The 71,080-nt window shown below is 40.7% G+C and overlaps 4 protein-coding genes and 1 long non-coding RNA gene across 11 annotated transcripts; 4 read left to right on the top strand and 1 right to left on the bottom strand.

Annotated features, from left to right (window-relative positions):
- The first annotated feature begins 3,239 nt into the window (after positions 1-3,239).
- Positions 3,240-5,163, top strand: LOC113021434 (ferritin, middle subunit). The gene is made up of 4 exons (XM_026166103.2): positions 3,240-3,744; positions 4,199-4,345; positions 4,523-4,648; positions 4,753-5,163. Exons 1-4 carry the CDS (start codon positions 3,643-3,645, stop codon positions 4,906-4,908), a joined length of 531 nt encoding a protein of 176 aa, XP_026021888.1. The 5' UTR covers positions 3,240-3,642; the 3' UTR covers positions 4,909-5,163.
- A 5,630-nt stretch (positions 5,164-10,793) lies between these two features.
- Positions 10,794-15,350, top strand: LOC113020089 (uncharacterized). The gene is made up of 11 exons (XM_026163762.2): positions 10,794-10,972; positions 11,334-11,369; positions 11,464-11,755; positions 11,856-11,992; positions 12,144-12,438; positions 12,551-12,699; positions 12,786-13,086; positions 13,216-13,361; positions 13,577-13,823; positions 14,319-14,497; positions 14,603-15,350. Exons 1-11 carry the CDS (start codon positions 10,939-10,941, stop codon positions 14,665-14,667), a joined length of 1,881 nt encoding a protein of 626 aa, XP_026019547.1. The 5' UTR covers positions 10,794-10,938; the 3' UTR covers positions 14,668-15,350.
- A 125-nt stretch (positions 15,351-15,475) lies between these two features.
- Positions 15,476-26,946, top strand: syt5a (synaptotagmin Va). 2 transcript variants are annotated; one of them, XM_026166101.2, is made up of 10 exons: positions 15,476-15,622; positions 20,335-20,489; positions 20,718-20,732; positions 21,189-21,370; positions 22,805-22,891; positions 22,969-23,136; positions 23,222-23,389; positions 23,494-23,611; positions 23,699-23,832; positions 25,520-26,946. In XM_026166101.2, the coding sequence occupies exons 2-10, from the start codon at positions 20,342-20,344 to the stop codon at positions 25,727-25,729; spliced, it is 1,230 nt and encodes a 409-aa protein (XP_026021886.2). In that variant the 5' UTR covers positions 15,476-15,622; positions 20,335-20,341; the 3' UTR covers positions 25,730-26,946. The 2 variants fall into 2 exon arrangements, with proteins under 2 accessions (XP_026021886.2, XP_026021887.2); XM_026166102.2 differs by lacking the exon at positions 20,718-20,732.
- Positions 26,947-39,418: 12,472 nt separating this feature from the next.
- On the bottom strand, positions 39,419-59,444 carry tnnt1 (troponin T type 1 (skeletal, slow)). Of its 6 annotated transcripts, XM_080301049.1 has the most exons (14): positions 59,382-59,444; positions 50,596-50,623; positions 49,987-50,052; positions 49,766-49,783; positions 48,045-48,065; positions 47,569-47,590; positions 47,397-47,457; positions 46,250-46,366; positions 46,054-46,131; positions 43,119-43,232; positions 42,905-43,014; positions 42,201-42,291; positions 39,737-39,777; positions 39,419-39,649 (listed from the first exon to the last, which is right to left on the bottom strand). In XM_080301049.1, exons 7-14 carry the CDS (start codon positions 47,451-47,453, stop codon positions 39,604-39,606), a joined length of 654 nt encoding a protein of 217 aa, XP_080157175.1. In that variant the 5' UTR covers positions 47,454-47,457; positions 47,569-47,590; positions 48,045-48,065; positions 49,766-49,783; positions 49,987-50,052; positions 50,596-50,623; positions 59,382-59,444; the 3' UTR covers positions 39,419-39,603. The 6 variants fall into 6 exon arrangements, with proteins under 6 accessions (XP_080157175.1, XP_080157177.1, XP_080157178.1 ...); XM_080301051.1 differs by lacking the exon at positions 48,045-48,065 and having other exon boundaries at positions 50,449-50,623; XM_080301052.1 differs by lacking the exon at positions 48,045-48,065.
- An 8,254-nt stretch (positions 59,445-67,698) lies between these two features.
- LOC113013223 (uncharacterized) lies at positions 67,699-70,263 on the top strand. The gene is made up of 3 exons (XR_003270804.2): positions 67,699-68,035; positions 69,186-69,278; positions 69,410-70,263. It is a non-coding gene; the product is annotated as an uncharacterized LOC113013223 (long non-coding RNA).
- The last annotated feature ends 817 nt before the right edge of the window (positions 70,264-71,080 follow it).

The raw sequence follows: 71,080 nt of genomic DNA, 5'->3' as shown, positions 1-71,080 counted from the left end.
TACAATAAAAACAGATTCAATAATTCTGAAACAAAGTTTAAGCTTCCCATAACTTTGTACTGCAAGTTATAGTATTGATATAATTGATATAAAATGTATGTATTGTTCAGCCATAAGTGCAGTCTCTGGCTCAAACAACACATTTGTTTTGCATTCAAATGCATGAAATTGGTATGTTGTATTTATATTTTAAGGATGGCTTGTTTCCAGTCCAGGCACTGCTGCCTGATTGACTGTCATGGATTTAGTTGATCCAAATGCCTGAAGAAAGTCTTTAACATCTCCCTTTAAGTACAGTGGCAGTGGATGTGGGCTTGAGATGCATTGACCTAGAACCTGCTGGTGACCATCTTCACTGAACACGCCGTCTGTGACGGAGGGTGAAGTAAAATGCTTCCCAGATGGTATTGCACGGTAGCTCAAAGTCATACAGCCCTTTTCTGTGATCATAATTCCATCAGTTTTGTCAGGACTGCAAACATCACCAGCCGCAGCTCCAAACCATGACACAGCCTCCCTCTTACAGTTTGTTGTAGACATTCATTGTTATACATTTCTCCTCGCATCCTCCTTGTATACTGACAGTGAACCAACATTTTTCAAATTTGAATTCATATGTTTTTATGGAGCTGCCAGCAGGAGGGGAAAGGTGAAGACCACAGAGAAGGTTTATGGATGAAGTGAAGGTGGACATGCCGAGCGATGGTGTCGCAGAAGCGAATTCAAGGGATAGGCTATAGTTCTTTGAGAATCACTTTGTTGGTGGAAAAGTAATATTTTATGCTTTTATCTTTGTCATTTTTCACTGACTCAGCATGCAAAATGGGAACAAATTACATCTGTTTTGCTTAGTGTTTTTGACAGGCTGACAGTTCCTAAACACACTTACAATTAAAATAGGTTCTTTGTTAAGTTGCTTATTTATTAATTTAGTGCTTCAGTATATTATGGATCAGTGATAAGTGGCTTAACAAACAAATCTTCACCTAAATACAGTCAGGTGCAAGGACTTGATTAAAATGACTGGGAAAAAGTAAAAATAAAAAGTTTAAAAGATCTTTACAAACCTGAGAATTATTGCTCAAGACTACTTTAAATCAGTGGTTCCTAAACCTTTTCCCGCCACATACCCCGTGAAACATGTCAGCTACCAATGACTCACGATTAGTGTCTATAAATACAATGCAATACCGCATGCATAAAACTAAATACTGCAAAGTCGATTATTTCTCACCACAAAATGAATTTATTAAAATATTTTAGTAATGACCCAATTTTAATCACAAACTTTACTACTTAATACTAGCAGTGTATCAAAAGATTTATTAGAATTCACCATTTTGTCGAGAGCTTAAAGGCCAGATGTGAACTTTCATTAAGCAGAACTTTATTTAATGTGATGGGCAGACGCACACAGCTTTTCAATATTTGGCTCAATTTGGGAAAGGATGAGTCTTAAATCGTTTTCCACACAAAGTCTTGCTGTGTGTTTTGTTTTCATTTTTTAAAAGCAGAAAACCCCCTTTCTCACAAGTATGTGGTTGGCGGAAGGCATCAGAGTCTTGATAGCGTGCTTAGCCAGTGCATGCTGTTTAGTGCGCAGTCCTATGCAGAAATCCACCAGGGAGATCCAACTGTGGCGATCTCAATTAGGCTCTCCTGGTCAGACGGTCATAACGAAGTAGGCTCGGCTGAAACATGTTTCAGACGGAGAGGAATTCCCTTTGCAGCAAGAACCTCTCGGTGGATGCTGCAGTGTACCCAAGAGGCATCTGGCGTGACTGCTTGTACACGCCAAACCACACCTCCGTGTGTCCCAGTCATGGCCCATGCGCCATCAGTGCTAACACCTCTGTCACACACGAGTCCATGTGTGTTCACGAATGTGTCCAGCTTTTGAAAAATATCAGCGGCAGTTGTCTTTTCTTCCAGCGGTTTACAGAACAGCATGTCCTCCTTGATAGTTCCTTCATAAATGTTGCCCACATACATTAGGAGATGCGCCAGGTCAGCCACATCCGTGGACTCATTCAGCTGTATTGCATAAAATTCTCTGTGAAATATGCGCTGATGGAATGGACTGTATCGTCTTTTTTGCCTTTTCCATTGTCCCTACCATATCTAAAGCAGCAGGGAGAACGAGGTCCTCCAAGTTGGTTTTAGCCACTCTGTAACTGACCATGTAAGATGCTTGTAGTCTGTTTTTCTTCATAGGATTTGGCATTCAAATGCAAGTTTTACTTGTTGAAAGTGATTTTAGCTGTCGCTCAATATATTCTCTTGGTTTATTTTTCAAATGGGGATGATTTGTCTCTAAATGTCTGCACAATAGTGAAGGTTTCATTGAGTTGTTAGACAATACTTTTGCACAATTAACACATTGTGGCCGGTAATATCCACCAATATTTATACACGTGAATCCCCGCAAAATATAATTGTCATCATATTTGCGCTTCTTTGATGAGGGTGTGTTACAGTCCGAGGTGATATGCTTTCTCCCACTTTGACGCTCTGCATCAGACCCTTAATCACTTTCTCCACAACTGTCTCCAGCTATGCTAGCCACTTGGCTAGTAACCACAGATGCATCTGTGCTAGAACCCCAATCTGACCATTGTTGTTGAACAATCACCTGTGCGGTCACTGGCAAATGCATCTTCAGATATGAGCTGATTGGTTTTAGTGGCCGGTGTTTTGGTGGTAGGGTGTTTTTTTCCTTCTTCTTGTTAACCATTTGTCCATTTCTGCGCTGCACTGAATGCTTGGAGGCAACTTTGACTGTCAGGCCTCAGTCAATCGGGCAAGTCACGCCCATTTATTTTGTCAGTGCAATGTTTTTGCTGAACACCAGAGGGTGGTATATAGTCATTTAATAACCACAGCAAACTGTATTAAAGCAAATTTAGGCTTTTTAAATTCGTGATCGCCACTCCAACCTCAACCCTCGTGTACACCCTACAGCCACTTGCGTGCCCCCGAGGGTACGCGTACCCTAGTTTCGGAACCACTGCTTTAAACAATACAGGACATTCTGGCTTCTTGACAACAAAATAAATGTGGTTTGGCTCAAGACTTTTGCACAGTACTGTACGTATTGAACAAATGACTAGATCGTTCCATTTGCCTGTGCATCAGGAAGTCTACATCTACAAGTATCTGGAGATTAATCGTTATATAATTTACATATTTTGCTTATTTCCTGTTGAACTACGGAAAATGCTTTGTCATTGCACGTGACTATCTGCCAGCAGGTCACATTAAACATTAAAGTGGATGATGAGATTTCTACGAATCAGGAGGAGAAAAAAATGCAACTTCATCCTGTGAGTCACAGCTGGTACAGACGCCCCGGCTCAGTGATTGGTGGAAACATACGTCACATCTTGCACGAGCACTTCCGGTGGAGTATAAATACAGGGACCCGCGAGTGTCCCTGTATTCACCAGGGGAGAAATCTTTGAGGAGTTTTTGCTTCAACAGTGTTTGAACGGAACTTCTTGACTTCGTCCCGCTTTGTATTTCAGCTACTCTGCACTTCGGAAGAAAAACCCTTTTCTACTTGAACACTACACATAAAGTCGACGTGAAGCTTTATTTTTGCACCGTTTTTGTTAATAAAAAGCACAAGAAACGCCAGCCGAAATGGAGTCCCAAGTGCGCCAGAACTACCACCGCGACTGCGAGGCCGCCATCAACCGGATGGTGAACATGGAGCTGTTTGCGTCTTACACCTACACTTCTATGGTGAGAACACGTCATGTGATGCTGATGTCTGTAATAACCTTAGTCTCAAGCTATATTAGCTTAATGCTAGACAAAGAGAACGGAGTAGAGTCGTTAAATGTAAAGTCCGGTATGTTGTTGCTAATTTCAGTAATGCATGATTTCAGTAACGGCTTCTTTGCTGCCTATCATGTGCCAATAAGCAGGTTGTCAGATACGGAGTGTATTTTCACCACAAGTACTGTCACTAAGTAACCAAAAAATGCTGCGTCATGCTTACGGTGGCTTTTCCATACACATGCTCGCTTCGCAGGAAACGAGTGTAGACTCTGTCCTGCAGAATTTAGTGCACATTGTCTTTTTAAATCAAATTTGAAACATTTTATATCAAAGTTAAACTTGTATAACTTGTGTTGTACAGGGGCGAAATGATTGGTGGTGTGTACCAATTAATAACCTGTGTCTGATTTGTCAGGCCTTCTACTTTGACCGTGATGATGTGGCCCTGCCAGGCTTCTCCCACTTCTTCAAGGAGAACAGCCATGAGGAGAGGGAGCACGCTGACAAGCTGCTGTCCTTCCAGAACAAGAGAGGAGGTCGCGTCTTACTCCAGGACATCAAGGTGTGTACAAACTGAACCAGTCCTGCTGTGACATACCTGACTGTGTCTCTAACACAGAAACTGGGATTAATGAGCAGTGTTATGACACTTGTTCTCTTGTTGTTAGCGTTAGTGTGTAATGTGTATACAGAGCTTAAAACAAGTGTTCAGTCTCTAACAGAATTGTTTGTTGTGCAGAAACCAGAGCGTGATGAGTGGGGCAGCGGGCTGGAGGCCATGCAGTGTGCTCTGCAGCTGGAGAAGAATGTCAACCAGGCTCTGCTGGACCTGCACAAGCTGGCTTCTCAGCATAATGACCCTCATGTAAGTGGGAGTTGGAGGGAAGAGTTTGGGGTTAAAGACTGAACTAGTTGATGCTGTGTATGTTTGACAAATCATCAAATGTTAACTGTAGTTTGTTTTCCCAGCTGTGTGACTTCCTGGAGAGCCACTACCTGGATGAGCAGGTGAAGTCCATCAAGAAGCTGGGTGACCACATCACTAACCTCACCCGCATGGATGCCCACAACAACAAGATGGCAGAGTACCTGTTTGACAAGCACACTCTGGGTAACAAGAGCTAAATGCTGAGACGTAGAAGTGAGCCTGGAGTCAGCATGTTAACAACACAGGCTTTGAAGTAAACTCACTTCTGCTCCAGCTGATTTCTTTCCTGATTTCCTGGCTTTAAAGCTGGCATCAGTTCTTGTATGTTGTGGTGTTTTTGTGAAATGTCACATGGAGCGATGGATGTTATCAGGGTATGGCTCTGCTTCTAAACTGTCTGACATTTGGAAATGTTTCTGATCTGTTCATCTGAATAAACATTTTGAGCTGGATCTTTGGTCTGTCTGCATCTGTGACTCACTCACGAATCACTTCAGTGACTTGGGGTACAAATAAGTGTTTAAATCAGAATGTGAGTGTTACTTGGAGTTTTGCACAGTGAAGTCATGTTAACTGACACTTGCTGACAACATTTTGGTACACTTCCACCTCAGTGCAGACCTGCAGTTGCATGGCTGAAAGCAATGAGACTTTGTTACTTGTGATTGTGCTTTTACTTAACAGTTGCTGGGTGGATGAATTCTGACAGATAGGGCTGCAAAAGCAATGAGTGTTTGAGAATCCTTTTTCTGGTCAGATGAAACAAAGCTGGGACTGAAAAGCCAGACTTGGACTTTTGAGCTACAGTAAACTTGCTCTCATGTAATTTTCTTTAAAGCGGTCTGGCTAAAAGATACAGTAACCACTGACCTTAAGTTCATACTTAAGAATGGAGATAATTTTAACTACCCAGTAAAAGTAACCATGTTCTATTAAAATGTTTCCAGGAGAAACAAAAGCCACCTGTGTAAAGTTTATTCATACAATAGTATACTTTGGTTAAAATATACCGTGAAAAACATATTTCAAAGGTTCCTTAAGTAATAGGCCTGTCAGGGGTCAGCAACCTTTAACACCCAAAGAGCCATTTGGAGCCGGTTTCCACACAAAAGAAAACACTGAGCCGCAAATACTTTCTGACATCTAAAATGATAACACTGTGTATTGTTTTTCACCTTTATGCTTTGTGTGAACAACTAAGGTGTGTTGCTTATGAAATCCATGAAGTGCTACAGAGAAAATTACATTTATGTAATAAACACATTTTGAACTCTTAAAGAAATATAACAAAAGGAAAGATGCTGAACTAAAATGATCCAGCAAACAAAAACTGTTATATCACCTTTGTGCTTTTGGAGCCTTGACCCGACTTTTAAAAATATTTTGAAAAAAGCACTATGCTGCTAAAAAATGAAAAATAGATATTTGCAAAATTCTGCCTAAATATGTATTTTACCTGGTTAATGTGTGTGGGTGGGCGTGGTCTGCAGCACCGCTGCAGGGGAGTGGGACGCACCTGAGCGGCACCCGCAATCACGCCTCGCCGCCTGAAAGTCTGTGCTCTCTCTGCTGTTGTGTTGGTGTGTGTCGGGCTGTGAGCTGCAAAGCTACAGCCGGCTGTATCCGTACAGCAACCGTGTGTGAATAGTGGTTAATATAGAGATGCTGAAAAGCGTGTTCATGCAAACATCGTCGGGTCTGCCGTGGTATGTTTACAACGGGACTTCTGCTCCTGAACCTCTGCGCACAGCGTCTGCAGATCAGGGCTGTACGAAGTCAGTTTACGCAGGACTGTAAGCTGTCGTCTGTGAGGCGTGAGCGCTGTTTGTTTGTAACATAGTTCACGGTGGAGAACAGCTGCTGACATAATGTGGATCCAAAGATCCATAATTGGCCTACCTGGGTTTGAAAGTCTCGATAAATGCAGGTGTTTCGGCGGGTACACCGGCTTCCGCGAGTGTGACGCTTACTTTGAGCGATGAAAAATAATAAAATAATATTATTTTATATTTCAATATCACAATAATCTTCTAGAACTACAAGTTAAAAAAAGAACTAAAGACAAATAAAATACACTTTAGCTAAATACTGAAGTATAAGGACAAAAGAGCCGCAGGTTGCCGACCCCTGTTCTATACAGAAGTTGAACTGGAACTTTGACCACTAGGGGGGAGTGTTTTACCATTAACAGTTCTAATTGTTTGACTGTCAGATGTGAGCTGTAGATATTATTTTATATTTCTTTTTAGCCCTACCCACCTTTTTTCAAGGTTTCTGTTACAGGTTTCTGTTGTGGAGAAGAATGTTTTCATATTTATTAGAACTGTCAAGAGAGGTCATCTTGTGCCCCATTATGCAACACCAGCAATGATGGCAAAGAGTCGCACAGCGCCTGATGCAGCGCCGTAGTTCTTGTGGTGAAGAAGGGTCTAAACGGTTCTATGTTGACTACTGCAAGATGAATGAAGTGTCACAGTTTGATGCTTACCCCATGTACCGGGTCGATGAGCTGCTGGACCGGTTAGGCACCGATGTTAGATTTAACCAAGGGCTACTGGCACTTGCTAATTATACCCCTCAGTCTGTTTTGTTGCCACATTAATTTCACCCTCCGTTGAATTCAATTGAATTCCTCTTTCCTCTAAAAGGAACATGACTTCTGGAACAATGTCCTTTGGACAGATGAGAACAAAGTGGAGATGTCTGGCCATAATGCACTGCTATATTTGGAGAAAACTAACACAGCATATCAAGACAAACATCTCATACCAACTTTCAAGCACGGGTGATGATTTGGGCTTAGTTTGTTGGTGACACCACGGCCCATTGTTAATCAGTGTAGCTTCAGTCATTTTGCAGATGTACTGTTTATAACGTTGGGGAAACCTGCAGGAAGCTTAGGTTGAAGAAGTCACTTGGATGAATGACAGAATATTTGTTCCACTGAAAACGCAATGTTCACTTGAACAGAATCAACTTTTTAGGATTTCCTTACCTGGATCATTGAGCATGCATTAAGACATTTTAACCAACTTTGGGAAGGACTGCCTCAACCTAGTATGTGAGCAAACTTAACATAAGAGCGCTGACTACAGAAACCACAACAAAAATCTTCCAGAAGGCACAGAGCCAGCTGCTCAATGAACAGGTGAGACAAACAAATTTTACCATCGATGTGTTAAATTCGAAAGCGGCTCTGATTGAGACTTACAGTGAGTCTAGATGAGAATACCCTTCAAATGGTGTTTGAATTCATTGAAAAGGCTCATCCAGCACAGCATGAACAGTCTAAGACCAGGCAACAAAGCAAGTTTGACTTACTTGTTGACATCAGCAAAACACAGAGCGTATTCTCAGCCACTAGATGAGAGAAAGATGCCACACTGAGGATGTGGATACATGAGCATGTTTCTGGCAGACAAGTCACTCAAGCAGTGAACAACATTCTCGCAAAATGACTGAACACTGAGAAAAATCTCACGAGTGGAAATGATCACAGCCACAAAATCAGCAATTTAAAAAAAACACAGTGCAGATGTGAAAGCAGATGTGGAAGTTTTGGCCTATCGCAGCAATGCAAAGCCCCCGGCCCTCACATTGCTTAGTAAAGACAACAACATTGTCGTCCTTCTGTCAGACAAGGGTTGGTGCGCAGTTTTGCTAAACCAGAAAGACTATCATGGGAAAATTATGAGCCCCTGAAACGAGACCCAGGAAGTAGTTACAGGAAGATTGTCTGAAACAGGACGATGCTATTAACCGGACCTCATGCCACAGGCTATAACCAGGGGAAACTACACCAATTCTGTATGGTTTACTGAAGATACTGAGAACAGGTACAAGGGGTGTACCTGTAAGATCATATTGTTTATTTGATCAACTTGGTCATCTATAACACCTCAAAGTTTCTGGCTTTGATCCTCAACCTGTTGGTAGTCAGCTCTAAACACCACATTTCTGGATTTTTCTGAGAAGGCGAGAGACGTCATTATGGAGGCAGATGGTTTCGTATGATGTAACATCTCTCCTCACTTGTGTTCCCGTCATTGAAGCAGTTGAGGTAGTAAGAGATAACAGGATGACTCCAACTCAGCAACAGAACCACTCTCAGCGTAATGTGTAACATAAAAGTATTATATAACGATTTATCATATTACATCCTTTAGAAAGCTACAATGAACATGGTTTACTTTGCTATGGCTATCTGAAGATGCAAGTGTATATACTGCCCCACTCTCTTTAGGTGCTTTCTGGACTCTATATACTAGGCATGGGTACCGGTGTCCGGTGCCATGATGGCACTGGTTCTGACATAAACGGTAGTAACCAGACCGAAAAGCAGCGCACATTTCGGTGCTTTATTTCCCTGAGCTGTGATACACTTCTAGCCAATCATTTTACGTTTCCGAGGATAGTAGGCGGGGCCAGGTACGTGCGTTCTTTTAGAGCAGAGCTACAGATTAAAAATGTCCAAGGCGAAGCGGTCAAAGGTCTGGTTGTACTTCACAGCAAAATATGCAAACTCAGCAGCCTGCAACAAGTGCTTTAAGGTGATACTGTGATACTGTCAAAGGAGGTAACACCTCGAAACTGATGAAACACCTGGCGACGCATAGCGTTTTTTTTAAAAGCCGAGAAATGCGCCGTATTTGATAGCTTGCTGCCAGACCTCACACCGTGCACGTTGGGTGGGTTGCCAGTTATCGGACCCGGAGCAACATCCCCCAAAAACCCGAAGAATAGAGTCCTGGCCCCTAGCCCTGCCAGTGTAGCAGAAATGATGAGGATGATGATGCAGCAGCAGCCGTTCTTCTCTGCGTGAGTAGCTTAATGTTGTTCGTGTGTAATTTACGTTGAGTAGGCTAACCACGTTATTACATTAATGCATGTAAGGTGAACTAGCAAACATCATCATAGCTACATGCGGCTGTCTTCTTGTTTGATGGCAGATACTCCCTTCACCCTGGCCAAAAAGGCTAAAATGACCAAAGAAAAAGTGGGAAACAGCTAAACATGAGAGGTTTTTGGACAAAGTTTGTGTTTTTTCCATTGTTTAAGCACTGCTTCCAGCCAAGAGTGATACCATATATGCCCCATAGCTGCAGAAAAGGCTAACATTGTTATCTTTTTACAAAAACAAAACAAAACAGCTGAACATGGGAGGTTTTTGGACAAAGTTTGTGTTCTCCATTCTTTATTAAGCACCGGTTCGAGCACCGTTTAAGCACTGGCACCGTTTCAAAAGTACCGATTTGGCACCGGTATCGGATAAAACCTAAACGATACCCATCCCTACTATATACCCAGATCTCTCATACTCCTCCCAGCCATGCTGTGCAGAAATACTAATTAGCCATCTTTCAGTGGTGCATCTCTAACTGGTCAAAATTCTTTTTTCTGTGGTCAGCAGTCATTCCCTAATTCCTTGAAACATAACGTGCAGTGGGATTTGGTGCTCCTGAATCCCCACATGAACATCTCTTGCAATGGGGTTGACGCAAAAGAACATACACTGGCCTGCATAAGAGTGGTATTATAACGAGCATAGCTGGGGCCGAGATGAATTCTAGCCTCTCTGAACACGACAGAGCATGCAGCAAACTGAGGAGAGTCCTATTAAAACACGTGCACTGGCCATTTCCTGGCTTGATGGTAAATATTACGAAAGCTGCTGGATGAGGCAGCTTCCAAAGCTGTGGCCCAAGAAGCTTTCGGCAAAGTGTAATGAACAGCCAAAATTATATTTGGTTGAGTGGCCTTGTCAACATTAACAAAGTGGAATCCACTCACACCACCACCTGTATTGTACTTTGATGAATTCTGAATCCTGACTAAAAATCAGTCTAAAATTAGCTAAGACAGCTAGGTCAAGTAGCTCAATAGTGCTCTGACTCTTTGTCAGTGCTCTGACATGTGAGACCGTTCAAATGCAAAACATTTGCAAAACATAGAAACTTAAGGGGCTGGCAGTGTCAGGAAACTCACAGAAAGTGCAAATTAAGTTGTTTGGATGACCCAAATTTGGGTGTGTCTTCCTTCATGCAAACATTGACGAACACTCATTAAAGTTCCATATGTTCTCCTTTACCAGACTAAATCCAGTATGTTATTTGTAGTACTCTGAAGAAAACTACGGAGAAAGTAAGTCCTCTACTTGCCAGCTGGTGTATACGAGCAATTAATGTCATTTGTTCAATTTCATAATCGATTTGACATTTCAAGGAGACATGAATGGCATGGATTATATTTGGATCTTCACAGGTAAGACAAATTACCTTTTACTAAATGTATTTTCCCATATAAAGAATCAATGCCAGATATTTTATTGTTTTAATCTATCTAAAACCCACACCATGAACCACAATTATGAAGGAAAAAAGTGCACAATCACAAAATGTACTCTTCTTTTACTCATAACCTGCTTTGCTCACTTAGAGATGTTGTGGAATATTATCTTCCCTTAATTCTTTCCTCTTTGGGTGCCTATTTTGAAAAATCAAGAACCCGTTCTAATCTCATGGTCCTGGGTTTGACCAAATGTTTTGTTTTTTGTTTTGGGCTTATATTATGTTTCTTTTGGATGTAAGAAAACTAAAGCTCTTTAAATACTTTATGTTAACAGGTATTTTCTTCTTGATGGAATCTGGTGCACCAACAGGTACAACCCTACTCCAACACCCCTTCCCACCACCCTCGACTCCCAGAGTAATCTATTAATTTGACTAATTACTACAGTTTTTTTTCTTAATAAGGTCATCTCCTCCAAAACCTGGCACTGAATCAGAATGCTGTACAGTCCTCAAACAATGACAGCCTGGGTTTTGCTGACAAGGCAGTTGATGGCAACAGAGACTCGAGCTATCAAAGAGGGTCCTGCACACTTACCACCTCACAATCTGATCCCTGGTGGAGGGTAGACCTGAAGAAAGTGTACACAATCGGCGCTGTACTAATTACCAGTACAGTAGAACTAGAAAACGGGCTGGATGGTGCTGAAATTTGGATTGGAAAGTCAACAGAGATCAATGACCATGAAAGCATGAGGTGAAAACACTTGATAAAGCCCCAAATAATGAAATCATTATGTGAATAAGATTTATTCCTTCACTTTCTTTCTGTTTTTTTTGGGCTCTTGCATACACAGGTGTGCTGTGATCTCTCACTTTCCCAGTGGACAGACATTTTACTTTCCCTGCAGGTCTTTTGAAGGACAATACGTCACAGTGTTTCTCCCTGGAAGCAAGAAGATCCTAAGTCTCTGTGAGGTTGAAGTGTACTATGGTAATCACATTTCAGTCTGATGCTGATACAGACGTCTGGTATTTCATAGACTCTGAAACTCAGAAAATGTTATGAAAATTAAGTGTGACCTTTAAAATAACTGCACAGTGCACCTTCTGCAGAAACCGACTTTTCCTGGTTTTCTTTCAAGGATACCCATCACCCAATTTAGCACTTAAAGGAGAAGCTACTCAGTCATCTACGCTCTCTTTTGCTGCTGCATCCAAAGCCATCGACGGTAGACGGAACTCGTTCTATACCAATGGGTTCTGCAGCCACACTGCTGAAGACGAGACCGACCCCTGGTGGCGGGTAGACCTGCAGCACAGCTTTACAATCACTACTGTAAAAGTCACCAACAGAGGAGATTGCTGTGCTGAAAGACTGGATGGAGCTGAGATCCGAATAGGGAACTCACTGGAGAACAATGGAAACAATAATCCCAAGTAATGATGAGAATTCAATTTTCATTATGAAATGAAATTAAGAGATACATGCTATCCAACTTTGGGAAAATCCATATTAACAGAATATTGTCTGCATATATTCGTCTGTCAGGTGTGCTTCCATCTCCCACATAAAAGCGGGTAAAACCTACACCTACCAGTGTGACGGAGGCAGCATGGAGGGTCGCTTTGTGAACCTGTTTCTTCCTGGACAGAAGAAAACTCTCACCCTGTGTGAAGTGGAGGTGTATGCTGCCCGAGGTAGAGCTTTTAGTGAGTGAATCTGATCTACTGAAACACACCTGCCTGATAATGACTCATGTCTGTTTGTTCTTTTCGATACTCAGTGGAACCGCTTCCAAATGTGGCCTTAAACAAAGAAACAGTACAGTCATCGACTTGGTCTGGGACAGAATATTGGGCCTCAAAAGCTGTCGATGGATGCAGAAATGGACAAGTGCCACAAGGATGCTGTACCCACACTTCACCAACAGAGGACTCGCCCTGGTGGCACATAGACTTGTTGGGTCTCCATAAGGTCACTGCTGTCACCATCATCAACAGAGTCGGGAGTACAGCTTACAGGCTTATTGGGGCGCAGATCTTGATTGGGAACTCACTGGATCAAAATGGAATTAAAAACTCCATGTAGGACACGATTTCTCCATAAATATTTATGATTTTATTTTTCTCATTTAAACAACAGCACATTATTGTTTAGCCAAAACATTTTCTTTTGTAGATAAAATAAGTTTGATGTTTGTGTAAATCTATCAGGTGTGGCACTATCAATTCATTAGGGAGTTCCCCAACACACACATTCCAGTGTAATGAAATGGAAGGTCGCTACATCACTGTGTTCTTACCAGGACCTCAGAAAATACTGACGATGTGTGAAGTGGAGGTGTTTGCTTCTCTCTCTGGTATGGCCGTGGTGTGTTTGTTTCTAGCACCATATGTTGTGGTTGCATGTGCTTGTTGTTGCTTTCTTTATTGTCTCTATATTGCTTTCCACCTCTCAGTATTCATGTTTTAATTTGGAGCTGAAAGCAACCTTACAATTCAGCCTGTTAAAACAAAATGAAAACAACCAAACATGGTTGGAACAAACGCAACCTGTCAAAATTTTTCTTCTCAGCCCCCAAAGCTGTCACTCCTCCACCAACTCCTCCACCATCTCCTCCCACTGTGAGCGTACTGCTGGGCGAGAGGAATGTGATGGTTGTGGGAAAGAGGCTTTGCTGGTCTGATGCTCTGATGTACTGTAGACATTATCACTGGGACCTGCTCAGCCTTCACAGCCAACAGGAGCAAGACGAGTTGGAGAAGCTGCTGGGCAGCCTTCCCTTCACCCTCACAGACTACATCTGGCTGGGACTGCGCAGGTACTGTGCTTATCATGTAAATGCTCTTAACACCTCAATGAATGAACAGGACATAATATGAATGAGATGTTGTTCATGTCCAGTTGCAATACAATGTAAAAAGAAATCTATCCAATGATTAGAAATGTGAAATGACCACAAAGAGACAGAAGAAGAAGTAACCACATCAAATAAAAATATCACCACAAAGCAATGCAAACAATGTACACAATGACTCAAACTGACTAGGAAAGGTTTAAAAGAAGATAGAGAACACACAAAGTTACCAACAGAGCACCACTTATCTAACCGAGGGTCACAGGAGTGCAGTTAGTTCATAATAACCCTGAACTTGGTAGGAGGAAGAAAATGGATGAATGGTTGGTTTTAGGTTTTTGGCCCCATTTAACATCATAAAGATAAATCTGCATCATATAATTGTGGAAAAAAGAGAAAAAGCTTTTAAACATCCACAGGTAACATAAACAGCAGCATTTTGTTCACTCTGTCCAACAGGTCACTAAGAGGAAATGACTGGTTCTGGATGTCTGGACATTCCATGAATTTCTTCCATTGGCCACAAAATTGGGTCCCTCGCTATTATTCGAACACCTGTGGTGGCATGGGCAGCACAGAGGACTTCCAGTGGAAGGACATCCACTGTGGGAAACAACTCAACTTCATTTGCCAATTAGGTTGGGCTTATACCACTGTAATGCATTCTGCGATTTGTTGTACACTTGTGATTCCTCACAGTATCGTGTTTCTGGGGATTAATTACTCTACTCTCTGTTCATTAGGTGCTGGGGACGACATGCAAAGAGTGTATTTCTACAGCACCAAGAAAGACAGAACCCTAGAGTAAAGGCCAACAACATATTGCAAATGCAAATTGCAATGTGTATAAGGGGGGCTCATCTCACCTTATAGGAGGCAACCTTTCTGCAAACAGCTGCAGTCGGACTTGGACTGACTGCAGTCACTCAGAGAGAGATTAGTGAAGGTTTCAAATAATTGCTGTCCAATTTATAAATGCAGACTAACTGCTACAACGATTCCATCAGTTTGAATGAGGCTTTATCAGTGAGAACAACTCAACTTCAGGTTATATTCCTTTGTTACTAGGTTACTGAGTGCAAATGTAAAAGTTAACTATGAATTTCTGTTAAATGGGTTTTTCTCTCTATATAGACAGATCGGTGATTTACAATTTATTACTGTTAGTTGCCGTATTATCAGAAACATATTGCATGTAATTACCAGCTTGACCCCATTCATCTCCTCCTAGATGAGTCGACCAATCATGATGAAACTTTGCACAGACATTGTCTAGGGCTCTGTAAGTGCCAACATCTAATTGCTATATACAAATGTTTTACCCACAATTGTATATATTTGATAGATTAGAGTGTTTGTTGCAATATAATGTATCATAGCATCATCACTATAGTGATTGTATGTTTGTATGTTTCCTCTCTGCTAGTTTAAAAAATAAAGTGTCACTGTGTTAATGAACCTTTATGAACCATTTGATTTTAATTTGATTACAAAAGTAGCTTTAAAGGTGTTTCTGTATTATATGAATGATCTTAGCAATGAAATGCAGATCACCGCTGAAAAAACACAGAACTAAACTAGGTGATTAGTTAGTAGCTGGCAGTGAGGGATACTGCAAGGATTAGTGCAGAGGGGGTGAGAGAGAGAGACAGTCGTGCACACCAGCTTCTCTTTAATCAGTGGTGGAGGATTTATGGTGGAGAACATTTGGATGCAGAAAGTAATAACAGAAAAAGACACAAGACGGACTGAGGTTACATCATGTGAGTTATGCTTTTCCTCTTTTATTTTCACTGTATCATGTTTTACTTTAGGTATATAATGCATATAAAATATACATTTAATCAAACTGTTGACATTAATATTGTCTATACCGTAGATATAAAGTATCAAGCTTTGTATCTATTAGTGTCTTATTTCAGGTCTTATTTACAGTTAATACCTCCCTGCTTTTGTACACGTCTGTGTATTTATAAGCATATTACAGTCATGCTGTAAATTTCTTAAGATATAACCATGTAGACATTAATTTGCACCCTTCAGTTATTGAGTATCGATTGTTTTTGAGCAGTGAGAAAGTTCCCTCTTGGAAAATACATTTGATGATACATAGTGTAGGATTCCTAAGGTGGCAAAGATTAGTTTAAGTGGATTATAGGAATCTACCTCTATTTCTAGTGTCTGTGATCACGTGAAGTCACCTGCTGTATTCGCCTGTAACATCTCTGTTTGTTATGGAGGTTAAAGGTTTGCTTCTTTCCTGTCAGGGCTACTGTAAGTGCAGATGACTTTTTCCAGTAACTTTGTTTTGATAAGCTAATCTATTCCACAAAAAGGATCTGTTTTGTCATGGTTGGCAGCTATGGGCTGCTGTATTAGAGGTGAACCTTGATTTTTTTTGTTGGTTCATTTTCCATCTACTAACAGGAAGAAGTGGGGTTTAGACATCAATAAGTCTATTTGATTAATCAATCCAAGTATTTGGTGGAGGCATGTTGGATGATCTGATGGCTCACTGAAGCTTGTATACGTCAGCTCTGTAAACTCTGAGGTGCAACATTTCAAAAATAGCTTTTGAGATGTTTCCTTGTAAATAAAATGATGAACCAGCCAGCAGGCAATAAATGCCATCCACAGAGCTGCTGTTAAAAACAGCAGTAGAGCCCCAGCTGTGAGTCACCTTGTGCTCCTTTATGAAAGACAATGTATTGGCAAGGAATATCCACAATCTGTAGTTCCTCCAACAGTGCCGATCACCAGAGTATCCAGCGCATTTCCAGATCGATGAGGTGAAACGATGATGTTCTGAAGACAAACTACAGAAAAGTGCATCTTTGATGTTTTACAAAGTGCATTTTTATCCTTTTGGGGGTTTTTGTATCCAAGACGTGATCATATGAACAACCCAGATACAAAATATTACCTCATTATCAAGGTGAGATGGAGATGGGTAGCAAAGGGGCTTGCAGATACAGAGCAACTTTAAGAAGACTAATGCAGCTTAAACTGCAAATCCTATATGAAAGGTTGATGTGCTGAATGGTATGCATGATTTACTCTTTAACCATAACACAAATCTGATTATTACATCATAGCTAATAACCTGTATACGCTGAACACCTTTCTAAGCTGTCTTCCTCTTGGCAGCACTTTCACAAAGTGCAGATTTTACAGTAATGTGCAAACATTTTTGAGTTTTGAGTTTTTAATCATAGGAACAAGTTAGTGCATTAAATGAAAAACAAAGTGCTGATTCACATGTCTGCTGCATTTTGTGTCAGCTGGAATTGTCTCCTTTCCAGTTTATTCTATGCTAAAACAAGCACTCTTGCTATGAATACCATTTATACAGTGTCAGTCACAATAGGGTCCTTTTACTCAGTTATACAACACTGCAATTAAAGAACATGAGAATGTGAGGCTGATGCAGAATATTAACACACTTTACTGGCTATTGTCATGTTTGACAAACTCTGAGATTCAGGTTTCTTTGTTTGTAACACGAGTTTTCTTAACAAAACAGGAAAAAGAAACCGTTGCTACTATTGTGTGTGGGGCATCCTTTCTCTTCAAGAGTTGGTTCACATTAATAATCTTTCAACTGAATTTCAGTCTTCTGACGTGTGATTTGGGTGGACTGTGTTTCTCCAAGCTTTAAATTCTGGACAGACACACACATTACTGACCAGGATTCTGACTTTGGGTGGAGCCCAGCTTAAAGCTGCTGTGACCCAGAAAACATGTGCAATTATCATCCAAAGGTTTTGGGGTGTTCTAAATCCCTCCAAACAGGTGGTTATTTAACACACCTTCCTGTGGCATAAACAGTAATATGATACATAGTATGATGCTTGCTATTATCCAGGATCCTCACTATACCATCTGAGGCTTATACCTACTGAGACATTTATTTGATTTAAACTAATATGTTATACGCTGATGATCCCATCCTGTAAAAACATAAAATGAAGCATTCATTTATTTGCAATTGAAATAATTTAATTGTATTTTACTTTGACTCACATGTTTTTTATATTTTTGTGTGTAAATATGTTTTAACCTCTTTTTGATGCAGTTTAGTGTTAACAGCAATGTGCGGTGTGCAAATCCATTCAAAATACACATACAGTGAATTATTCTATGTATCTATCTGCATGCACAAACACAGACACACAAACATGCTTCGGTCTCCCTCTCTAATCCTCTGCTTATACAATCAGGGGGCTGTAAGGGTCATTGTAACAAAGCTTGCCAGCTGAACCAGATCTCATTATTGAAATATGTTGCCTATGAGCCTCTCCGTGTGCAGTAGTGCATATCAGCAGGGAGAGATGTATCTAAATCAGGACTAATCACAGACAGATGGAGACAACAGAGGGAGGAGGAGTGAAGGAGAAGTGGTGACAGTGTGGGCGGAGAAAGGGGAGGAACCCCGGAGAGGCAAACTGTCCTTAATTTGGTTAAGCCTGAGATTTTTGGATTACCTTTGGCAATTAATCTTGTTACAGTGCTGTGCAGCGACAGAGGGACGTGGGAGGGGCCTGTGTGTGTTTAAAAGTAACTAACCTTGTGGTCTGCTATGATGTAGCTTATTTATCTGCTCAGCTACATAGGTAGGATGAGTAATATGTATTTGTATTAGGTTGTTACATTGTAGAAAATGAAACAATGTAGCCACTTTCAAATGGACTAGAAGTGTGTTAGTGTAAACCAAGAATCAGAAACGGGACGTGTTACTGACTGACAAACAGAGATGTTCACAAAATAACAGCTTGTTAGCCAAACGCTCCAAAAAAGTATGCCTTTAACATCAGATTGTATTAAGTGAATTTTTGGATTTGAGAAAACCTGGAAAAAATGTCTTTGAGAAAATAAATCAGACCTTACTCATTCAGACCTAGTCCTGTTAGCTGTTAATGTCTGGCTGCTAGGGAAAAAAGTGTAGTCTCCAACTGGTAGGTAACTGGTTCTGGAGTTTCCTGGTTAAAAACCTTCATTTGATTGATTTGGTCGCTAACAAATTGCTGTGGTCACTGCCAGTTTGCACAGTGGGTTCTCTTAACTTTGATGTAAACATGCGCAAACTGTGACAAGTGCAAAACAAACCAGAAAAATCAACTGTTTGCCTTCAAAGGAAAAGTTGCATGATTTGAAATGTTTTGGGTGAAGCAGGAAGGCACAACTTTTACCTTTTTAAGTTTCACTACAAATTGTAGGGGCCACAAAGGGGCTACTTAAAAAAATCTCTAAATAATGAAATTAAATATCAATCAAAAATTGGCTCCTTAAACTGTTGCATAGGTAGTCTAGAATATGCTGATTGTTCTATTAATCTTGTACATGTGGAACTCTAAAAGCACCTGATTTTACTGGGTAATTCAGTTTCCTACTATATTATTATACATTCAGAAAACATACAGATACATTTACTTGTTATCTAGTTTGAACACAATGTATGAAATAAGTGAATACCTTATCAAATATAACACAGATTAAACTACACAACAGCAGTCTATGTAAAAGGGATGAAGTTACAGTGACACTTACACACAAATGAGTTTGAATATTTCACTTACCTGATAAAACACAATGCTTTAGACTAAGCACACACTTTGAGCATGAGAATGAGGCGATGGAGAGAGGATTAAAGGGATTACAGCCAGGTCAAAGGTCAAAAAGGACAGAATGAAATGAGGGCACATTTAAATCAGAGTGAAACAGTGAGAAGAGCTATTACTTTACTGCACTTTGTAGTAATTCTGTTGCATCGTGTAGGTAAAATTAAAAAATCCAATTAATCTAAAGACTAAAATTAGTGGAGGTTTTAACCTCCCCACAATCAATTTGTAATATTGTTCCCAAAAGCTGCCCACCATTGCTGGACATGTGTGGCTGCCTGATCACAACCATTTTATCAACCATATAAATACAAATGAACTGCTGTGCACCCGGCGAGAGGCGGGGTGCACCCTGCACAGGCCACCAATCTGTTGCAGGGAAACTCTAATTTAACTTTTAACAATGAATTTAATTTATTTGATTCATTTCATATCAATTTAATTTTCATATGCTTTTATATTTTTATATGTGAATGCTGATCCACAGCAAATGCCAGCTGAAAGCACATTATAAGGCTTTACAAAGTAAAAAGGAAAACGACAACCAGAGAGCAAGCGCTTGATGACAGTGGAAAGGAAAAACTCCCGCAGAACCAGATTCAGGGAGGGGCATGAGGGGAAGGAGAAAAATGAAAGCATGCATAGACAAATGCCCTTTAATGACAAGCAGCAGTGGTGTATCAACACACAAAGAGAAGGACTGACTGTGACTGAACATGCATCTCTTCTGGTTTTCTGTCTCCTAAATCTGCCGATTTGCAATCCTATCATCTCGCTGCTGTCTCCGTCAAGTCTTCTTTACGATCAGCTTGGATCCTGTTATTTATTGTTTGTCTGCTTTCCTTTTTTTTTTACAGAGCAACAATGCGACTGGTCAACATGGCTGGAGTGCGGCTCCGCCGGGCAGCTGAGGAGGAGGAGAAGGAGCGGCCACCCCCTCCACCACCCGTCTCCCACCACCAGTTTAACAGCATGAAGAACAAGTTCTTTAATGAGCTCACACATCTGCCAAGTGAGCACACGGCTATCTAAACATAACGTTACAGTTTAAGCTGAAAAGAAAAAAATCACAAACTTTCATATTGTAAACTTAAGGAAAATGTTAGATGAAATTGTGCATCAGAAAGCAGATCAGGGTATCTATCTCAGTCTCTTTCATCTCATCATCCTGTCATTCATTTTTCCCATTCTGTCTTCTCTCGTTTCTTCGCCGTGTGACCTTTCTGTCCTGCTCTCCAAGATCATAAACTCAAGAGTAAGTTCATCTCACATCTCATGCTGCTGTGTTTGTCGCACAGAGTCACGTTCTTAAGGTTATTCCAACTCATCCTGGGCGGAACAGCAGACACATGAAAAAAGGCAACTGATAAAATGTTGACCCTAAAAGCAAGTATTTTATAGAGTCAGTCTTTAAGTTTATTTACTCATCTACAGTATAGCTAGCTACCGTTTCTTAGAAACAGCAGTGCTTTGAGATAAATGCTCACAGTAAGAGTGCTAATAATTTGATTTAAACCAGTCAGAGGGCTGAGGGCCACTAAACCTGTTGGAAGCCCAAGAAGCCATGATATTGTGAGCTGATTATGTTGGATGACACATTAACATTAACACTTTAAAAGCGTTTGACTTTCTGACCTGTGCAGTGTGATCACTCTTTTCTTTTTATGCAGCACTAATCTACATTTCCCCTTCCTCTCACTCCTTTCTCCAGTGCCCATGTGGGCTGTGGGTGCCATTGTGGTTGTGGTCCTTGCTCTTGTCGGCTGCCTGGGATTCTGCATCTACAAGAAGTGCTTCAACAAGGGCAAAAAGCCCAAGAAGGCCCGCGAGAGGAAGGGAGGACGAGGACGCAGGAAGAAGGACAAGGAGGGAGAGGAGGGAGAGGAGAAAAAGGTGAGAAAAGAGGAATTTCTTTTCTTCAAAAAGAAGAAAACCTGCACTACTTGGTAACTCTGCTTAGTTTGGTCTAAAATTCCCTTACTGTGGGTTGTGCAGTAGAGGGGCAACATTGAGACAACCCCCAAAACAGGAATGTTTTTACACGTGGAGGATTTTTACCCCTTATCTTTTATTAGTTTTGCATTTGGCTACAGTCAGTGTTACCGCTGGTAGCATGAGGCTACATATAATATATAACCCCTCCAGGATGCCACATTAATATATTCCACTGTCAGCGAGTTTGCTGTCTCTCAAGGGCATGGAGGAGATTCCAGGACACAAACAGATATTCTAGGAGAGCTGGATCAGACTCTAGAGGATCTTTTATTCAGCAGGACCAGAATCTGCTTCTTTGTGCGAGAAGAACGGGATGAAGACTTCCTGAGCTACGATATGACATCCAGCTGGAAGCTGGTGTGAATGTGTGTGACCAAACACTCAAAAACAGATTTCATGAGGGTAGCCTCAGGGCCTCTAGTGGGCCCTCTGCTTATTGTCTGGCACTGTGAACCTGATTTCTATTTGCAATAGAAGACCAGAACTGGCAGGTCCACCACGGACGTCTATGCCCCACAGATGGTCTGCAGAAGCTGTGGAGAGCATTGTGATGCCTGTAACATTATTCAGCATGACGAATTTGGTGGTGGGTCAGTGATTGTCTGAGGAAGCGTATCAATGGAGGGACACAGATCTCTACAGGCTATGCAACATTCACCCTAACTGCCACATATTATCACACATTTGCAGAGCTTTTTATGCTAAGCAGCTATTAGGAACAGAAAGAAAGGGAAGCCTAAGGCCCAAGGCTAGCCTAATTTATCCTAAATGGTAGCAGAATGTAGATTTTCTTTTTTCTTTTTTTTTTACAATTTTGTGGCTAAGCTATCAGCTGCTGGCTGCAGTATCAAATTTAAAATTAGGAAATGAGGGTGTTATTAGGTATAATTATTATTATTGGGATGTGAATCAAGAAAGATCCATGGCTGCATACATCCTCCACCCTCTGCGTGTCAACAGATGGAGTTAGCTGCAGCTCTGGGTTTTCTATCTGATTGTAATCACTGATTAACTGTTCACAGCTGTTTGGCCTTTATCCAGGTTGAGACTAGTGATGGCTGAAATCACTGCTTAAACTGCACACAACAGCCACAGTGCACTAGGGTAAACACAAAAGGAGTCAGAACTGCCAGTACTTTGCTTTTGGGCACTGGAGAATATAGATTATTTCATCAAAGGGTTATATTTTCACACAGACTCCAAACCAGAGTATTATATTTTAATATTTACATTTAAGCCTTCCTTGTTCATTTTCTTTTCCATATTTTAGACATTTTGCAGAATCATGGTGTGGCATGGTGTGTTAACTTCTATCCAATTTGTGTCTTCCAGGAAGGAGAGGAAGGGAAGGAGGAGGAGGAGAAAGAGTCCTTTGGCAAACTTGAGTACACACTGGATTATAACTTCACTGATAATCAGGTACACACACATTTAACCCAATAAAAGAAGGATTTTATGACCTTCATCTAACATCTGTTTCCTCCCTCCTCTTGCAGCTGATAGTTGGCATCCTCCAGGCTCAGGATCTCCCAGCCATGGACATGGGCGGCACCTCAGACCCCTACGTCAAAGTCTACATGTTGCCAGACAAGAAAAAGAAATTTGAAACCAAAGTCCAGCGCAAGAACCTCTGCCCTGTGTTTAATGAGACCTTCACCTTTAAGGTTTGAATCACACTGATGATATTATATTTTTAAATCGCTGAGCACCACCTCATCACTCAACATTGTTAATAATTTTCTTCTTCAGATACCCTACAGTGAACTGGGCGGTCAGACTTTGGTGCTGCAAGTTTTTGACTTTGACCGTTTTGGTAAACATGATGTCATCGGTGAAATCAAGATCCCCATGAACTCCATAGACCTCGGCCAGCCAATACATGAATGGCGGGATCTGGTTGGAGGAGAAAAAGAGGAGGTAAAGGTGTTTTTCCATCTCCTGGAAACATGATAAATCTAATGGTACATACCGGTTTTGGGCAAGATAACCAAATCCCTGTGTTTATTTTTTGTTCCTGACAGCAAGAGAAACTCGGTGATATCTGTATTTCCCTTCGTTATGTCCCCACTGCCGGAAAGTTAACGGTTAACATTATGGAAGCCAAGAATCTAAAGAAGATGGATGTTGGAGGACTGTCAGGTGAACACACATACTCGTACTTGTGCTTGTTAAAGACTCTGGAGAGCTCTGCTAACTGATTATCCTGATGTCATGTCTCTCTCTCAGATCCCTTCGTTAAGGTAGTTCTTCAACACAACGGCAAACGAATCAAAAAGAAGAAGACGTCAGTCAAGCAAAACACACTGAATCCTTACTTCAATGAGAGCTTCAGCTTCGAGATCCCGTTCTCCCAGATCCAGGTTTGTATGCATCACAGTTTGACCCCGTCATATTTAGACCAGAGAGTTGCATCAATGGACAGGGCTTAAATTGTGCAACGTTTTTTCCTGTGGTTGCATTCAGCTTGTGCACTATTTTATTTTAGGAGGCCTGAAACAGAGGCTGTTAGAAATACTGCTGTGCCAGGTTTAGGCTGAAAATTCAAGCACTGTGTTTGAATGAGAAGAAACACAAACATCTGGAAAACGTGCCCCCATGTTTGCCTCTCGATTGGCTCTTGAAACTCAAAAGAATAAAGGCAACATTTTTACCTAGCTCGTATAGATTTTGTGATTTCATCAATCAATCAAAATTTATTTATATAGCACATTTTTAAGACCGAAGTACACCAAAGTGCTTTCCAGTAAAATCGCAGTACAAATAAAATCACACTAAAATATAAATTACAAATATATAAAATATAAGATAATTACATAATCTAAATACAGAGCCAGATGTAAATTACCCTAATTCACCTTAAATGCCAGATCAAACAAATACGTTTTTAAACGTGATTTAAAAGACTGAATGGAATCTGACGCGCGAATATGAAGAGGGAGAGTATTCCATAGCCTGGGTGCAGCAACGGCAAAGGCACGGTCTCCTCTGGTCTTCAGCCGAGACCCAGGTTGCACCAAGAGCAGTTGGCCCGATGATCTTAGTGCCCTCTGAGGGCTGTACAGACAGAGGAGATCAGCTAAGTAGTCAGGTGCCATATTGTTTAAAATTTTATAAGTAAACAATAGAATTTTAAAATCAAATTTCATCTTGTGCTTCTTGCAGAGATTTTCCTTTAGTCTTGCCCCAACTTCCTCTAATGATACTCATGCCACAGTTTTAATATGTTGTATAATTTGCAAAGTTCACATATGTTATATAGTTTTACAGCAGACTGAGCAGAGAAAACACTGAAATAATATAGGTTTAAATTTCAAATGAATCCGTTTGATTTAGCCTTCTCAGAAGACCAGTCACTACATGTATCAACCCTTTAAAGCTGGAACCATGTAATAATTTAAATAAAAAAAAATAGTGTTTATCAAACCGTCTGAGAATTAAAAAGAAAAAAAGTTAAATTACAAATATTATTTCATATAGTTTTAATTTGTATCATAATTGCAACATGGAGCATTTTTGCAATTTGTTGCTTAAAAAGTATTTTTTTTGGGGGGGGCAGGACGTCTCACTGATGATGATTATGCTTACACTAGGTGTTAAGAGGTTAAATTATAAATGTGAAAGTACTACCAAAGTATTCCAGAGGGACGCGACAAGACAATGATCCAAATCTACAACAGGATGGCTGAAAAGAAAAAGAATGAAGGTGTTGCAATGACCAGTCAGTATCAACCTGATCGACATGCTGTGGCAGGACTTTAAGAGAGGTGTACACAAACAAAAGCCCTCAAGCTTCAGTGACTTGAAGCAAGATTGTTGAAGAGTGGGTTAAAAATTAAGTAATTATTGCTAAAGGTGAGTCTACAAGCCACTGAATCATGGATCGTACCTAGTGAGTCCTGTTAAAACTTTCTTTTTCATAGGTCTGCATTACCCAGTAGCTAAACCTGACCAACCATCATAACCTGAGTTTACTCAAAAGCTTTACAATAACATCACTCAACTTGGAATAAAGGTGCACACCTGACCCTCATCTGTCTCCTCACACAGAAACTTCAGGTGCTGATCACCGTATATGACTATGACAAGCTGGGCAGCAACGATGCCATCGGCAAGTGCTGGATTGGCTACGGCGCCTCAGGCGTCGGGCTGCGCCACTGGTCAGACATGCTGGCCAATCCTAGGCGTCCTGTGGCCCAGTGGCATACGCTGCTGCCCGAGGAGGAGGTGGATGCTGCTCTGAAGGCCCCCATCCGCTAAAGACGCTCACATAGTAACTTACACATGTGTACAGCATCGTGTGCATAGCAGGGTGTTTGTTTCAATAATAAACCAAACGCCTGTAGAGTTTTATAACTTGATGCATTTTTAACCATATTTCAGTTTTAAACGTAATTCCTTTTGTAACATAACTTCGGGATGTCATTGTATGACTGCGTGTTATACTGAGTGCATCCTATAGAGATGCTTACAAACATATTAACATATTAACTGCACACTTCCTCTGAATGGCTCACAAAGTATAAATTAAAGAGCCACAACACAGTTTAACTTTTTGCTTCCATAAAGCTGGAGGACTAACAAAACTGCATCATCTAAGATTTTAACTGAGCTTCAAGGCAAAACTCTCCTACTCTTTGTTATCTATTGACCGTTTTATCATTAAGCTTTATGCTGACTTATGTAGTCAAATCCTGTCTTCAGGTTAATTCTGATTGTCTTCTTTAGTATTAGTATAATTATGCAGCAGTTAACGTTGCTTTTCTGGTACTCTGCCTGGTTAATAGAGTTCTCCAAAATACTACTACATTTCCTAGAAACCCTGCTTCTCCTGCTTTTCGATTGATTTTTATGACCAGCAACAGCCCAGTCTTATACTACATTAGCATGGCCACTAGCAGGTTTAAGTGCAAGGATGCTAATCTGTTAGCAGATTTCCTGCCTCAAAGTTCTGTTTAATGAAGTTTTATACAACAACATTGGGTCTAATGACTGAGGTTGAAGCGCTGAACATTATAGAATTTAGGAGAAATGTGAAATATTGCTGTTAACATTTAGTAGTTAAAAATGTTAAAAATGTGGTTTTGTTAGTTTCTTACAGTACAAATAGACCAAATAGCAAAAACTAGCCTACCGAGCCTGTGGCTGTCAGTTCTCGTTGTTGTATCGTCCCAGAGGAGCTCTGAGCTCATGTGTGAATCTTCTTCTCAAATTTCTATTCCTTATTTTGTCCCATGAATTTATCTTCATGGCTTCTGTTTTCAACACAACGTAAAACTTTTCAATGAAAGTGATGAAATTTGTTGTATCTAGTGTTCCATGTTTTACTTCTTATTTATCTTTCTCTTTGTGGTTCCTTCTCTGTTTGTGTGTATAAACTGTATAAAGAACTGTATAAAGAAAGATGTTTTCATTTTCATTGCATATAATGTGACTGTAAATAAATAGCTGAATAAATGTTTCCAAACAATGACAAATGTATTTATTTATTATGTGTCAGATTGGAAAATGTAACATATAATACTGCACATTAGAGGTTTTACTGAACTTAAAATTACCAGCTCTGAAAGTGGAGTCTATTTCTCTGCCGAATCTCTCTGTCTGTGTGTGTGTGTGTGTGTGTGTGTGTGTGTGTGTGTGTGTGTGTGTGTGTGTGTGTGTGTGTGTGTGTGTGTGTGTGTGTGTGTGTGTGTTTTGATTCAATGAGGCGAGTGAAAGACTGGATTAACACTGTGTCCTTTTTAGTCCTTGCCTCACACAATGAGCCAAACATGTGAGGGAGGCATTAGAGAGAGGCACAGGGTGTCACGGGAAAGGAAAATGCACCCTCCATCGCCCATACAAGACAACCCTTCACACCAAGGAGTATTAACCTGACACATTTTATTGTAAACCATTTCTTAGTCTTTTTTTATTTATTTATTTATTTTACATCGCCCATAATCAGTGTGTTAACTCATTTTGAAAATCAGTGGATGTGCTGGTACTGATGCAGGGACATTAACTGAATGTGTAAGTTTAATTAAATTCAGACCAACACTGTTGGACATTTACCAATTCTAGTTAACTGCAGACGGACAGATGGATGTCTCAACATGCCATAAACTTGCAGGTCCTTCGGCCAGATGAGCAGGAAAAACAACAAAAAACATTTTGAGGTTTTGAGGAAGAATCCAAAAGAAAATTTGTGTTTGTTTGAATTTGAAAAAGTATTCATTAAACTTCTTTTTCTTTTACCCTTAACAGACAGTAAAATGATAATGAGAAAAGTTACAATATTTAGGATCAGTTTTTAAATGTGGATGCTTATTACAAAGTTGGATCTGATGTGTGTAAAAACTGTTACATTCTAATGTTAATAGAGCAGGTGGGGTCATATCCTGCTGCACATACTGCTTGGTTTGGTTTACATGTGTTAGGTTTACTATTCAGTGGGTTTAGGGACCAAATCTATATGGTTAGGTTTACAAAAAAATGAAGTTTGGGTTTATTCTCGCGGAATTAGAGATAAGAGTACTGCATGCGTCACAGCAGTGGTCCCCAACCCGGCCCGGTCGTTTGGTACCGGGCAGCGAGAGTTGAGGCTCGGGTGTGAAATTAATGGTTTTTCAATTCAATTCAATTTTGTCTATATAGCGCCAAATCACAACAACAGTTGCCTCAAGGTGCTTCATATTGTACAGCAGATCGTACAATAATAGATACAGAGAAAAACCCAACAATCATATGACCCCCTATGAGCAAGCACTTTGGCAACAGTGGGAAGGAAAAACTCCCTTTTAACAGGAAGAAACCTCCAGCAGAACCAGGCTCAGGGAGGGGCGGGGCCATCTGTTGCGACTGGTTGGGGTGAGAGAAGGAAGACAGGATAAAGACATGCTGTGGAAGAGAGACAGAGATTAATAACAGATATGATTTAATGCAGAGAGGTCTGTTAACACGTAGTGAGTGAGAAAGGTGACTGGAAAGGAAAAACTCAATGCATCATGGGAATCCCCCAGCAGTCTACACCTATTGCAGCATAACTAAGGGAGGATTCAGGGTCACCTGGTCCAGCCCTAACTATATGCTTTAGCAAAAAGGAAAGTTTGAAGCCTAATCTTGAAAGTAGAGATAGTGTCTGTCTCCCGAATCCAAACTGGAAGCTGGTTCCACAGAAGAGGGGCCTGAAAACTGAAGGCTCTCCCTCCCATTCTACTTTTAAATACTCTAGGAACAACAAGTAGGCCTGCAGTGCGAGAGCGAAGTGCTCTAATAGGGTGATATGGTACTACAAGGTCATTAAGATAAGATGGGGCCTAATTATTTAAGACCTTGTATGTGAGGAGCAGGATTTTGAATTCTGGATTTAACAGGAAGCCAAAACAGGAGAAATCTGCTCTCTCTTTCTAGTCCCTGTCAGGACTCTTGCTGCAGCATTTTGGATTAGCTGAAGGCTTTTCAGGCCATTTATTTTTCAGGGAGTTTTTTGGACATCCTGATAATAATGAATTACAGTCGTCCAGCCTGGAAGTAATAAATGCATGAACTAGTTTTTCAGCGTCACTCTGAGACAGGATATTTCTAATTTTAGAGATGTTGCACAAATGGAAGAACGCAGTCTTACATATTTGTTTAATATGTGCATTGAAGGACATGTCCTGGTCAAACGTGGTTTTTATGGTTTGTATCGGTTTTTAGCGGGGGTTTAACCGTTTTTATCATTAACTCAGTTTCCCTGGGTCTTTTCCCATGTGTTATGAATAAATCTTTTTTTTGTTTTATACTGGTTTTATATTGTTGTATTTATCCGCGACACCTTAAAGGCCGGTCAGTGAAAACATTATCGGACATAAACTGGTCCATGGCGCAAAAAAGGTTGGGCACCGCTGCATTACAGGACATGTGCTAAAGGATAAACTGCAGGTATCTGTAACAGATAACAGCAGAAACATTGGCTAAACAGAAGTATTCAACAGAGCACATAAAATGTTGTAAGTCACCAGAACATATATTTTGCTATCACTTATTAGCTATAGAATAATAAAACAATATATAACTGATAAATATATTGATTTTAAAAAGTTATACAATCGACTAAATAAGTTTAAATGAAAAACTGCCGTGCAGTCCTCTGCTTCCATGGCAGTGCAGTGCCACTATAGTCCACCTGAGGGAGCATGTTGCTTTGCTTTGATTTTAGACTGCTTCTGAAATCGCTGCAATCGTTGCAACTCAAAAGCCGGATCAACCAGATATGGTGCAACTCTACAAAGTCACATTTCAAACTGACCTGTGACACATGCCAGTTGGATTTGTACTGATAATTGCTGGGCCAATTACACTACAATGCACAAGTGTCTTTATGCCTGTTTTCCTTCAGGCTCTTTCCAAGAAAAACATTTATAATGTCTAGGTGACAGTGTTCTGCCATTTTCCCACAGCAGCACCTCTAATGAACACACGATTTAGTTGCAGCTTGTATCAAACAGAATCCCCAGTCAACAGTGAATTATACTTATTTTATGTTAGCTTAAATATATAAAAAAATGTAATAATCGTTCATGTTATGATGCGTTTGTACCTGCTGTTGCTTGCCCTTTCAGGTTGTGCAATGCTGTGTTCTGGGTTTCTTGTTAGTTTTATAGGCAGCTCAGATAAAGGCTTGTCATGTGAAACACTAATTATGATAAAGCTTCAAACATTACTAACTGTTGGGAAATATTTCAGTATGGAAAACATGTTGATTTTTGCAGAAGTGTTATGTTTTCCTTCTTTGAGACATGCCACATTGCTACCAATCCGGTGCTCTACCCTGTGCCGCACAGACTGACTCTTCAACCTCTAACGCTGTGGTGTAACCCTGAACACGACCCTGAAACCTAATCTTACAGTCATGCTTCTTTTGTATGTAGTTTTTGTTCCCTTTGAATATTTTCTCTCAAGTGTTGTCAAGGGGATTAAAAAAAATAAAAACGGTAAATTATTAAGCATTGTATGTCAAAAGGTAAGTTTGATGTTAACTCTCTGGTGGCTGGTTCTTCAGCTGCTGCTATTTTGCACAGTGTGCACCAACTACTTACCTCCGTCCAGGAGGTTATGTTTTTGTTAACGTTTGCATGTGTGCATGTGATGACGACTGTGTTTAGACTGTTCCTTCCCATAGCTTCCCAAGTGTGGTGTGTTCTGTCAGTGTCTACAAAGTATCATATAACGATCTAAAATTAACTGATGTGAAGGTCAAACTGATAATAATGCCACTGTGATGGACCAACCAGTAAAGAAAAATTAGACACAGATTAAAGTCCATAAAAAGTTTTTATTTAACCCAAAAATCAAACTTTAAATTATACAAAAAAATCTTAATTCTGGGCCGATAAAAGAGGTCAAAGTAACAGAGCTCTACTCAAAAGCTGGCAACAAACAAACTGACCCACTTAAATGAGACCAAGGGGAAACTTAAACAGTGTGTGATCAGCCCACAAAGACAAATAGGCTAGACACAAAAACCTGACTTAATTCAGATCAAACTGAGGTTATTGTACTCGGCCCTGAAAATCTTAGAAATATGGTATCTAACCAGATTCTTACTCTGGATGGCATTACCTTGGCCTCCAGTAACGCTGTGAGGAACCTTGGAGTCATTTTTGACCAGGATATGTCCTTCAACGCACATATTAAACAAATATGTAAGACTGCTTTCTTCCATTTGTGCAACATCTCTAAAGTTAGAAATATCCTGTCTCAGAGTGACGCTGAAAAACTAGTTCATGCATTTATTACTTCCAGGCTGGACGACTGTAATTCATTATTATCAGGAAGTCCTAAAAACTCACTGAAAAGCCTTCAGCTGATCCAAAATGCTGCAGCAAGAGTCCTGACAGGGACTAGAAAGAGAGAGCAGATTTCTCCTGTTTTGGCTTCCTGTTAAATCCAGGATTCAAAATCCTGCTCCTCACATACAAGGTCTTAAATAATCAGGCCCCATCTTATCTTAATGACCTTGTAGTACCATATCACCCTATTAGAGCACTTCGCTCTCGCTCTGCAGGCCTACTTGTTGTTCCTAGAGTATTTAAAAGTAGAATGGGAGGCAGAGCCTTCAGTTTTCAGGCCCCTCTTCTGTGGAACCAGCTTCCAGTTTGGATTCAGGAGACAGACACTATCTCTACTTTTAAGATTAGGCTTCAAACTTTCCTTTTTGCTAAAGCATATAGTTAGGGCTGGACCAGGTGACCCTGAATCCTCCCTTAGTTATGCTGCAATAGGTGTAGACTGCTGGGGGATTCCCATGATGCATTGAGTTTTTCCTTTCCAGTCACCTTTCTCACTCAGCATGTGTTAATAGACCTCTCTGCACACTTGTTATTAATCTCTGGCTCTCTTCCACAGCATGTCTTTCATCCTCGACTTTAGACTTGACTTGAAAAATTGTTTTAAGACTTGGGACTTGAACCTGTTTACTTGAAAAGACTTGATATTTTACCAAAAATCTATAATTTAACACACATATTATATAAAAATTGTGCACCATTAATTAAATTCATTCATTCATTCATTCTTACCACTCTGTACGTATGTGTGTGTGAACTGTAGCACAGCCAATCAAATCAACAAGATTAAAAAAAACAAAACAAATAAAAAACTGCTCAGGCCAAAAATGCTGCCAAGCCTTCTTTTGGGTGCATAAATTATGAAGCAGTCAACAGAAAACGAAATGCAACATGCAAAAAACATGCAAGATGAGAATCACAGACGGAGAAAGAACACCATCCAACTGAAGTTGAATTTGAAGTTGCATAAAAAAATGGTAGGTGGTGCTTCTCTTTTGCTACGATGAGATAGCATCATCTTACTAGCAAATGTTGCTACGTTGATGATACTATTTGACTTTAATGTGTATGATATTTGTGTCATGCTATTTTAAACCCGGTCCTACAAGCGCATCCAAGAATAACATGCAGATTGTTATCTCAGTCTGTCGGTGGATGGTGAGCAAAAAAAATCGAAACTCAGGGAACACACAACACACACTCTGTCACTCAGACATGGACAGATACAAATACAAGATACATTTACAAAGTTCCACATTTTTTGTCTTGGTTGTATCATTTTATTTTGTTGTATTTATCCGCGAACCTTACCATGTTGTCTGACATTAAACTGGTCCATGGCGCAAAAAAAGTTGGGGACCGCTGGTCTAAGATGTGCTAAAAATGTTGTCGGCCACAGTTCATAATTCTTCTCATGTCCATCAAAAATTTGTAAGGTTGAATAAACAGACCGTCCATTGGATCCTGTTTAGTGTGCCCACCCCCAAGGCCCTATATATAAGTGTTGTGAGAGTGTAAGTAAAGTGGATGTGTAGGTTGTGGAATAAAATTGAGGCACAGGTGGCCAGGAGCGGACAGAGGAGGAATGCCTCCCCTGCACCTCAGTGACACACCTGTACCTCAAGGCCCTGCATATGTGGTGGTATGATGGAGTGGAAAGAGGGAGGCAGTTGGGAATGGGGAGGGAAGGATGGGGGGGGGGCAAAGTACCTCCTCCCTTGAGCCAGCTCCCCTGCTGACCCCAGTAGGCAGCCCCGTTCCCTGGAATCCACCAAGGGCAGGGGGCCCACCCAACCCCACTGCAGAGGAAAATTACACCCGCCCCAACATTCCATCAACTCCCAGACTCCATGAGATAATAGACAGCCAGGTTGAGTTCATCCTCCACCTCTGCTAGAGCCCTCTTCCACTTGCAGAGTGAACTCCTGGAGAGCAGAGAGCCCTGCAAAGGATGGTAACAAAGTTACCAAAACTTAGCATTTTGTGACTTACTTTAGGAAGTCAGCTGGACTCTTCCACAGGCAACAGGCATCCAACAGCCATATCTCTGCAGGCCACAGCCAGGCTCCACCATCAGCCAGCAGGCCACAGCCACAGCCAGGATCCACCATCAGCCAGCAGGCCACAGCCAGGCTCCACCATCAGCCAGCAGGCCCAGCCAGCAGGCCACAGCCAGGCTCCTCCATCAGTCAGCAGGCCACAGCCAGGCTCCTCCATCAGCCAGCAGGCCCAGCCAGGCTCCTCCATCAGTCAGCAGGCCACAGCCAGGCTCCTCCATCAGCCAGCAGGCCACAGCCAGGCTCCACCATCAGCCAGCAGGCCACAGCCAGGCTCCACCATCAGCCAGCAGGCCACAGCCAGGCTCCACCATCAGCCAGCAGGCCACAGCCAGGCGCCATCATCAGAAATTTCGCTTCCGGGTCCCTCGTGGTGGCCGCCTCGTGCTCTCGCTTCAGTATGCCACCCAAGAAAGGCCCAACACCAGAGGAGGTTGAGGACATTAAAACCTCCCTCGGAGCGCTGTGCGGAGACGTGGCCGCAGTCAGGGCGCAGCAGGAGCTGCTTCTGGGGCTTCTGGAGGAGGTAAAACAGCTACGCCTCCAAAATGCCGAGAAGGACAGACGGATCATGGATCTCGAGCGGCGGGTGGATGAGCTGGAGCAGTACACCCGTACGAACGACGTGGTCATCAGCGGTATTAAAATCAAGCCGCGCTCATACGCGCGCGCGGTGGCCGGGAACGTCGGGGAGCCCAGCGACGAGGAGACCCGCTCGGTGGAGCAACAGGTGGCGTCCTTCCTCCAAAGCAAGGGGATAGAGATGGACCTGGAGCACATAGAAGCATGTCACTCACTGCCCAGGAGGAGTGACAGACCGCCGACCGTCATTATGAGATTTGTCAATCGGAAGAACAAGGTCGCACTGCTGAAACAAGGACGCAAACTGAAAGGCACGGACGTTTTCATTAATGAGCATCTGACACGAAAAAACGCAGATATCGCGAGGAAGGCAAGGCAACTGAAGAAGAACGGTAAAATACAACATACATGGGTAACAAACTGTAAGATTTTCATTAAGCTAAACGGGACACCAGAAGAGGCAAAAGTACTGATAGTGAGGAACATGGAGGATCTGGACAAGTATAACTGACACCAATGTATCAATTACACCAGGAAATGACATGGACACGTTGAAATCAATTCTTCAACAGAAAGTAATTGATCTAGATTGTGAATATAAGGAGCATAATATAATAGATCCAGAAATAGATTCTGAAAGTAACTTTCTCTCTATTTTTGTTAAAAATTGTAATTATTTCACTCAGGAACAATATGAAAAAGAAATTAACCTAGACGGGAAGCTCTCATTAATTCACTTTAACAGCAGAAGTATGTACTCTAATTTTGATTTCATTAAGGACTATTTGCAACAATTTTCTCGCCCCTTTAGTGTTATAGCCATCACTGAAACTTGGTTCAATGTCGATAAAGGAATAGATTTTTGTTTGAATGGATATGATTTAAAATACATGAATAGATTAAATAAGGCGGGCGGCGGGGTTGCTATATATGTTCATAACTCTATAAACTATAATGTTGTAACAACTATGTCTATGGCTATTGATCGAATTTTGGAATGTTTGACTATTGAGATTATGAATGAAAAAAAGAGAAATGTTATAATAAGTTGTATATATCGGACACCCAGTTCAAGTATTGACACTTTTAATGAATGGATAGAAAAAACGTTTGCTTCGGTGAACCAAAAATTACTATTTATCTGTGGTGATTTTAACATTGATTTGCTAAATCCAACAAGGTTAAAAGCCATTGATGACTTTACTGACACAATGTACAGCTTATCACTATATCCAACAATAACAAAGCCAAGCAGAATAACATCACATAGCGCCACTATTATTGACAACATTTTTACTAATGTCATGGATTTCCAAATTAATAGTGGCCTGCTTGTCTGTGATATAACTGACCACTTACCAGTTTTTACTTTGTGTGACTGTGATTTAAAAAAAATAGATACCAAGATCATGATAGCAAAGCGAACAATAAATGAAGAAGCAATTCATGCCTTCAATTTCGATTTAGCACAACAAGATTGGAGTTCGGTGTATGAAGAGTCAGATGTGGACAAGGCTTATGATAATTTCCTAGATATTTTTACTATGTGGTACAATAAACATTGTCCTGTAAACGAACACATGACAAAGAAAAAAAAGATAAAAAAGTCCTTGGCTCACAAAAGGAATTATTAATGCTTGCAAAAAGAAAAACAATCTGTATAAACAGTTCATCAAAGTAAAAACAAAAGAAGTGGAACAAAGATATAAAGCATATAGAAATAAATTGACTGATATTATAAGAACGAGCAAACAACTTTATTATAGAAGAAGATTATATAAAAATAAAAACAATATAAAAGGAACTTGGGATGTGTTAAACAACTTAATTAAACAAGGATCTTCTGGAACATCATATCCTGAATATTTTACTGATGCAAATGGTGAAAATCACAACATGAGTAATATTGTCGATGGGTTCAATAAATTCTTCATAAATGTTGGCCCAGAACTAGCAGCGGACATCCCTTGTCATAAAAATGAAAATATCAGTAATATAAAATCAAATCCCTTTTCACTGTTCCTCTCAGCTACAAATGAGCAAGAAGTAATAAATATCACATTAAAATGTAAAAGTAAGTCTTCAATGGATTATCATGACATAAATATGTCTGTAGTTAAACAGGTTATTCTGAATATTGCTAGTCCCTTAACATATATCTGTAATTTATCATTTCAGTCCGGTTGTTTTCCAAAAAAAAAGAAAATTGCAAAAGTAATACCACTATATAAAAGTAATGACAAACACAGTTTTACCAATTATAGGCCTATTTCTCTACTGCCTCAATTCTCAAAAATTCTAGAAAAACTTTTTAATTCAAGATTAGAAAAATTCCTTGAAAAACATCAAATAATAAATGTTGGTCAGTATGGTTTCAGAACGCAAAGAACCACTTCAATGGCGATAATTGAGGCAGTAGAAGAAATTACTGATACACTGGATAAAAATAAATATGCAGTTGGTATTTTTGTTGATCTCAAAAAGGCCTTCGACACAATCAATCACTCAATATTACTGGATAAATTGGAAAGATATGGTATTCGAGGGAAAGCTGGTAACTGGTTAAAAAGTTACCTAACAGGTCGGGAACAATATGTTAGCATAGGGCATTACCATTCAGAGAAACTTGGTATTACATGTGGTGTTCCCCAAGGGTCAGTGTTGGGACCAAAACTTTTCAATGTATATATAAATGATATTTTTGATGTTTCTCAAGTACTTAAACTCATACTGTTCGCAGATGACACCAACATATTTTTCAGTAGCGATGATTATACTGATCTTGTAATGACCGTAAACAGGGAGATAAAATTAATAAAAAAAAGGGATGGACATAAATAAATTATCATTAAATATAAATAAAACTAAAGCAATGTTTTTTGGTAATTTAAAATATAATGTAGAATTACCAATTATCATTGAAGGTGTACCAATTGATAATGTGAGTGAAAACAAATTTTTGGGAGTCGTAATTGATAATAAAATTTCATGGAAACCCCACGTCAGACACATAAAAACCAAAATTTCCAGAAGCCTCGCAGTTTTGAACAAAGTGAAGCAATTCCTTGATAAAGATGCACTTCGTACTCTGTACTGTACCCTGGTTCTTCCATATCTTACATATTGTGTGGAAGTGTGGGGAAATACATATAAAAATACAACTAATCCATTAGTCACAGTACAGAAACGAGCACTGCGTATTATTCACAAGGCTGGTTATCTAGATCATACTCACAAACTCTTTCTTCAGGCAAAGTTACTTAAATTCCAGGATCTGGTTAATTACAATACATCCATAATTTTGTATAAAGCTTTTACTAAACTTTTACCGGCAAATTTACAAACTAGATTTGAAATTCGAGAAAAGGTTTATAATGTGAGAGGCTTTGGAGAATTCAAATTACCCAGAACTCGAACAACCCGTAAAGGCTTTTGTGTGTCTGTATGTGGTGTGAAAATCTGGAACAGTCTGAGTTTACAATTGAAACAATGCAAAAATATTCATAGATTTAAATTCCTCTACAAACAGTTGGTCTGGTCACAGTATACTCAATGATGCTTTTAGTGTGCTCTGTAATGTCTGTCCTCTTACCATTGCTGGTATGGATTCCAAAAAAATAAAATAAAAATAAAGTGTGCGTATGTATGTACATATATGTACATGTGTGTGTAGATATATATGTATGTATATGTATGTGTGTTTGTTACTTGTAGTTATTACTGCCTGTTACCTGTGGTAATGCAATTTATAATTCATATATTCTGTATTCAGTTATGAAGGCTCTAATTGTTGGTTGCAAGCTGCCGTTTAGATGCTTGTATCTGCCCGGGGCTGTTGATGGGTCTGTATGCAATGATGGGCGTAGCTGCGGGAAGTTTTTTTTTTTTGTTGATGAGTGAGTATAGGGGTGGGATTTAATAAGTTTTCTTCGTCCCACTCCTTTTTCAGGCAATTTTTGTTTTTTGTTTTGTGCATTTTATGTCCAATATAGGTATTTGTTGTGCCTGAAAATGAACAAATAAATGAAATGAATGAAAGCAGGGAAATCATAGTGTGTGTGTGTGTGTGTGTGTGTGTGTGTGTGTGTGTGTGTGTGTGTGTGTGTGTGTGTGTGTGTGTGTGTGAGAGAGAGAGCTGGCCCTGCCCCTTTGTGAGTATGGTGGTCCAAATGTGCCATAATTGTGTCTGATGAGGCATCTCTATGTCTTTGCAATATGGGTATGATAAATGTGTATTATGCTTAGGCTATCAAGATGCCATGCTGACCAGGGAAGCTCAGTCCTGCATGGACTGTTTCATATTATGGGCATGTACTGTAGTAGAGAGGCCCATGCTCTCTTTTTTTGCCTCTAAACATGTCAGCCAACCACTTCCCGACATGCAGGGGTGGCTTCCAGGTTTGATGCCACACAGCTTTTGCACCCTCAGCTGCAGGTGCCGCTGCTGCTTTATTTGAAGGACCTGGTGTGCAGGCAGTTTGCCGCCCATGCTGCTTTGCACAGGGTGGTCCCACAGACACACAAAACTAATGAACAGGAACACTGCCTAACTTGTTCTCTTGCAAGATTTTCCAACATGCACAGCCAGGAGCAGATTGCCTGAGGGCTACTTATCCTAGCAGGGACAGATTATAGAGTCCCTGCTGGCTAGGCAGGATCATGTCTAATAGCCAATTCGGCATCCATTTTGTCCCTCTACCTGCGTCACCATCGGGTCACAAATCTAGCTTGGCCACCCACTTTCAAAAGGCTAGACCACTAGCCCTCCTCCCCAGTCTTGGATGCTTGTGAAAGGTGAGGAAGGTGGTTGTCTCTTAAACAATGGCGGAGTGTCTGGGCCCTCAGGCAGGGACGCTCCCCCATCTGTTGTGTGGCCATCCTCCAGCTGCCACTCCCTTGCCCTCGCCAGGAGTCAGTGAAGATTGATTGTCAGGAGGAGGATGTCCATCCTTTCCTTCAAAGCTGTGACCTGTCCTAAGGACAACCTCTGGCTAGCTCCCCAGGAACAGAGTCAGGCCACGATTAAGTCTTGGTGTTAGGCAGGGCTCTGGGGACCCTGTGGCTCCTCCTCAGTGCCGCAACAGCATGTAGTCCACCTTCTAAGGGCTACAGCCTGAGTGTAGCAGCCAGCTCCTTTTTCGGGAGTGGGTGCTGGGTGCCCCTCAGCAGCAGCCTTCGTCTCCGTGGTCACCTTGGCATCTTGCAGGCCAACCATAGCAGGCTGCTCTGTTGTGGCCGATAAGAAATGCCTCATGTTTCTCAGAGTCTCACAACCATGCTTAATAAACATTTTGTAGCAAAATTAAGTAAACGTATGTGCTCATTTGTGCTTATTTATCCATGTAGATATACGAGCACTGACAACAGATGAAGTTGTGATCCACAAGCAGCAGAATCAGAACAAATGCAATGCTTTAATTAGACTTGCTCCGCATAATGTGCATACATGCCTTTGCAAAATCAAAACAAATGAAGCAGACTCAAGATGCTACTCAAAACACAGTGCGTATATTTTATTATCCATTTGCAGTGAGATATAATATCTACCACATTCTTAAAATGAAGGCAGAAAGGCTCTGATACTAGAGAAGCACGGAGAAGAAATGTTTAATTCCCACAGCGACTTCATTTTTTTCTCCCCTGTCATCTGTCCTGTGGTTTTCCTTTTTGGAATTTCCCGGATTTACTTCCAGCGACCGCCAACCTTTCCTTTGCCGTGGCCTTTTTTGCTGGAGGACAACAGGAGAACAGAGGAAATTTAAAAAAAGAAAAAACAAGAGTAAAATCTGACTATTTGTATAAAAGTGACTACTCACAATTTTTGGGCATGTTGGATTCTGTTCAGTAGCACAATGATCTGCAGGATCACAGAAACACAATTAACATATTCTGTTGAATAGAGTTTAGAGTAAAACGCTGAAACGTGTATACAAATTTTTACACACGTTGAGCTTTTTTTTTTATTTATTCTTTTTTAAATTTTTACTTTCTAGTTGTATTTATTTATCAAAAACACATCTTTGAATTGACTGCTACTGTTGAGATAGTCTACTTCAAGATGTAAAGCAGGTTATCTGCCACGGTTGATGTTCAATCCCTTGCTACTCCAGTCTGCATGTCAAGGTATCCTTGGGTGAGATACTGAACCCTGAGTTGCTCTTGATGGGTTTGTTGGAGTGTGAATGTGAGCTACAGGGAGTGCAGAATTATTAGGCAAATGAGTATTTTGTCCACATCATCCTCTCCATGCATGTTGTCTTACTCCAAGCTGTATAGGCTCGAAAGCCTACTACCAATTAAGCATATTAGGTGATGTGCATCTCTGTAATGAGAAGGGGTGTGGTCTAATGACACCAACACCCTATATCAGGTGTGCATAATTATTAGGCAACGTCCTTTCCTTTGGCAAAATGGGTCAAAAGAAGGACTTGACAGGCTCAGAAAAGTCAAAAATAGTGAGATATCTTGCAGAGGGATGCAGCAGTCTCAAAATTGCAAAGCTTCTGAAGCGTGATCATCGAACAATCAAGCGTTTCATTCAAAATAGTCAACAGGGTCGCAAGAAGCATGTGGAAAAACCAAGGCGCAAAATAACTGCCCATGAACTGAGAAAAGTCAAGCGTGCAGCTGCCAAGATGCCACTTGCCACCAGTTTGGCCATATTTTGGAGCTGCAACATCACTGGAGTGCCCAAAAGCACAAGGTGTGCAATACTCAGAGACATGGCCAAGGTAAGAAAGGCTGAAAGACGACTACCACTGAACAAGACACACAAGCTGAAACGTCAAGACTGGGCCAAGAAATATCTCAAGACTGGTTTTTCTAAGGTTTTATGGACTGATGAAATGAGAGTGAGTCTTGATGGGCCAGATGGATGGGCCCGTGGCTGGATTGGTAAAGGGCAGAGAGCTCCAGTCCCACTCAGACGCCAGCAAGGTGGAGGTGGAGTACTGGTTTGGGCTGGTATCATCAAAGATGAGCATGTGGGGCCTTTTCGGGTTGAGGATGGAGTCAAGCTCAACTCCCAGTCCTACTGCCAGTTTCTGGAAGACACCTTCTTCAAGCAGTGGTACAGGAAGAAGTCTGCATCCTTCAAGAAAAACATGATTTTCATGCAGGACAATGCTCCATCACACGCGTCCAAGTACTCCACAGCGTGGCTGCAAGAAAGGGTATAAAAGAAGAAAAACTAATGACATGGCCTCCTTGTTCACCTGATCTGAACCCCATTGAGAACCTGTGGTCCATCATCAAATGTGAGATTTACAAGGAGGGAAAACAGTACACCTCTCTGAACAGTGTCTGGGAGGCTGTGGTTGCTGCTGCACGCAATGTTGATGGTGAACAGATCAAAACACTGACAGAATCCATGGATGGCAGGCTTTTGAGTGTCCTTGCAAAGAAAGGTGGCTATATTGGTCGCTGATTTGTTTTTGTTTTGTTTTTGAATGTTAGAAATGTATATTTGTGAATGTGGAGATGTTATATTGGTGTCACTGGTAAAAATAAATCATTGAAATGGGTATATATTTGTTTTTTGTTAAGTTGCCTAATAATTATGCACAGTAATAGTCACCTGCACACACAGATATCCCCCTAAAATAGTTAAAACTAAAAACAAACTAAAAACTACTTCCACAAACATTCAGCTTTGATATTAATGAGTTTTTTGGGTTCATTGAGAACATGGTTGTTGTTCAATAATAACATTATTCCTCAAAAATACAACTTGCCTAATAATTCTGCACTCCCTGTAGAGAGCACTTAGCAGTGGAAACAAAGGGCTCATAATGTTTGTTTGGATGAGAGATGTTGTATACAGCAGTTTATTTGTGGTCTTCTTTTGCGGCTGAACTTTGGTCGGAGCTTGATGAAACTTGCAGTTTTGAAATCTGTGAGATGTTGGCTTTTAGAAAATTAGTTGTTTGGCTGGTTAGACGTGGTCAGAGTGAACACGGGGTTCACTTGTTTGTGTGTTATGTCAATTTCGTGAAATTATTTAACTGCTCTTTTAATGGTTTGTTGTTTTCACTGTATTTGGTGGTCATAGAAATGGTTTATATCAGAATCAGAATACTTTATTGATCCCTAGTGGAAATTATTTATATGATCTTTTAGCTAAGATTCTGAGGTTTCGGTGGATATCCCACTTGCCTGTGTTTACATAACCGACCTCATGTCACAGCCGATGAAACAGAAAGCCTTCCATTTTCGAATGAAAGAACAAAACTGGCAGGGTAAAGTGACATTTAAAGTGATGAGGTGCGTTTGCAGTATTACCTCATATTTCTGGTGTTTCATGCACTCCATGAAATCAAACTTCTCAGATTCCAGCTGGTAGATCCAGTTCCACATTTCTTGGGCCCGTTGCCTAGAACGCAGAGTTCGTAAAGTTAGAAATGATCTTCCTTTACTTAAAGGCAGCGGTCTCCAACCTTCTTTGCGACCGGTTTAATGTCAGACAATATTTTCACAGACCGGCCTTTAAGGTGTGGCGGATAAATACAACAAAATAAAATGATACGACTGAGACAAAAACGGTGGTATTTTGTAAATATAATAATAAACGCAAATTCACTGTGTGATTGTGTAACTTTATTAGCAGCGTCCTCCTGAAGTGCGCCAACAACACTGAGAGTAACATCCTCCTCGGGGGTTGGGGACCGCTGCTTTAAGTCATTTAAGTGAAAAATAGATAGAATTACTTTTTGTAGCAGGCTACACATTTGTAGTCAGTGACTGTGGATTTGTCTAATTAATCTAGCTAAGTTGGTTCTACAAACCACTCATTCATTGGATCTTTGAGCTTTATAAATACATTAAATCATTGTGCTGAAATCATGACATTATTGCTGCATCATCACTATCTTGAGTTTCTGGAAAATGCTTTAAGAAAAGGTGGGCTGCTTTATAGAGAAGTTATAGTAGTTATTTTGTTATAATCACTACTTAGCTGTCTACAGTCCCAACTGGAGGAGACTCACTTCAGCCCGTCCTCTCTCAGAGTGTCGGTGGCTAGTGGCTGCCGTCTATCAGCCAGAGTTCTCTTCTTGATCTCTCTGCCTGTCAGGCGCTTCCCTTTCCTCGACTCTGCCTGGGACAGAACACATATGTTTCACAGTTATTCTATATGTAAACACTTACTCCATATCTCATCATCACCATCACACCCCAGACTGACAACAGCCATTTGTCTACCTTGGCCAGGAAGCCTCCAAAGTTCGCCCCCATCCCAGACAGCACTTTCTTCTTTTTTGCATCATCATCAGCTTTTCTCTTGGCCTCCTCTTCTTCTTTTCTGTGACGCTCTTCCTGTCAGATGAACGAAAACTGAGCCAGAAACACATTTGGAAACAGTTTGGCTGACCTGAGAGACACGCTGTGGTAAAATGTCCAGAGAACTGAACTGACATTTGGTATTCTTAATTCAAAACATACGGTACTGTGCCAAAGTCTAGAGCACGGGTCTCAAACTCCAGTCCTCGAGGGCCGCTGTCCTGAATCTTTTCCATGTGTCCCTGCTGCAACACACCTGAATACAATTAGTAGTTTATTAGACTCTGTAGACCTTAGCTGTGTCCCAAAACGTCGGCTGCATCCTCCGGAGGCCGCATTTGAAGGCTGATTACATCACAGCCAGGCGATGAAGGCTGTCCCAATTCGTTGACTCCTTCAAATGCGGCCGACAAATGCGTCCTTCATTTCCCCGAATTTGAAGGATGGGTCGGGTGTGTCCTTCGTGGCCCACCATATCCCAGAATTCATAGCCCAGCCAAATTTCAGCTGCCAACAATGACGCTACTGAGTTTTAAAATTACTCTTATTAATCTTTCTGGGCCACAAAATAAACTTTTAACATATTTTCAGTGTAAATTACAAATATCTGCTTGGTTTATCAAGACATCGCATATTTGCAAAAGTGTGCCGACGTTTTCGGAGACGTCTGTCACCCACCCGCTCGATAGCAAGCCGGGGGGTTCAATGGTCACTCGAGCCAGCGAGAGCAGTGGACTCCCGGCTTCATCGTTTTCAGACCCCCGCTGTCTTTCGCTACTCAGGTTAAACATGATATATAAGTCACTCGGATAACTTAAAAATTGGAAATAATTGTTTTCCTTTTTTCTGTGTTTTATTTGTTCCGGAGTAAATTGGTTTGGCTGAGATCAAAGTTATTAGATTATTAGATTAAATATAACTTTATTAATCCATCGGGTAGGTTCCTCCGGGATTTTCCCACAGCTGAATAAACGTTAAACAGAAAACCGATTAAACAGAAGTGTGAGACGGTCGAGAATTTACGGCAGTCTCCTGTTATATTTTAGATAGCAAGGAGCAGACGGCCGAGTTTGTTAAACTCCGGTGACGCAAATCTGAAGGGTAGACCGTCCCATTTCACAGCCTCGCACTTCCGGCCTTCTCGGTCTTCGAAGGACCGGGCCCACGTAGACCGCGAAGGCCGGGTCCTCCGAAGGATGCAGCCGATGTTTTGGGACACAGCTCTTGACTGCATGATTTCAGCCACTGGATTCATGTTACAGCAGCTCGTGAGTGAATTAACATAGTGCAATAAAAGTACTTTTAGAAGTACATTTTTCCAAACACTTACATACCCATATGGAAAAGAAATCGTAAAAACTTATATGATTTACTCATGAAAGTGGCCACTTTCTCATTACTTTCATACATTGTTTTAGTAAGTGTCCAAAACATACAAGTTTCATTATATAATTTTTCAAGGGATCTTATATGTGTTTTCACTCTTGTATGCTTTTCATACAAGTTTCACACAAGACAGATACAAACTTTATAAGATTTATATATATCTTTTCCATATGGGTATACTTGAGTGGGGTTAGGGGTTGCCACCTCACCATGCAGTCAAGTTCTATAGATTCTTGCTAATGACCTACTAATTGTATTCAGGTGTGTTGCAGCAGGGACACATGGAAAAGATTCAGGACAGCGGCCCTTGAGGACTGAAGTTTGAGACCTCTGATCTAGAGTAACCCCTCATTTCTTTATATTCTGCTTCCAAGGAGCCAAGTGGTCTTCAACAACAGTTCCCTATGTCTTTAGACATCGGTTTGGTATCATTTATTTCCAGTCAAGTTCTTGTACCTGACCATTTTTGGAGGTCAGGGTTTTGCCACTACACACTGATATATAGCACGTTCAATCATAAAAAAGACAGTGAGTTAGGTTGTCTCTACACATAACCTACAGTCAGCATATTTTTTAAATTGTATCTTTAGTATTTGTAGCTTTCTATCAGCCTGTTGCAAAAACACATTTGTTCTCATTTCTTTAGTTGAATCTCTAAAAATTACTAAAGACAACAAATCTTGACGGACGTATTTTTGCACAATATTCTGTGGAATAGTCGCTGTGATGAAGCCACTTTAACCTTTCATGGCAGCATTTTTAATTTTTCTTCGCTATTTGGGCCGATTGGGACCTGATGAATGTAAAAACAAAGAATTACCAGATTTTGATTTTTACCTAATTTTTGTTTCTGAGAAAAATGAGAGCCACATATGAGGACATCCGTTTTAAATTTTGATAGAACAGTGGCAGCATAATGTCCTCGTAAGCAGATATCAGGCCCTACAGTAAAAATAGGTATTTTGGTCTCGACTACCCAAAATATGATGTCCACATATGTGGACGCCAGGTCCTAGGAGGTTAAGGATGGGCAACGGGGGAGAAGAAGATGAAGAAGCTGGTGGAATAAAAATCAGTGGCAATGGGTGTTATGGAGTGATGGATTCACGGGAAACTTTTGATTCAAACTGTTGTTGATAAGTAAGGAGGTCAGGAGAAAGGGACTACAGTGAGGGTCTACAGCCCATCTGTTAAACCCACTGGAGTCTCTGTCATGCTTTGGGGCTCCATTCCAGCCAGTGGTGTTGGGGATCTTGTCAGAAATGATGGAATTATGATTGTAGAAAAGTACAGTCAGATTTTGATCCACCATGTTAAAACTGTTGGAAAGCATCTGACTTGCAAGCTAACTGAGGATCACCGTGACAGAGAACGGGTGAAAAAGGCAGACAAACATCCGAAGACAAGCTTTGAATATCCTTCAAGAAGCCTGGAGAACTGTTCCTTAAAACGACTTATGTCAGAGTGTTACCGCAATTCTGTTCTGTCTGTCCTTCTCCTTTTCTGCTCTAACCCTCTGGATCTCAGCTCTCTCTGCACGACGACGCTCCTACAGGACAGCAAAACATGTAATATTAAGAACAACACAGAAGAAGCATTTATCCTACACATGATTCATTTGTTGGATTCAACTGCTTTGAGAGGTGTTGGTAGCAAAGTAAACTTACAATTCGTTCCATAAGAGCAATGAGTTCTTCCTCGTCCTTCTTCCTCTGCTCAAAGTGTACATCGATCAGAGTGTGTAGCTCCAGTAAGTCTTTCTCCATACGTTTTCTGTGGATGTCCTGGGGGAAGAAGAATGTTTCTGTAACTTAGAAAAAGATTTAGGGTCAAGTACAAGTGCAAGATAAAACATGCAAAGACCACATGCTGAGGTCTGAACCAACCAGCTGGTTTGAACCAAGAATCTACTTGCTGTGAGGAAAGAGTGTTACCAGCTTCACTACAGTGCTGTACTGGCCAGAAACTGTTTTTCAAATAGTTTACCCAAACTTGAAATTCTTGGGACAGTTACAGTTTTCAGAAAATGTAGCATATCTGTTGATAGATCTTAGATAGACTACAGGCTGCAGGAATAATTAAATGTAACAGGAAGATTAATGTTTCTGGCATAATAACAATAAATAACATTGTATAATTAGACGCATGTGCACAACAAGATGTGATCCTACTACCAGTCCCTGAGGAACACCGTATTCATAGAAAGATATATTACACAATGAGTTTCGATTCAGATGTGGAAGAACAATCTAAGCCACAGCGCTTAAAAGAAAATGTCCTTAAAATGCTGCAAGAGTATGTACACAGTGTTAAAGTCAATTTGCACACCTAAAACAGCAGCAAGTCTCAGATATTAACAAACGTATTCTTGCCCTGGCTGGCATGTGTTTGGCAAAGGGATTGGATCTGGTTACAGGCTAGGAATATGCAGGGACAGTGAGGGTAAAGGAAACAGAAATAATTCCAAAATTGAAACTTGACTAAGATTAAGATGACTGTGATTGCTAACTTAAAAGAGAAAAGTGTAAAAAAAAAATTAAAAAAGGAATATAAAGATTGTGGTGGGCGTGGCTGCGGCACGGCTGCAGTAGAAGCTGACGCACCGGAGCTGCATTGGCTCATCACGCCGCCCTGCATAAATGGTACTGGATCCTGAGGGTGTGTTGTGGGTGATGTGCGCGGCTGGCAGAGGGAGAGCTGCAGCCAAGTTTGTGAAATAATGATTAAGTGTGCTGAAAATTATGAAAACGTGGTGAGGTCTGCCGTGGATTTATTACTAAGATGTTTTGGTTTAATATCATGTTTGTGACTTACATCAAAATCCACCCTCTCTCCTTCAGGAATCTTTGGGGGAGCAAGTTGTGGCACCATGGGTCTGAAGGTAAAAAATACGACAGATTCAAAGTGAGACTGCAGTTCTTTAAATGAATAGAGAACATCTGTTTTCTGCTACAAAACATAAGAAAAACAGATGGAGTGAACATACTTGGGCTTGGGGCGCTCTTCTTCTGAATAAAAGAGAGACAAAGATAAAACAAATGGCTATATGAGTAAAAAGTGTTTAGAATGACTGGTTGTCATTAGTCAAATACAAAATGTTGCATTCAATACACAGCAAGCATGGGAGTGAGAAAGAAATGCAACACGGGGTTTTTAAATGTTATAACAAAATGTGAAATAATACTATTAAAAAACCTGGGCTTGGGTACACTAAACGGCTACATGAATTTGACCACATAGTTTGTATTAGGCTGTCTTGGAAGATTTTACCAGAAAATGAGGCATATGGAAAGTAATAACTTAGGAAACTACATAACATAGCTTTCAAAGGCTAGAGTCCAGTGAGAACCACAAAAGTTAACCTGCTCTCAATGTGTTAGATAATTAATGACGTAAACACAGTGCCAACAGAAAGTGATGAGTGTGACCACTTCAGGGAACTGCACGCCTACTAGATCTCACCTTCCTCCTGGGCATCTTGATCTGAAGGACCATCCACATAAAGACACAGTGAAGCATGGAAGGATGGTAACACGAAAATATGGAATGAAAAGGAGGGTTAATTGTGGGTGAAGTGTGAACATGAGCAAAGCAAGAAAGAGGAGGCAGCAACCAAAAAAGGTGGTAGGAAGGAAACAGTGGGAACAAAAATTGAAAGGAGAACAAAATACGGATGAGTAAGAAATGAAGTTGTAAAGATCCAGAAGAAGGAAGTGAAAAACAAAAGAAAGTAAAACATAGATAAATAAATAAAAATAGAGGGGGAAAAATGTGATAAATGAATGGGAAAAGAGGTGTGAAATGACCAGAAGAAGCTCCAGGTTATATCTGGTGCTGCAGGATTTAGCTATTTTTGGAATATATACCAATTACCTTTCTAGCTAATACCTGGATTAGAGTATTTAAAGTTGTACTGTAAATACAAATCTACGCCCAAGACTGGAAACGTGGAAACACTGTTTCTGTAAGTTGCCACTAATAAACTCATTTTAGTGGTGCTGGTAGCTAGCTAGTTTTTTCCCCCCAGCTCTCGGGCTAAGCTAAGCTAGCTGGCAGCTAGCTGTAGCTTTTACTAAAAGATGGAGTTCTATCAACCATCTCATCTAATCTTAGCATCCAAGTAATAAGCACATATTCCAAAATGCTTAGCTATTGCTTTAAAACTATCATTTCCCATCATGCAACTAGAGCCAGTTCTACACTGGCACATGGTGGCTGTGGGAAATGTAGCCTTTTGGAATATTCTGTGAGCATTCATTATTGCAAAATGTAGATGTTTTTGCATGCCTTTTAGTTTGACTCATAGATGTTCTGTGAGGTCAAACTGATTTCATGTTGGAAACGCAGGAAACACATCTACACACTTTGCACTCTGTGTAATAATGAACGCCAGAATATTTCGAATGGTTCCAGATGAAGAAATGAAAACACAGTACAAGTTTTAAAAGGAAAAAATTTTCCAAAACAGAAGCTTCATATAATATTATGATGTTTTACTGAGCTTTTAAAACTGAACTAATGTGCTTCTTTCATGTTATAAGTATCCAGCTGATATTAATGAATTCTATCCATTTGTATCAAGCAAACCCAGCTTCTAAGGACCGCTTCTGTAGCTTTAGTTGCTAATTACACAGTGGTTACACTTAGCTGCCAACTTGTCTAACTGCTATGTGGTACTGGACAGTAAAAAGCTTCTTACAGCAAAGTTGTGGTCCGCAAAACCCCAACAATGAACTGAAAGTCACTAAATTTCGGAGCACAGGGCAATTACAGAGTTTGTAAAATTCCCAGTTCATTTGTTTTTATGAGCTAAGCTTGTCACATTATACATAACTTGATCCAATAAAGCAACATTTATTACTGCAGCTTTAAACGGCACACTCAAACAAATATTATAATTAACTTCTGTTTTGAGTGTTTGCTCCTTTAAAACACAGATTGCAACGACAAGCATATATGCATATATATGTGTGTGTGTGTATACAGATAGATAGATGTGTGTGTGTGTGTGTGTGTGTGTGTGTGTGTGTGTGTGTGTGTGTGTGTGTGTATACAAGTGGTGTCTAAACTAGCCTGTAGGGCTAACTCTGAATCATTTAAAGTTTTCAGTCTGCTGATAAGTGAGTGACTAATGAAATGAAATGTGGCAAACTTGAGACTCAAGCTGGTGTGAATCACCCTACCTTGATATTCTTGTTGCTCTGATGGTCCATAAGAACAACAGCAGAATATTAGCCAACAATGTTGGGAAACAAGGGAAAGAAGGACACAGGGAAAAGTGATAGGTCAGTTCATCCGCAACATTTATGAATAAGAGTGCTTGACCAACTCTTTGAGAGCATCTCTGGAGATTGAGAAAAATTCTCATCCATTCGCAATGGAAACAGTTTTTCCAACACCTTACCTCCTCCATCTTCCTCCGCCTGCTCCTCCTCCTCCTGCTGCTCAGGCTCAGGCTCCTCCTCAACCTCTGGGAGAAGGAAAACAAAGATAAAGACCACGTCAGATGTGTGTACAATAGTACAGTCACTATATTACTATATGTGTCTGATTTAATGTGTCTTGTCCATATTAAAGACCCATGCTGATTATATAGTGTATTTAAAAGGTGGACATGTCTTGTGAACAAACCAACACAGGGTTGGCCTGCTGTAAAGCGAACCCTGGTTTGTTGGCTTTTTTGGCACCAACAGAAACAATAATGGACAAAGTGATCAAGTTACAAAGACACCATAAGCTAATCAGGAAAGTTTTTACTGAGGTCTTTACATTTAACTTACTCCACTTCAAAGAGTATATTTTTAAGGCATAATGGTTTTACTGCACTATGCGTGTGACTGATATGGACCGATCTGACTGAACTTACCCACTGTCTGATCCCTGGAGAGGTGAGAAAAAGGATGAGAGAAAACCAATATTTATCAGTAGGCCTGTCAGCTCATGGATTTGCACTAGTGTGAAAGCTGAGAGGTGACATCAAATGAAAAACTCTTGTAAGTTCTATTTCACTCACTCGTATTCTTCTTCTGCGTCTGACATGCCTGCAACAAAATCAAAATGCAGGATGATGACGCCAAGATGTTAAACATAAATGCAAAAGACTTTTTCCAACTGATTGCATAACTAACTAATGCATTTTTATAAAACAAAAGAGTGCAGTGATTAATGTTTTTATTATTGAAAAGAAAATAGTATTGTCTCATCTTAAAATTAGGGAATAAATACAAAAGCAAATTGAAAGTCAGGGGAAATGGTAAAATGAACCGGCACTTATGTCTCATTTTTGACTCTAATGGAGCACCCAGAGCTCTTTTCACACTCTGGTGAAAGCACCTGGCTGCCAGGTGGGTTTCCATAAAAAGAGCCCACAAAGACATTGCTATGCAGACTAGAGGAGCCAGGGATCAACTGACTCACTCTACTTTCTGAGCCACAGTCAAAAATGAGAACTGCAACGATCCTGTTGTTTAAACAGTTATATAATTTTGCCCCATTTAAAGCAGAGCCTACAAGGACAAAGGAACCCTTTATTCCTTCAGTACATGGAGACTGATGGTATACTACGGGCTGCCCAGAATTAAAACAAGCAAACACACAGGGACGTCCAAAGACTATACAATTTATCTTGGACGATGAAAATGGATAGAAAAATGTAACTTTAAAAGGGAAACAACAAGTTTTTAAATGGCTACCAGGGGTGAAACGTGACATTTCAAAACAATGCAGTGACTGCACACCAAATGTGACAGATGAAGAAAACAAATATATATATATATTTATATATATTTCAAGAAAACAAATATATATATATATATATATATTTGTTTTCTTCATCTGTCACATTTGGTGTGCAGTCACTGCATTGTTTTGAAATGTCACGTTTCACCCCTGGTAGCCATTTAAAAACTTGTTGTTTCCCTTTTAAAGTTAAATTTTTCTATCCATTTTCATCGTCCAAGATAAATTGTATAGTCTTTGTATGGAACGCCAGGACTGCCATAATGAATTAATTAAATACACCATTAAATAATTAATTAAATTTGGCAATAATTAATTAAAATTGGAATTAATTCATTAAATAAATAGTTATGACACATGTAATTAATTAATTATTGACACATTTAATTAATTATTTAATGATATATTTATTTATTTCATTTTGGCAGTCCTGGCGCCTGGCTCTCATCATGAAATAATTTTATCTGTCAGCCTCACCCATCAAACTCAGGGGGCGGGGTTAACGCTGATCGAGTCAAAACCATTGCTTTGGCCTGGTGGCCATTGTTTCTAGCACACAACAACCGGCATGTGGAAGCTAACAGAACTGAGCTTTGAAAAACCCTGTTTGTGTGTTACCAAATACCGTTTTAATATTTTTTTAGCCGAGAATGTAGTGGTTTAATCTTCATGTGTTTGGTCGGTTTGTCAAGATACAGCCTCTTTGCAAAAGTGTTTCGATGATTTCGGAGATGTCTGCCCAGTCTCACGGCAAAGCGTGGGATAGACCCGCTCGCCTCGCAAGCAATCCCACCGACAAAGCGCAGGCCCCGGCACACAGCTGTAGTAACCCCCGCTGACTTCTTTTACTGAGGTTATATTTATCTGTGTTTTATTTCCTGATGTTCTTATGTGTCCTACGTGTTTCAGTCGCCAATTCTGAATTATAACTAACATTAAAAACATGTTTAAGGAGGAGAGAGAGCAAATAAATCTGTTTAACATCTGATCTTTGGGTTTTTGTTCAGTAATCAGCGTGACCTGTGTATAAACACATAAAAGAGATAACGTTGGTGTTTCCGTCATGTAGTAACTGCTGGCTTTAACTGTACAAAGGTTGTTCGACACTATGAAACACATACAGACTTCATGATGTTCGGCTAATATTTTTATTGTGAATATTAATCATGAGGGTAAACGGCTCTGTACACCACGCAGCGAGGTCAGCATGTCCACGATATCCTCAGCTCCATGAGTTAACACAAAGTTTCCCAGCTGACTATCTAACTGCCAACTATTCCAGAGACGTGAAAATATACAGCATAAAGAAAAGTGTAAGAGACTCAGCAGCAGATTAGAATAACAGTTATACATTTAATAAATCACCAAATGAATCCAAGAAACGAGCAAACCTGTTCCGACAATTTGAATTTGTATTCCCTCAGCTGCAGACTCGCTGCTGTTTAAATGTTTGAAAAGGAAGATTAGATATAAACAAACGTCAAACATAGACTCAGTCTGCCTTCACATTTGATATGAGGCCAGCACGTATAGTGGCCTCAGCAGGCTATTACTGAAATACACGTGCTATATCATAAACTATGATATAAACAGGGAGGTCCTATTAACATGTTTAGTTTTGAAGGACACCTTCCTGCCTTTAGTCTCATTCATGAGCAGTATTAGTTTTCTTCTAACATCCAGAAGTCTGCACGATGTGTTTCATAGTTTGTAACAAGCCTTTGACAGGTAAACATAACATGACCGAAAAAGCAAAAAAAAAAAAAAAAAAAAAAAAAGGAGAGAGAGAGAGAGTATTGACGTAAGAAGAGAAAATGCTCTCAATTATGGAGACAGGCAAATGGTTCATTTATGTTTGATGTGTGTTTATTCCTCCCTAAATATCGTCGGTGAAGTTCGCCATGCACGTCAGATTTTCCTGCGCATTTTTATACCTCTGCCAACAGAGAGAGAAAAAAAATCACATTCTAACAGACAGCTGGTGCTTAGAATACAGTTGAATAACTATTAAAAAACAGATGATATTTAGATGATAGTTCAGTCTAACACATGTGCCAGTGAACCATTAAACGTCTGTGAAACTATGCAGTTATGAAACGTAACTTTAACCTCAGCCAAACCGATTTGCTCAGTTGTAAATAAAACAGCGAAGTAAACGTGACCCGACAGACAGAACCTGAGTGAATGAAGTCCAGCGTTTAACCACTGAGAGCTAAAACTCAGCTGAGGTTTCAAAGCTGTGTGCCGGTGATTGGACATCAGCCGCTGATGAAGCTGTTCGCCTATAAAGTGCTCTGTAAGGAAACGAGCTCCAGCAGCTCTGCGCTCGGGGAAAACACTATATTTACTTATCTTGTGCAGAAAAATGCGCTGACATTGCGTTATATCGAGCACCGGCTGCCCAGTTAAACTGTGACTATCACCAGGTAACTAGGCGTGTTTCTTGAATTAGCAGCAGGTGTTAAACAGTTGACAGATGAGGAGGAGGATGCATGCAGGTAAACTGAGGGTCTGTTGAGCTGATTGCTGGTTTCGTGAGAAAAATGTCAGCTCGTTCTTTATGTTACAGAAGCACAGAGACACAAGACCAGGCGGAAAGAGACGATCGTTCGGTGAAAATGAGAATCTGCGAATGCAACATGTGGAACACAGAGAGTGGAATATGTAAACAAACCGGTTAACGTAACCCCCTGGGTGCACTCTGCATGCTAACTGTTAGCAGAGCTAGTGAAATCTCTGAAAACATCTGAGCACTTTTGCAAACATGTTCTATGTTGACAACCTGACCAGACATACGGCGTTAAAAGTGTAGCTGGTGACAGAAAAACGGGGTATTTTAAAACTACACCACCACCATTGCTGCCTGTGATTTGATCTGCATTCTGGGATACCTGGCTGCCCCAAGTCTACACAAGCAATCGATTATCTAGGATCGACCTGTTTGGACTTACTTTGCACGGCAACCAATCAAATGTTAGAGAAGCTGCATGGGCAGCGTTAACCCCGCCTCCTGAGTTTGATGGGTGAGGCTGACAGATAAAATTATTTCATGATGAGAGCCAGGCGCCAGGACTGCCAAAATGAAATAAATAAATATATCATTAAATAATTAATTAAATGTGTCAATAATTAATTAAATGTGTCAATAATTAATTAAAATGTGAAATACATAAATAATTAATTAAATGTGTCAATAATTAATTAATTACATGTGTCATAACTATTTATTTAATTAATTAATTCCAATTTTAATTAATTATTGCCACATTTAATTAATTATTTAATGGTGTATTTAATTAATTCATTATGGCAGTCCTGGCGCTCCATACAGCAGATCCCGGGAACAACATCGGAGATCTCTGTCCAGAAGAGCGCAGTCCTGGGAACAGCTAAGATACTGCGCAGGACCCTCAAGCTCCCAGGCCTCTGGTAGAGGACCCGAGCTTGAAGGATAAACCGCCCGCAGGGGCGTGCTGGGTGTATATATATATATATATATATATATATATATATATATATATATATACATATAAAATCTGCTTTTGCTGGACTATGGAAACAAAGGACCATTTGATTTGTCGTCCTCACTAAATCACAGGTGACTGACGTTTCTGTGCTCCTGCGATTAATCACTCTGGAGACAGAAAAATACACAATCCCCATCGTGACGCTTTTAGTCATACACTGTCCATCGGAGCTGCCATTGTTCTGACATAAAACCCTGCACAGAGACAAACATTCACAGTGGGTGTGCGCTGACACCGTCCTGGCAGGGGGACACGTTGGAGATGGATGGAGTGTCAACAGGTGAGAATGTGACAGGGGTCAAACACATAAAGAGCAGGAGAGATAGGGTTTCTCTCACTTTCTAGTGTCTCCCTTCTCTCTCTTGATGTTTGTCCTCAGTGCACTCTCTCAATGGTGCGTCTGACAGGTTAGCAGGTGTGGTTTGGAAAGGTGGTGGTGGAGGTGGCTCAATTCCAAGCTTCAAATGTTCAGTCGAGCATTTTGCAAGCAGCCAGATAACTATGAAGCTCTTTCATCAGTTCATCCCAGGCGCTCCGGTCCCTGTCGCATTATTGTGTGCCCTAATACAGTACTGTGCAAAAGTCTTGAGTCAGCCTCATAACCTCCACGTAGGAGGTTATGTTTTTGGTTGTGTTAATGCGCATCATTGTGTCTGTAAACATGATAGCTCAAAAAATTGTGAAGGAATTCTGATTAAACTTTGTAAGCGGTGTGTCACGTTAGCAACCCATTAAAATGTGAAAACTGACCCAACAAAGCAATATAATTTAGAAACTACAATGTGGTAATGTTGGCTCAGCACATTTGCACATTACAGTATAAGCACAGTGTGAGAGAGAGCTTGAAAGAGTGTTTGATTGATTTCCTGTTTAGATTTAAGTTTAACAGACAGTGAAAAAAGTTCCATGTAGGAACAATTAAAAAAATAAATAAATCACAAGACCCGTTTATCACCATTTCCATCGTGGCCTGGTCCTTTTCCTTTCGTCTTGAATCATTTATGAATTTGTGCAGTTGAACTGAAAGAGGCAGAATTGTTCTAGGCTGTGGCCTCTCTTCCCTCTGTGATGCAGTGCCAGCATTAGACCCACAGCTTTGGCATACCCATCGGCTCCTTAATGCTACGTCTTAAAATCTGAAATCTTCCATGTGTTGTTACTCACCCCCTCACTCTGTGTGCATGTGTATATACAGATGGAGGAAGGCCTGTACATAAATCAGCCACAGCATTCGGAGTTGCAGCATGGCCTTAATTTTCTCTCTATGCACACTAGCCACAGGTTAGCTTAGCTTAGTGCATGATATATAACTTCCAGAAACGTACTGATCCAAAACACTATCATGGATAGACATAATTATTCATCTTAAAGGACTCATCATTAAATCAAAATATTATAAAGATTCAGTCTCACTTAAAGACACTTAAAGATCATATGCCAAAAGTACACCTCCAAATCATTTGGTATGTATAAAACATAAAGCAAATTCCACACACTCACGTGGAAAGGAGGGTTAACCTTTCTGGGATTTTGATTACTCTTTATAGCAGAAAGGCCTTGTTTAGCACCCGTGTCCACGCCATTTATTAAATGCTGGATGAAGGGGCCTTTCATGTAATGTCCTTTGTGGTCTCTGGCCAGCTGCAGAGGAGGGGTGACGCAGTGAGCTCCCGGGGCGGCGCAGGGGCGGGGTGAACAGGTGTGCTGGGATCTGACAGTGATTGTGTCTCTTTATATGTTGGCAGTGACAGTCGGAGGGGAGAAGCGGACGTGACAGCAGAGAGAGCGGGAGTGTCTGTGTCCCAGTAAACAAACCACAGTATTAAACAAAAGTTATGCTGTCATCATATTCGCTCCAGCGTATGTTTCTTGGGTCCAACGTTACACCCTTCCTGTCCACCCTCTTAGCTATGTTCATTCAAAACAATATTACACATCTTTCTCTTACAAAACACATGATGGGCATCATGATTGTTAATTAAAATAACACAACTAGCAGTAAATTCCCAGTAACGGACACTTATGGCAGATAACCTTAAAAATATTCTGCAGTAGATCAAAAATGGAAGAAAACCATGAATTAACATATAAGTATTACCTGATGCTGCTGAAGTGAAGCAAAGTCACAGAGGTTGGATTAGACACAGCTGAGCATTTTGCAATTTGGCATGATTTTAAACAGTTTACATTTCTTCAGTATTGAACAGAAATGAGACTTTCTTGTCGGAAAACAGTTAAATTAAAAAAAAAAAAAACGACAGCGCTGTATAACGGTGGATTTGTGCAACCTGCTCTCATTTAAGTTTTTAGCTGTTTGTTGGTTGTCAAACTTCTGTGAGGTTTAACCTGAGATTCTGGCGTTTTGGGCAAAATAAACTTATATTTAAAAACCGATTCAGGATTTTAATGAATCGATATCATATTATCCAAGCTAGAATCGATTTTCCGATTAAAATCGATTCTAGCTTGGATAATATTGGATAATCAAAACCCACCCCTAGTTATAAAGCTGGATTGCATTTCATTTAAATTCATTTTTAATGAATTTGAACTTTTATTTTAATGCTTTTATAATACTGGTTAATTAACACCTTTTAAATAGAGCTGCAGAGCAATTGTTTGCTCAAAACACTTCTTATCAGGAATGTAAAATCCTAGAGCTTCATTAATATCATTCATTTTATGAAGTGACATTTCCTGCAGCTGTACCACCCGATTTTTACAGCTATTTCTCATTCTAACAGACTTTGTCATGGATCCAAATGAAATATATGAATAACATTTTCCGAGAACAGCGTGGTTTGAAAGTCAGGGAACAACGAAAACAGGAACTGAGCATGAGATATTGTTGGAGTGCAGACAGAAAAACGCATTAACCTCCATGTAAACTCAAATCAAAGCCATGTGTCTGAAAGTACAACGATGGGTAAAACCTTAATTATACAAGCTCTCCTCTCCCATTGGGCGAGTGGGTTGTGCTTTCTTGCAAGAATAACAAAAGTGTTTTCAGTGCATTGACTGAGGTGGATTTGGAATGAACACCAACCTAACTGGTTTACTGGTTTCATTGTGACTGTAGGCCCACATCTGGGTGGGCCCAGCCATTTTTTACAGCAGTGAAGCCTATGAATAAAGTTATGACACATGGTAATGAGAGAAATGACAATTGGATTCCTTAAATATTTATATTTCAACACTTCTTGCCGGTATAGCTGGAAAGTGCCTATTTGGAACTGAATGGAGGGAGGATAAGTAAACCAGGGGATCTGGAGAAGGGTCAAGTTTCAGTGGGCAACTAGCACAGGCTTTAGTGGGTTAATTTTAGTCAAGGACAACAGGTGTGTGTGTGTGTCATGCACAGCGCACAGCACAATATATCATTAGTTTATTTTGAGTACGAGCTATTGTGTTGTCATACTCAAAAGAGTTTGAAAGTTGGAGTTTGGAAAACAGTTTGTAAAAGGAAACAAAAATGATTCCAGAACAGCTTTTTTAAAAGCTTTTTTTTTACAGGCTTGTATCCATCGTTGTCAGCACATCTCTGCTTCAGTGGTTTTTAGGTTGTGTGTCCAACTTAGTGTAACAGGAGTGTAACTTTATTTCTTAATGAGTCGCCTTTTTCGTCTCGTTGACCATTCAAAGTACTTTAGACTACAAGCCCTATTTTCAGTCATACAGTACTCCATGCCCTTTATCCACCTCACACACGTCCAACTGAAATGGCATGCGTATCTTCCAAATGTGGGAAAGATTCCAAAATACTTGGCAGAAACCTGTACAAGCACAGGGAGAACATGCAAGTTCCCACTGTGTTGTTTGTTTTGTTGAAATAAAGGCTCTACTGAACACGGGAACAATCCAGGCCTGAAAAACACTGGATAGTGACTAACCGGATGATGAAAGAAACAGGCATGATGTAACTGCTGGAAATGTACCACAAGCACATTTGTGCACACTTGTTAGTACATCATCCGAGTGCTAAATGAACCAGTCTGATATCAGACTATCAGCAACTGTGTCTGCTGCTGACAGTGACCGCAAAGCCACAGCGCTGATGGTGGTATGCTACACACGCACACACATACTCATAAGAGTTAATTTGCTGTCAGACAGCAAACTCTGAAGAAGCTATACAACAACTGTGTTGTGTTGACCTCTCCTTGAACACTTAATTGCTGCCTTAACAATTGTCCTGTGCAGTAACAAATCTAAAATTTATTTGGATTTTTCTCTCATATTAACACATTTAAGTTTGCCGTGTTTTCCATTTATTTTATCTGGCCTGAATTGCTGATTTTAATATTCGTATTTTACAGATTTCTCCTTTGTGGTACGTTCAGGGATGAACATACTACAAATTTAGTTTTACTTATATTATCCCACAGAGGGAAAAAAAACCTCCAGAAAAATCAAATTAGAAAAAAAAGGTTATAAAATTTGCACTCTATGATGTTTAATTGTCTAACTGTTTAATTATGCTAACTGGTGAGAATAAAACCCCAGAAAGATCTCATTAAAAGCCTGAAAGACATACCTGTGTGATGATGGGGTATCAGCAGACGACAAAGGCAAACAGAGGGACAGGGACAGACAGAATGGCTTTTGTACAGAGACCAGGGCAGTTTTATAGAGAGCGGCGGCGTGGCACAGTGAGTGCACGTGTGCTATCTGAATGACTATGCGTGTATGCATGCTGTGAGAATTACTGAGTGTCTGACTATACAATACAAGAATAACTGCAAGTCTGTGTGCAAAAGCATGCACATGTGTATGTGTGGCTGGAGCCAGGGGCCACAGGCGGATTAAAGGGAGGCAGAAAGATGAGCACCTCGCAGGATTAGATGGAACAGAGGGATGACCTCACTAGACAAATGGAGGGATGCCACAGGGCAGGTGGAGAGGGGTGATAAAACAGAGAGAGGGTGGGTTTGATGGATGGGGTGGATAAGGAGTGTTTTTCTTTTACTAAGTCAAACTGTTTGAACACTGGGAGGTGAATAATGAGGAGTGGAGAAGATAAAAGAGAAGAGAAGAAGCTGCTACTACAGAAGCTCACATCACGCTCGCATTTAAATCCGTCTCTCCGTCTCTCTCTGTACGGGGCCTCTACCACTACACGCTGTCTTTGGAGGAGGGCAGGACTGGGACAAAAAATCAGCCCAGGCATTTTGACCATTGACTGGCCCACCGTGGTATAATAGGAAAAGCCATAAAGCCTTTATAATAAACTTAAACTTACACCATCCTCCCTATTCTGGTATTCTAAACAGTACTTAGCAAAAATATAAAACAACCTGATTTATAATTACATATACCTCACTAATAGGGTTGCCAACTCCCAGCAAAAAAAGAAAAGAAAAAAATAGGGAACCACTCCCCCACCCTCTGCCTCAAGATGCTTAATTGACAAAACCGATTTTAATTTAATGCACGTATAAAACAAATGCACAGAAATCTATTATTTTTCTCCAGTAATTAAGTAGATTCAACATCTTTCTTCAACAGAATTGCAGACTGCACTGATGGTACCTTCCCAAAGGAAAGAATACCACAACTTACTAGAGTATATACTAGACTTGATATTTACTGAATACAATAATGGATTTCTATACATTTTACATCAGATGAAAACTTTGGTTGTAAGATTCAGATGATTATTTATTAAAAGCTCGACATTTTAAATGACAATAAGAAAGAAAAGTATTTCTATTAGTGGCATAATATTTAATAGTAGGGTGACCACATTTTGATTTCCAAAAAAAGAGGACACTTGGCCCAGTCATGAAGAATTTTAATAATACTGTTTGTTTAAAGAACATTTTAACATATTTAAAAGATACCTTATCTGTGCGGTTAATGAATGGTGAAATAAAAAATGTCATATAAGCTTTTACAAGTCAACAAGTGCAAAAAAAACCCCAAAACTTAAAAACCTCTGGAATTAAATAATGTTACAGAAATAATGCTTCATCTGTGTAAGAAATATTGCCAGTGAGGTATTGTGCAGTGGTTTCTGCTGCCTCATTTGTCGTTTCTAACCTCAATTAATTTTGTTTGCACACTACCATTCTTCCAGTCAAAGTATGATCGGGAATATTTTCTCTGCTCCATGATTACTTTTTTTGATGCCCAACGGGTTAACTTTACCAAATGGACCATCCCAGCCTTACAGTATTGGTCTATTTGATTCACCTTTTATATTTTATTTTATCTTATTTTCACTTGTTAAATACAGGACAGACTTGACTGGGGAAAAGGGGAGAAAGAAAGAGGGAAAGAAAAACAGCGGGGAAGAGGAACAGTGATAAAGGGCACAAAACAAAAACCAACAAAACTAACAGACAAAAATACAAATATCAATCACCTGGATCAGCTGTTGAGAAAGAAAAAAGAGAAAACAAGCAAAAAAAAGAAAAAAAGAAGAGCAACATAATAAACAACATCATGATGATCTATGTGAATATGACAGTAAATACTAAATATTAAACATTATTGTGCAGCACGTAAGATCAACAGCACACAGTGTGCTTTGAGGTAGGAGCCAAAAAGGGTGTAGTTTGTGGGTGTGATCACCCGTGTGTGCACCTGTGAGCATGGACGCGCTTGTTTTTAAAAGGTTCCTTCATGTAATGATCTGTTAGAGGGTGTGGGGGGGCCACAGCCCCGTCCTCCAGGGTATGAAGCAGGTATGGAGGAGATCCAGGCTCCAGACATCCAGAGGCCCTCAGAGCACAAGAGACCAAGGTTCCATGATTACTTAAGTCTGAGAAATGCCACAGTACTGGATTTCATTAAGAGCTTCAAGAGTGATTTCCACTGAGTGTAGCACTATCACACCACTGACAACAGCTTCAGTCTTGGTGGGGCACTGCTGAACTTTTTAGCTGTGTTAAAGTCTGGAAATGCTTTTGATTTTTTTAAGTTATTATTATTGTTGTTAGCAACACACTATCCATAGATCAGTAGCTATTGGGATGCTTCATATGAAATGCCAGTGCACCTGCTGCTGCAGATACAACAGCATCCTCGTTTTTCCCAGGTGTTTTCACCTCGCACAACCTTTTTATGTTTTTCTGTGTCCATGTAAGCAGCAAGATCTACGGTACCTTTGTTAGACACACAAACGTCTGTGCCAGCTCTGCATACAGTGCACTACGCTTTCCATTTATTCCGAGCGGGATGGTACGAGGGAAATTTCTTTTGCAGTTTGTCTGAAAAGATGCTCTTGCGCTTTGACATCTTTTCAGTGCGCCGCTGTCCTTTCTGTGAGCGCGGAACAACACTTAACACAGCAGTTCGGGGATGGCGTTGCACATATGGGTCCTCTGTAGGCCGATAGGAAAACCCCAGACATTTTTACCCGTCTCGAAAATCCCCCTGGACAGAACGTGAAAAGTGGACATGTCCGGAGAAAAGAGGACGGTTGGTCACCCTAGATATTAGCAAACACTGAAATACATTTTTTGCACGCAGCAATGAATTTTGTTTACTCAAATTTAGCTTTTCTTTGCTCAAAATAAATTTCTCCTTAAAATGCAAGTCTTTACGTGCGCTCAGAACAGTGGCACAAAAATAACCCATACAACATCAAGTGGATGAGCTAGCGGATAAATAGGGATGAGCAAGTTTAGGATTAGAGAAAAGCGACTTTTCCAGCAGGTGAGAAAGTCGGCATGACATTGTTGTTCCAGTTCCTCTCGCTATGATTCCTGCTCGTGTAATTCCGTTTCCTGTTGATGCCACAGTTAAAGCATAGTCACTAATCAAAATCTGCAGAGTCAACTTTAGTCCAACAAAAAGATCTGTTTCCCAGGCATTTTAAGGACAGTTTTTTGTGACTACTGGAGAACTGAATAAAGTGGAAAAAGAAGCTCTGCCAGTTCTCTTTTCCTGGAGTCATAATAAAATACCTACACCATAGGCTCAGGGTTGGAGCAGTTGCCCTGGACAAAGAGTACGTCAGACTTCAATCACAGCTCTGTGGCCACAGTAAATGCAGAGGAGAAGGGAGCGCCAAAACCACAAAGTGTCACGATGAGTTGTGTGGCTGTCAGTGGCTGGACCCACGTGCAGGACTCGGAGACAAAACATTAACTTAAACGACGGCTTTATTTGCTGGAGAGTCACCCTTGGACGATACATAAACAACAACTTAAACTAACTAGACAGGAGATGCTGAAGGTAGCCGACCATGGATACACACACAACAAACGTGGAGGACGCAACAACTGGCAGGGAAAAACACAGGGCTTAAATACATACTGAGGTGATTAGGGAATGTGAAACAGGAGGAGAGCACAGCTGGGACTCATCAGACATGACAAGACAACGGGAGGCAAAACTCAACACATTGACATAGTACACAGACTTTCAAAGTAAAACAGGAAACTGAACAGACGTGGACTAAACTAGGGGATACAGTGACAGAAATCAAACCCAAGAGAATCAAAACACATCATGAAAACAAAGATAACTAATACAAACAGAAAAACACTGAGTCCACAGACTCAGGACCGTGACACAAAGAAGTGCTATCAGACAACTGAGCAATCCCTGACCCTTACTGAGTTTTCATAGCAGTCTACATACAACTGACGCCAAAGCAATCAAACATCTGTGCCAGCTCTGCACACACACACACACACACACACACACACACACACACACACACACACACACACACACACACACACACACACACACACACATTGAGTAGCTTTTCTGGGAATGGGGGTACAACAGCCAGGAAAAATGTGACTTCTGGAACAGCAGTATGCGTGCTGCTCCAGACGCCACAGTGGCAGTACAAACCTTCATAAACCTCTCATTGGTACATCCCACGTGGCACAGGAACAGCTCGTGCATTGACAGTAAACGCTCATCTCTTGAGTGCACAGGTCAGCGGCAGCTCTCATCAGGATAATCCTGCACTGCAGTCCCTGGAACACTTTGCTGTGCCAGGAGAGTGCAGTGTCCATTCATTTCTATCAGAAGTTTTCCTTTTTTTTTTCTTTTTTTTTTCTTGGGCATATCAAATTTTTATTTATTTATTTATTTTTTTTTTTTGGCCTGTCCCGTTTGGCTCTTTTGCATCAGAATTGTTGTCTAAAGGCAAAGAAAGATGCCCAACGGATTTACTTTACCAAATTGACCATCCCAGCCTTGCCGTAATGGTCCATTTGATTCACCTTTTATTGTTTATTTTATTTTCACTTACTGAATACGGGACAGACTTGACTGGGGGAAAGAAGGGGAGAAAGAAAGAGGGAAAGAGAAACAGCTGAGAAGAGGGACGGGGGAGAAGGGCAAAAGACAAAAACCAACAGAATGAGCAGAGAAAAAAAAAGAAGAAAAAAAATGCATATATCAATCACCTGGATCACCTGCTGAGAAAGAAAAAAGAAAACAAGCAGAAGACAACAAGAGTAATAGAATAAACAACATCACAATGATATATGGGAATATGACAGTAAATACTAAATGTTAAACATTATTGTGCGGCACATAAGATCAACAGAACACAGTGTGCTTTGAGGTAGGAGCCAAAAAGGGTGTAGTTTGTGGGTGTGATCACCCGTGTGTACACCTGTGAGCATGGACGCGCTTGTTTTTTGTTTTTTAAAAGGTTCCTTCATGTAATGATCTGCTAGAGGGTGTGGGGGGGCCACAGCCCCGTCCTCCAGGGCATGAAGCAGGTAATGAGGAGATCAAAACTCCAGACATCCAGAGGCCCCCAGAACACAAGAGACCAAGGAAGACCAACAGAGGGGCAGCCGCGCCACTGTCCCAGAAAGAGCTGAGGAGAGTCCCAGATGAGGGTTCACTCAGCAGCCGCGGAGCAGAAGCCAGGGGGAGTTGCAGTGACGCGCCCGTGAGCTCCGCCGGCAGCCAGCCGTGCCTGAGTGACCGAGCCCCAGGCCGAGAGGCCGGGGGCACCCCACCTCCGAAGTGGCCCGAGCGAGCCCCAGGCTCCAGGCCCCGATAAGCGGCCGCCAAGGAGTGAGCCGGTGTGTACCTGGACGCCCATCCCCAGACACAAAGAACCACCAACGCACCGATGTCTGAGGGAGTCCGCCACTGACAGGGGAAGTGGTGGTGGGGGGAGATAGGCCTCCAAACCTTGGAGGGCCTGAGATGTCCCCAGAGAGGTGGCGCCTGACACCCAACCTGACATATAGACACAGACATACAGGCACACACAGACACAAACATCCATTCCCACCCTCATGCTCTCATATGCACTTACTCCACACTCAACCAACGTGGAGACAGACATAAAGAGACGCTGTACACACGATCACACTCCCCAAGCGTACTCTACACACCGGGTCTAGGTACCCTTGCCCCTGGAGAGGGAAACTGCACCCAGACCCAGGTGGTGTTACCCTTTTCCCTGCAGTGGGGGGAGGCAGACCACCCCGACTCCGCAGCAGCAGGAAGGCCCCACACTCCAGACCGCAGTCGGACGGCCAACTCCTCCTCCTAGCCCCCCTGCTCCAGCAGGTCGCAGAGAACGGGGGTGAGAGAAGACTCCAAACCTCCCTCCACCCGCTCATTGTAGTGTTGATGCATGTGTGTTCTAAGGTGCATTTAAAACCCAGGAGGGCATGGAGCTACCTGCCAGAGAGCAGCAGGTAAGCGCATAGCCCCTCCTGCTGGCCCTCAATGTCTACGTGTATTTAACCTTGAGAGGTGGGCAACGACGCCAGGGGTGGGGTGTACACCCTGATGGTACTTTGGATTCCGTGTATCGTGTCCACCCCCAAGATCCTATACAGTGGGGCAAAAAAGTATTTAGTCAGCCACCGATTGTGCAAGTTCCCCCACTTAAAATGATGACAGAGGTCAGTAATTTGCACCAGAGGTACACTTCAACTGTGAGAGACAGAATGTGAAAAAAAAATCCATGAATCCACATGGTAGGATTTGTAAAGAATTTATTCGTAAATCAGGGTGGAAAATAAGTATTTGGTCACCTCAAACAAGGAAAATCTCTGGCTCTCACAGACCTGTAACGTCTTCTGTAAGAAGCTTTTCTGTCCCCCACTCGTTACCTGTATGAATGGCACCTGTTTGAACTCATCATCTGTATAAAAGACACCTGTCCACAGCCTCAAACAGTCAGACTCCAAACTCCGCTATGGCCAAGACCAAGGAGCTTTCGAAGGACACCAGGAAAAGTATTGTAGACCTGCACCAGACTGGGAAGAGTGAATCTACAATAGGCAAGCAGCTTGGTGTGAAAAAATCAACTGTGGGAGCAATCATCAGAAAATGGAAGACATACAAGACCACTGATAATCTCCCTCGATCTGGGGCTCCACGCAAGATCTCATCCCGTGGGGTCAAAATGATCATGAGAACGGTGAGCAAAGATCCCAGAACCACACGGGGGGACCTGGTGAATGACCTGCAGAGAGCTGGGACCAAAGTAACAAAGGTCACCATCAGTAACACACTACAACGGCAGGGAATCAAATCCCGCAGTGCCAGACGTGTTCCGCTGCTGAAGCCAGTGCATGTCCAGGCCCGTCTGAAGTTTGCCAGAGAGCACATGGATGATACAGCAGAGGATTGGGAGAATGTCATGTGGTCAGATGAAACCAAAGTAGAACTTTTTGGTATAAACTCAACTCGTCGTGTTTGGAGGAAGAAGAATACTGAGTTGCATCCCAAGAACACCATACCTACTGTGAAGCATGGGGGTGGAAACATCATGCTATGGGGCTGTTTTTCTGCCAAGGGGACAGGACGACTGATCCGTGTTAAGGACAGAATGAATGGGGCCATGTATCGTGAGATTTTGAGCCAAAACCTCCTTCCATCAGTGAGAACTTTGAAGATGAAACGAGGCTGGGTCTTCCAACATGACAATGATCCAAAACACACCGCCCGGGCAACAAAGGAGTGGCTCCGTAAGAAGCATTTGAAAGTCCTGGAGTGGCCTAGCCAGTCTCCAGACCTCAACCCCATAGAAAATCTGTGGCGGGAGTTGAAAGTCCGTGTTGCTCGGCGACAGCCCCAAAACATCACTGCTCTCGAGAAGATCTGCATGGAGGAATGGGCCAAAATACCAGCTACTGTGTGTGCAAACCTGGTAAAGACCTATAGTAAACGTTTGACCTCTGTTATTGCCAACAAAGGTTATGTTACAAAGTATTGAGTTGTATTTTTGTTATTGACCAAATACTTATTTTCCACCCTGATTTACGAATAAATTCTTTACAAATCCTACCATGTGGATTCATGGATTTTTTTTTCACATTCTGTCTCTCACAGTTGAAGTGTACCTCTGGTGCAAATTACTGACCTCTGTCATCATTTTAGGTGGGGGAACTTGCACAATCGGTGGCTGACTAAATACTTTTTTGCCCCACTGTATGTATGTGTAATGAGAGTGTGAGTAATGTGAATGTCTAAGTTGTGGGTTAAAATTGAGGCAGAGGCAGCCAGAAGGGGACGGGGGACGGGGGGGGGGGACGGGGGGGGGGGTGGCCTCCTCTGCACCCTGGTGACATACCCCTACTCCAAGGTCCTGCATGTGTGGGTGGTTGTGGTGGAGCGGGAAGAGGGAGGCAGCTGGAGATGGGGAGGGAAGGAAGGGAGGGGCAAGTGACCCCTCCCTGGGGCCAGCTCCCCCGCACTAAGGGGGAAGTTGGAATGTTACATTTCAGACACTTCGATAAGTCTTCACATATCTCGCGCCAAAACTTCTGAACTGGTGGACAGAACCAAAGAGCGTGGATATAATTGTCCGGTGAATTGGTTTGGCAGTGTGAGCAGTTGTTGGTAGACGTAAAGCCCATCTTGAACATCCGATGACCTGTATAGTGCACTCTATGTGCACTCTAAGAAATGACACACTGATGTTGGTAGCATTATGTAAATGCTTCATGTTAAAACTAATGCCACCAATTGATTTTTAACTTTAAACACAAGTATGTTGTTTTGAATTTAATTAACAAGATAATATTTCAATACAACAAAATGCAGTAAATTAAATCCAATGTAAAAAGTTCATTTAAAATGAAGAGCACTTTAATTTAAAGAGGATTGTCCTAATAGGCTCTCCGTACTTCTGAGTTTGCACATGTGCAGTGTGGAAGTTTGATCATCCGCCATTTTCAACTGAGACTTGCATATGCTTAGCATCCTGGATAGAATCCATCGCCATCTGAGGATTATTTGGTAAGTACAACAATTTAAGGATGACAAATTTGATTAATGTATACTAACTGATACACATCTGACACTTTCGGGAATACTTTTGCATTTTTTTTTAAACAAATGATGCCTGGCAAATTTTTTAACACTCTAGCTCAGGGCTGCCCAATCCCAGTCCTCGAGAGCTACTATCCTGCAGCTTTTAGATGCATCCCTACTCCAACACAGCTGAATCAAATGGTTTGATTACCTCTTCAGCATGCCATCATGTTTGGCAAAGGCCTGATAACAAGCCATTCATTTGATTCAGGTGTGTGGGAACAAGGATGCATCTAAAAGCTGCAGGACGGTAGCTCTCGAGGACCGGGACTGGGCACCCCTGCTCTAGCTTGTATACCTCTCACACATGTTAGAAGTATGAAAACATTTAACAAATATTGTTGAACCTGCTTCGGTGTAATTTTCCAAAATCTTTTGCGATTGTTGTTAAGATGAGACTTGCCTACTAAGACCGACAGTTTTAAAATTACTCCCAACATCTACCGCACCTGCTCCCTGACATCAGTAATGACCACTGGGAGCGCCAGCGATCCTGTAGTTTGAAGAATGAAATGAATGTGTAGTGTATTTTAGAAATGTGCATCAATTAAGTTGCTACATTGTTTGAAAGAATTCGACTCCAGGTTGATTTCTGGTTTAGTGTCAGAAATCTTCACTGAAGAAGCTTCACTTTTCTTTCCAAGCTCCTCAGACTACGATGACCTGGATGACTGTGAACCTTCACAGACTTATTGTTATCCACAAAATGTCATGATAGGATTTTAAGTCCATATTGCCCAGTTCTAATCTTCTATTTAATTTTAATATTTTTAGGGGCACAATTATTAAATATATTGTTGAACAATCTAGAATTGATTAAAGCAAAAATGAAAGCTTTCACGTAATGTCAAAATTGAAAAGCTTCGATTTTTGGGTTCATATATTTGTTAATCTGACACAGAGGAGTCAGTGCCTTACCAATCATGAACCTCACTGCACATCACTGATGTGAGTTATGAAACATTGCTTAATCACATATCTGCTATGTGTTAATATTTTTGACTTTCTTTTGTAAAGAGGTTGAAAGGAACCAAAATAGGAAACTTCTCTCATATTGAGTTCTTATCTCCACCAGAATCCCAGCGTTGATGTTTGACAGGAATGCATTCTGAAAGCTGTCTGTGTCTACTTAAATGAAAAGCCAGATGACCTGTTCAAGGAATTCTTGGTAAGTTAAAAAAGGAAAACGATCAGTTATTTTCCTTTTTTAAATTTGGGATTGGAAATGGAAGGTGGACTTACTTGTCCATATGTATATGTACGCAATTAACTTATCTTTTTTTTAATTTTTATTTAAAGGATGTGGATCTTGGTGCAAGCAGAGAAACAGAGCAGCTGACTTTGGGAGTCTATGTTGTCAGACATGAGAGCAAACTCTGCAGATACACCTGAGGACATTGCTGTCATCATAGAAGGATACACTGTGCTGAAAGCTCTTAGTGATGTGACAAAGGGTTGTGCCCTCCGGCTTGGACTAATCTATACTCTAAATCTGAGCTACCCAAAGCACCTGAAATACACATTTGAATTTCTTCAGAAGGTGCCGATGGAGTTGGATGGGAACAACCTATCCATGAAGGTGCAGGTTCTGAAAAACAAACTGCTTGAGTGAAACAGCCTGCAGTGAACTATAGAGGACACTGAACTTTAAGGTTCTCGAACCCTTCTCCTTGCACTTCATAAACTGTTCAGTTTGAATTGCTACAAGAACTTCTGCAAGGCCTTTCACTTTTCTGTGTTCTTTGTTCTTGAACCTTTACCAACATCCAACTACACTGAAAAAGACTGCTCCTAACTTTGGACTTCAGTTTAAGTTTTGAAGCAAAGGTTATTTTTCTAAATATGGACAAAAATGACACAAAAGTAATTTCTACCTGCTGTTTGCAGGGCTGTATTGTGGGATTTTCATTGTAGCCCAATCAAGTTTAAATTAAGTCATGTTAATGTTAAAAATGTTGGAATCACAACACTTTCCAGTTTTAATCATTTCAGTTTAACATGACATTCTGTATCTTGTCTTCCTGCACCTAAAATGCACTTGAATATATGTAAAGATTGTTTGGGGGAAAAGATCTAGAAGCATTTGAATTGCTCAAAGTGTGCTTCAACAAGTTTTACACAAAGTGTTATTAAAGTTAGGTTAACTGAATAAACTTGTGTTCGATTTATTTAATTTACAAACTTAAATAGACTAAGTTGCAATTCTGTTAAAGTGATTTAATCCTATAGTTTCAGTAGAGCGTGTTTTGGGTGAGTAGATTTATCAGATTTACTTAAAATTTGTTGTTCAAATTAAATATATCATACATTTTATATTTCACTAACCCAGTTGTGTGGAACCGGTTGACATAACTGGGTGGAGTAAATACAACATGTTATTTCTCAAAGTAAGTACAGCTTGTTTTGGTTGAGTAGGTTTTATTTAGTCTTCTCAATTTAAATCAACAAGGTTAGTTATATCAACATTATGATATTCAGCTAATACAACATGATTCTTTTGATTTGCATTTAATTATCCAAATCTTATCAGATGTACTTAAAATTTCTTGTTCAAATTAAATGTATCATACATTTTATATTTCACTAACCCAGTTGTGTGGAACCGGTTGACATAACTGGGTGGAGTAAATACAACATTTTATTTCTTAGAGTGTAATATTTTGTATTGAATTAATTGAAGACTGGGATTTCTAATTAGATGAAAGGTTTTTAAGCAAGTCTGAGACCAGAAGTTTAGGTCTAAGTTAACTGATAAATCCGCTTCCCATTTTGCAATAGGAAGTGATATTGATTCATCTGTTTTAGAAAGCATTCTGTATATTTTGGATAGTAATTTGGGGGTTTAAGAGTAAGAAATTGAACCACACTTGGTGGTGTTTGTAGTTCAACTTGACCCGGTTTAAATTTCTTTTTTACTATGGATTTAATTTGTTGATATTCTAAAAATCTTTTCTTGTTGATCCCATATTG

This window comes from Astatotilapia calliptera, chromosome 4 (assembly GCF_964374335.1).
Source record: "Astatotilapia calliptera chromosome 4, fAstCal68.1, whole genome shotgun sequence".
In the NCBI taxonomy this organism is placed as follows: Eukaryota; Metazoa; Chordata; class Actinopteri; order Cichliformes; family Cichlidae; genus Astatotilapia; species Astatotilapia calliptera.
Note: the sequence above shows the minus strand (reverse complement) of the source record. Positions and strands in the feature narration are given on the sequence as shown.

What these genes read in the sequence shown, in the direction of transcription:
- LOC113020089 (XM_026163762.2), top strand. Translation starts at nt 10,939, where the DNA reads ATGAATGGCATGGATTATATTTGGATCTTCACAG. An exon ending in TTATATTTGGATCTTCACAG is followed by an intron (nt 10,973 to 11,333) that starts GTAAGACAAATT and finishes TTATGTTAACAG; the next exon opens with GTATTTTCTTCTTGATGGAA. An exon ending in CAACTTCATTTGCCAATTAG is followed by an intron (nt 14,498 to 14,602) that starts GTTGGGCTTATA and finishes TCTGTTCATTAG; the next exon opens with GTGCTGGGGACGACATGCAA.
- tnnt1 (XM_080301051.1), bottom strand. Translation starts at nt 47,453, where the DNA reads ATGGTGCCACAACTTGCTCCCCCAAAGATTCCTGAAGGAGAGAGGGTG. An exon ending in TTGCTCTTATGGAACGAATT is followed by an intron (nt 46,132 to 46,249) that starts GTAAGTTTACTT and finishes GCTGTCCTGTAG; the next exon opens with GAGCGTCGTCGTGCAGAGAG. An exon ending in ATCCAACATGCCCAAAAATT is followed by an intron (nt 39,650 to 39,736) that starts GTGAGTAGTCAC and finishes GTTGTCCTCCAG; the next exon opens with CAAAAAAGGCCACGGCAAAG.
- syt5a (XM_026166101.2), top strand. Translation starts at nt 20,342, where the DNA reads ATGCGACTGGTCAACATGGCTGGAGTGCGGCTCCGCCGGGCAGCTGAG. An exon ending in TTGGAGGAGAAAAAGAGGAG is followed by an intron (nt 23,390 to 23,493) that starts GTAAAGGTGTTT and finishes TGTTCCTGACAG; the next exon opens with CAAGAGAAACTCGGTGATAT. An exon ending in GGATGTTGGAGGACTGTCAG is followed by an intron (nt 23,612 to 23,698) that starts GTGAACACACAT and finishes TCTCTCTCTCAG; the next exon opens with ATCCCTTCGTTAAGGTAGTT.
- LOC113021434 (XM_026166103.2), top strand. Translation starts at nt 3,643, where the DNA reads ATGGAGTCCCAAGTGCGCCAGAACTACCACCGCGACTGCGAGGCCGCC. An exon ending in CTTACACCTACACTTCTATG is followed by an intron (nt 3,745 to 4,198) that starts GTGAGAACACGT and finishes CTGATTTGTCAG; the next exon opens with GCCTTCTACTTTGACCGTGA. An exon ending in CTCAGCATAATGACCCTCAT is followed by an intron (nt 4,649 to 4,752) that starts GTAAGTGGGAGT and finishes TTGTTTTCCCAG; the next exon opens with CTGTGTGACTTCCTGGAGAG.